The following is a 72089-nucleotide window of genomic DNA, read 5'->3' as shown; positions in this document are numbered from 1 at the left end:
TGGCTGAAAAAGATGTTTTATTGCCATTACGAATAGCGTATTCGCTAACCGTACTGTGCAATATCTTTTTTATGTTATTTCGGCGATTATATTGCAATTTTGGGTATTTTGGTGCATTTTTAGCCATTTTATTGAATTTTTAGCCATTTTATTGCATTTTCAGCTCTGCGTATGTTGTGTTCACTTGTTTCTAGCCGTATAACCTGTTTGGCCCAGCTAAAATATTCAAACTGTGATTCTGACGGCCGATAACACTAGTCTGGAAAAAAAACATTGATTTTTGTAGTTTTATTGGATTTTTTTGCATTTCACTCTTTACTGCCTTATTTTGTTTTACCTTGTAAATTTTATCTACTATATATCCATTTGGGGGTCTCTGTGCGCCACATAGTTTGGTATATCTATGCATATTGGGCATCAAATTGTTCAGTAGACCCCTGGCGTTCATATTTAGGATGTTTTATGCTGATACGTTACGAAATGTGGGGCATATAATGCGGTAGAATTCAAGCTTTGTGACGATTTTCAAAAATTTGATAAAAACCGTTACGTTCAGCATTGCTTTGCAGTTTGGCAGTTTGCAGTAGAAACACTTATTTACCCATATTGGATTCGTCAGAATGTGTACTTTCTGAAAATATATGGTTTTCTGGGGTCTCTGTACTGTTATGGGGGTCTAATGTCGCATAATACACACACCAGGTGCTCATATTGCAGCAGCCAGCGCGTCAGCCGTGAAAATGTATATACACTATTGTCATTTGGGGGTCTCTGTGCGCCACATAGTTTGGTATATCTATGCATATTGGGCATCAAAGTGTTCAGTAGACCCCTGGCGTTCATATTTAGGATGTTTTATGCTGATACGTTACGAAATGTGGGGCATATAATGGGGTAAAATTCAAGCTTTGTGACGATTTTCAGAAATTTGATAAAAACCGTTATGTTCAGCATTGCTTTGCAGTTTGGCAGTTTGCAGTAGAAACACTTATTTACCCATATTGGATTCGTCAGAATGTGTACTTTCTGAAAATATATGGTTTTCTAGGGTCTCTGTACTGTTAGGGGGGTCTAATGTCGCATAATACACACACCAGGTGCTCATATTGCAGCAGCCAGCGCGTCAGCCGTGAAAATGTATATACACTATTGTCATTTGGGGGTCTCTGTGCGCCACATAGTTTGGTATATCTATGCATATTGGGCATCAAAGTGTTCAGTAGACCCCTGGCGTTCATATTTAGGATGTTTTATGCTGATATGTTACGAAATGTGGGGCATATAATGCGGTAGAATTCAAGCTTTGTGACGATTTTCAAAAATTTGATAAAAACCGTTACGTTCAGCATTGCTTTGCAGTTTGGCAGTTTGCAGTAGAAACACTTATTTACCCATATTGGATTTGTCAGAATGTGTACTTTCTGAAAATATATGGTTTTCTGGGGTCTCTGTACTGTTATGGGGGTCTAATGTCGCATAATACACACACCAGGTGCTCATATTGCAGCAGCCAGCGCGTCAGCCGTGAAAATGTATATACACTATTGTCATTTGGGGGTCTCTGTGCGCCACATAGTTTGGTATATCTATGCATATTGGGCATCAAAGTGTTCAGTAGACCCCTGGCGTTCATATTTAGGATGTTTTATGCTGATACGTTACGAAATGTGGGGCATATAATGGGGTAAAATTCAAGCTTTGTGACGATTTTCAGAAATTTGATAAAAACCGTTATGTTCAGCATTGCTTTGCAGTTTGGCAGTTTGCAGTAGAAACACTTATTTACCCATATTGGATTCGTCAGAATGTGTACTTTCTGAAAATATATGGTTTTCTGGGGTCTCTGTACTGTTAGGGGGGTCTAATGTCGCATAATACACACACCAGGTGCTCATATTGCAGCAGCCAGCGCGTCAGCCGTGAAAATGTATATACACTATTGTCATTTGGGGGTCTTTGTGCGCCACATAGTTTGGTATATCTATGCATATTGGGCATCAAAGTGTTCAGTAGACCCCTGGCGTTAATATTTAGGATGTTTTATGCTGATACGTTACGAAATGTGGGGCATATAATGGGGTAAAATTCAAGCTTTGTGAAGATTTTCAGAAATTTGATAAAAACCGTTATGTTCAGCATTGCTTTGCAGTTTGGCAGTTTGCAGTAGAAACACTTATTTACCCATATTGGATTCGTCAGAATGTGTACTTTCTGAAAATATATGGTTTTCTGGGGTCTCTGTACTGTTAGGGGGGTCTAATGTCGCATAATACACACACCAGGTGCTCATATTGCAGCAGCCAGCGCGTCAGCCGTGAAAATGTATATACACTATTGTCATTTGGGGGTCTCTGTGCGCCACATAGTTTGGTATATCTATGCATATTGGGCATCAAAGTGTTCAGTAGACCCCTGGCGTTCATATTTAGGATGTTTTATGCTGATACGTTACGAAATGTGGGGCATATAATGGGGTAGAATTCAAGCTTTGTGACGATTTTCAGAAATTTGATAAAAACCATTATGTTCAGCATTGCTTTGCAGTTTGGCAGTTTGCAGTAGAAACACTTATTTACCCATATTGAATTCGTCAGAATGTGTACTTTCTGAAAATATATGGTTTTCTGGGGTCTCTGTACTGTTAGGGGGGTCTAATGTTGCATAATACACGCACCGGGTGCTTATATTGCAGCAGCCAGCGCGTCAGCTGTGAAATTGTATATACACTATTGTCATTTGGGGGTCTCTGTGCGCCACATAGTTTGGTATATCTATGCATATTGGGCATCAAAGTGTTCAGTAGACCCCTGGCATTCATATTTAGGATGTTTCATGCTGATAAGTTACGAAATGTGGGGCATATAATGGGGTAAAATTCAAGCTTTGTGACGATTTTCAGAAATTTGATAAAAACCGTTATGTTCAGCATTGCTTTGCAGTTTGGCAGTTTGCAGTAGAAACACTTATTTACCCATATTGGATTCGTCAGAATGTTTACTTTCTGAAAATATATGGTTTTCTGGGGTCTCTGTACTGTTAGGTGGTCTAATGTCGCATAATACACACACCGGGTGGTTATATTGCAGCAGCCAGCGCGTCAGCCGTGAAAATGTCTATACATATTGTCATTTGGGGGTCTCTGTGCGCCACATAGTTTGGTATATCTATGCACATTGGGCATCAAACTGTTTAGTAGACCCATATGTTTATATTTAGGATGCTTTATGCTGGTAATGATACATAGACAATACGATGCTGGAAAGTTGAAGCTTTGAGGCAATTTCCAGATATTTCACCAAAACCGCCAAATTTGGCAAAGCCTTGCGACTCAGTAGTTTGGAGCAGAAAGGCATGGGTACCCATTTTAGATTCTGTAGAATGTGTACTTTCCAAAAATATATGGGGTTGGGGGGTAAACACATATTTCTGTGTTTTTACCCCACAAAAATGCAGTCAATGTGTTGATTTTTCATTAGCTGAAGTTACCCACGGGACTGTTTGTATGCGCTAACTTCATTTTGGGGCCTCTAAATGCCAGATACTTTGGTAAACCTATGAACAATGGCCACCAAACTGTTCGGAGGAACCCTGGCAATCATATTTAGGGTGCTTTTTCTTAGTACGTAATGACACATGGGTGATATGGTGCTGGGAAGTTGAAGCTTTGAGGCAATTTTCAGATATTTCACCAAAACCGACAACTTTGGGAAAGCCTTGCGACTCAGTAGTTTGGAGCAATAAGGCATGGGTACCCATTTTAGATTCGGTAGAATGTGTACTTTCCAAAAATGTATGGGTTTGGGGGGTAAACATATATTTCTGTGTTTTTACCCCACAAAAATGCAGTCAATGTGTTGATTTTTCATTAGCTGAAGTTACCCACGGGACTGTTTGTATGCGCTAACTTCATTTTGGGGCCTCTAAATGCCAGATACTTTGGTAAACCTATGAACAATGGCCACCAAACTGTTCGGAGGAACCCTGGCAATCATATTTAGGGTGCTTTTTCTTAGTACGTAATGACACATGGGTGATATGGTGCTGGGAAGTTGAAGCTTTGAGGCAATTTTCAGATATTTCACCAAAACCGACAACTTTGGGAAAGCCTTGCGACTCAGTAGTTTGGAGCAATAAGGCATGGGTACCCATTTTAGATTCGGTAGAATGTGTGCTTTCCAAAAATGTATGGGTTTGGGGGGTAAACATATATTTCTGTGTTTTTACCCCACAAAAATGCAGTCAATGTGTTGATTTTTCATTAGCTGAAGTTACCCACGGGACTGTTTGTATGCGCTAACTTCATTTTGGGGCCTCTAAATGCCAGATACTTTGGTAAACCTATGAACAATGGCCACCAAACTGTTCGGAGGAACCCTGGCAATCATATTTAGGGTGCTTTTTCTTAGTACGTAATGACACATGGGTGATATGGTGCTGGGAAGTTGAAGCTTTGAGGCAATTTTCAGATATTTCACCAAAACCGACAACTTTGGGAAAGCCTTGCGACTCAGTAGTTTGGAGCAATAAGGCATGGGTACCCATTTTAGATTCGGTAGAATGTGTACTTTCCAAAAATGTATGGGTTTGGGGGGTAAACATATATTTCTGTGTTTTTACCCCACAAAAATGCAGTCAATGTGTTGATTTTTCATTAGCTGAAGTTACCCACGGGACTGTTTGTATGCGCTAACTTCATTTTGGGGCCTCTAAATGCCAGATACTTTGGTAAACCTATGAACAATGGCCACCAAACTGTTCGGAGGAACCCTGGCAATCATATTTAGGGTGCTTTTTCTTAGTACGTAATGACACATGGGTGATATGGTGCTGGGAAGTTGAAGCTTTGAGGCAATTTTCAGATATTTCACCAAAACCGACAACTTTGGGAAAGCCTTGCGACTCAGTAGTTTGGAGCAATAAGGCATGGGTACCCATTTTAGATTCGGTAGAATGTGTACTTTCCAAAAATGTATGGGTTTGGGGGGTAAACATATATTTCTGTGTTTTTACCCCACAAAAATGGAGTCAATGTGTTGATTTTTCATTAGCTGAAGTTACCCACGGGACTGTTTGTATGCGCTAACTTCATTTTGGGGCCTCTAAATGCCAGATACTTTGGTAAACCTATGAACAATGGCCACCAAACTGTTCGGAGGAACCCTGGCAATCATATTTAGGGTGCTTTTTCTTAGTACGTAATGACACATGGGTGATATGGTGCTGGGAAGTTGAAGCTTTGAGGCAATTTTCAGATATTTCACCAAAACCGACAACTTTGGGAAAGCCTTGCGACTCAGTAGTTTGGAGCAATAAGGCATGGGTACCCATTTTAGATTCGGTAGAATGTGTACTTTCCAAAAATGTATGGGTTTGGGGGGTAAACATATATTTCTGTGTTTTTACCCCACAAAAATGCAGTCAATGTGTTGATTTTTCATTAGCTGAAGTTACCCACGGGACTGTTTGTATGCGCTAACTTCATTTTGGGGACTCTAAATGCCAGATACTTTGGTAAACTTATGAACAATGGCCACCAAAATGTTCAGAGGAACCCTGGCAATCATATTTAGGGTGCTTTTTCTTAGTACGTAATGACACATGGGTGATATGGTGCTGGGAAGTTGAAGCTTTGAGGCAATTTTCAGATATTTCACCAAAACCGACAACTTTGGGAAAGCCTTGCGACTCAGTAGTTTGGAGCAATAAGGCATGGGTACCCATTTTAGATTCGGTAGAATGTGTACTTTCCAAAAATGTATGGGTTTGGGGGGTAAACATATATTTCTGTGTTTTTACCCCACAAAAATGGAGTCAATGTGTTGATTTTTCATTAGCTGAAGTTACCCACGGGACTGTTTGTATGCGCTAACTTCATTTTGGGGCCTCTAAATGCCAGATACTTTGGTAAACCTATGAACAATGGCCACCAAACTGTTCGGAGGAACCCTGGCAATCATATTTAGGGTGCTTTTTCTTAGTACGTAATGACACATGGGTGATATGGTGCTGGGAAGTTGAAGCTTTGAGGCAATTTTCAGATATTTCACCAAAACCGACAACTTTGGGAAAGCCTTGCGACTCAGTAGTTTGGAGCAGAAAGGCATGGGTACCCATTTTAGATTCAGTAGAATGTGTACTTTCCAAAAATATATGGGTTTGGGGGGTAAACATATATTTCTGTGTTTTTACCCCACAAAAAATGCAGTCAATGTGTTGATTTCTCAGTAGCTGAAGTAAAGTCCTGAACAATTTGGATGTGCTAACTACATATTGGTGTCTCTAAATGCCAGATACTTTGGTAAACCTATGCATAATGGGTATCAAACTGTTCAGTGGACCCCTGGCAATCATATTTCATGTGCTTTTTCTTGGTACCTAATATAGTTTGGGATATGCGGAGCAGCAAAATAAAACCTTTGAAATGATTTTTCAGAATTTTGAATTTTTTGTTGAAAAACCGCTATGTTCAGACAAGCTTTTATGTTTGGTAGTTGGGAGTAGAGAGACATAGTTACCCATTTTGTAATCGGCAGAATGTGTACTTTTCAAAAATGTATGGTTTTCTGGGGTAAACCTACGGTTTCAGGATTTTTTGCCTTGGAATCTAAAGCATGCCGTTTTCTGCCTTAGTGCTTTCAAAATTTGGTAATATATTGCCGGGAGTTTTTGCTGTACAGAAATCCTAAATCTCCCTAAAACTATACATATCTGGTATTGGCACGTTCGAGAGACATAAGGCTTTCCAAATCAGTTGGATTTTCATCCGTAAAATGAAATATTTTTCTGGTATAAATTGATATACGATGAAAAATGGTAATTTTTCATTTTTTTTTGGTATTTAGCACTATAAATTTTTTTGCACAGGTGTAAATACATGAAAACTCAGGCTGATTTAGAAAGCTCAGTTTCTACCGAAAAAAACAATGTATAGTTTTCCTAGGTAAACTATAGGTTTCCCCTCAGAAAATGCCCCTAAAGTGAGAGAGCACAAAATGTTTCAAAAACGGCTGGCATTTCGCGTAACCAAAATGTGAAATTCTGCTGGCACTTAAAGGGTTAACAACTGTAAATGTTGAGACCAAATCTGGCAAAAGTAAAAGTGAAACCTTGCTGGCTAAACACTTTTTTTTTTACCCAATCCCATCAACTCTCTCAATTACGCTGGCAGATACTCGAGAAAGTTTCTCCTAAAGCAGGTATGGATAAAAAGAAATTATTACTGCAGAGAGAGTGTTATTGGATATGGCGTTTGCAATCTCGCCACCCAAAAGGGTTGAACGAAGAATTTAACATGAGCTGCTTTTTATAATACTTTTATCTTGTATTAAGCTATAACTTTTCTTCTCTTTTTCTTTTCTTCTCTCAGTTTATGGTCATATGCCTCAGGGAAAGATTACCTACAAAAATTCCTGCTAGGGTAAGATAGAACTTAATTTATAGAGGTAAAATAAAATAAAATATGTCAAATATGTCTTAATACTGTTTAAAAAATTTTTTTCCTATGAGCATGTAGCAGATTTGAAACAAAGTATTTTAAAAATTTGTGACACCTTGTTAAACATTATATTGGTACATTATATTGATACATTTTGTACTGAATGTTGTTATCTTTACTGCACTGGACACTTTATACTTTTTACACAACGGACACTGTAATTTTTTTCGTCACATTTCCAAAAAATTTGTGGAATTTTTTTCAAGGATCCTTTTTTGTAATATGGACTATTTATTTTTCTACTATTTTTCTATTGGCCTTTATTTATGCATATGTATCTTTTTTCATCAATTTGATTGTAACACTTTCTTTTCCATCTTATAAATCATCCATACCTGCACAGGTAATTGTATGTACTTGCTGTCAATTAAAATGAATATGTTATATCCCTTGCAATACATCTATCATGCAGAGAAAAGTATTGTCATATTTGCCCCGTTTTATTTTTTATAATTTAAAGGAAAACTATACCCCCAAAATGAATACTTTAGCAACAGATAGGTTATTTTAAATTAAGTGGCATATTAAAGAATCTTATCAAGCTGGTATTTATATTTAAGTAAATATTGGCCTTTTAGAGCTCTTGCCTTGACCCACCATTTCATGATGGTCTGTGTGCTGCCTCAGAGATCATCTGACCAGAAATACTACAACTCTAACTATAACAGGAAGAAGTGTGGAAGCAAAAGACAAAACTCTGTCTGTTAATTGGCTCATGTGACCTAACAAGTATGTAAGAAGGTGATTGGGTTGTGTGTATGAAAATGTGTATATTATATGTGTTAGATGTATGTTGAATATTGTAAAAATGTTGAAATGGTTGAAAGTGTTAAAGGGTTGAAACTGTAATGTGTAAAAATCACCACAATGTGGCAGTGGTGTGAAGCAAGTGAATCTTGAAGGTTTCATGTGGTGACCTGGGGTAAGGCACATGCACTGAAGTAAGGACAGCACATGTACAGTAGATGTTAACGGGATGGTTAATTGAGGACAGTATATAAAGGGAAAACACATTCATGGGTGGTGAGTGGATGCATCTGAAAAGTAGATAGTGGTAAGGCTACAAGTAAAAGTACTAGGTACTATAAATAGTAAGTTGAACACTAGAATGGGTAGCCAACACCCCAACGAGGAGTTAGTGGCTTAGGAGCCAAGGCTTTCCCAGTGAGGGCCGGAGTGTAAGGGGGAACATGAACATCCTGAAGGAGGGGAGAAAGAAAATCCTATCTGGAGTAGGCCAGAGGGGCATAGGACGTATGCCGGACTGGTAGGACCAGAAGGTGGAAGAAAAGTCCTACCCTGAAAGGTCAGTGGTGCACTGGTGTGGTGTCAGCCCGACTGAAGCAGGGAGGTGGTAAGTGACCCTGGAAAGGGGTGTTCCTGTGTCTCCAGTAACTCTGTGTGAGGGGTTCGCAATACAAAGAAGTTATTGCTCTGTAAGAAAGGGAGTGATTGACACCTTGGGAATGTGCTTGGACTGTACAAAAGTTAATGGATCTTGTTGAAGTGTTTCAATAAATATTCTTTGTTTTTATTAACCATCGGTGTGGATTCCCATCCTTGAAGTGAAGTCTGGTTTCCATGGTGACAGCGGAGCATTAACCCTTTGGTCCCCTTACAAGTATGGTTTGTTTGTATGCACAGTGAATCCTATGATCCCATCGGGTGCCCCTTTTTTTTAAAAAAGGCAATTTTCTATTTATGATTACCCTATGGCACATACTACTAAAAAAGTATATCATTATGAAAATGGTTCGTTTACATGAAGCAGGTTTTTACGCATTTTATGCATTATATTTTTATAGAGACCTACATTGTATGGGGGGTATAGTTTTCTTTAAAGAGCAACTTAAAATGTAGAATTGAAAAATAAATTGCATTGCATTTCAAACCATCAAAACTATAGTCTCTAACTATAAATGGTTCAGTGGTGTAACTAAACCCCATGCAGTGAAGGGCCCATGTCAATGCAATATAAAACATAAATCCACACAAACACTGGTGCTTTCATTTAACAACAAAGTAAATAAACACATACTATGTAATATACGAGTGTATACTGAACTCTTCATCACAGTTCTATAAAAGCCAGAAACTTTGGAGCCCTTAAATTCCAGGATGTCTAAGATTCGTTTTATAGCTTTAAGGGCCTTATTTATCAAAATCCAAATGTTTCTGATTTTTTCATTAAAAAAAGTCAGACCAAACTTTTTTCCGGGCTTTTTCCTGAAAAGGCCGAATTTTCCACGTTTATGCCCAAAAAGCATGAAATAGTTGGATTTCTTGGCTAATTCCAGCGCGGACCACAGAAACTTCCAATCGGATAGGGACCTCTCCCATTGATTTATATACAACACCAGCAGGTCTGAGATGCCAGATTTTCGGATTCTGACTTTCTGCAGCTTCGGGGTTTAATAGATCTTGAAAAATGTTAGTCTAATAAAAACCCTTAAACATTCAAGGTTTGCCCCAAAAAGCCCAACCAGAGTTTAGTAAATAACCCCCTAAATATATATAACCCCCATTTTGTTACTGTCTTTTTAAATAGCAACTAACCCTTGGCAATCCAGGGGCCCTGTGTCCCTCTTGCATATGAAAAGTACTGGGAACTCGGAATTACAGCGCAGTGCCTCCACCGAGGGAACACTGAGGAATACACCTCAGGGGGATTCCACTAGGAATAATAAAGCACACACAGTTTGCAAATGAAAGAAATATAAACTGCAGTAATACTTGGGCAAACTAATACACCATGCACTCCTACACTGGGGACACGTGGGACACTACCTAAATCACTATTAGGTACTTAACTGTTGCTCCAACACAGTCCTTCCTCTGGAAGGGGTTAATAACCACACAGTTCAAATGAAATGTCCCTTCCCCAGAGCTCTTATTCCCCATGTAGTGGTACCATTTCCCAAAAGTACCTCTCCCTTTGGAATTTAGTAGCAACGCCCACGTAGCAGGTAAATACACAACACTTGTCAATGGGGCCCCACGCTTGTATCCGTGCAAGTATCATCCCTTGGGTGGCTCACTCACTGGGATGCTCTCAGAGGCAATCACACTGGAGATTACAGGCAGCTCTGCAACAGGATCTATCTCCACAGTGGCACCTTTCTCCTTCTGAGTTTCTAGCAGCTTGGCAGGAAACAGGATGGGCTCAATCTGTACCTCCACAGATTCCACAAATGTAACAGCTTCTCTGTACTTTACAGTCTTACAGCTACTAGTGCTGGGTCTGTTCAGCTCTCTGGGAGACCCTGTACAATTGGATCCAAAGACAGGCATACCCTCTCTCCCAAGGATGCACTGGGGTGGCCAGCTAATCGGATCGCTCTCCATCCTGTAAGTGGGCTGGATGATGTCAGAGACAGAAAAACAGGGAAAGAATTCATCTTGTCCCCTACATTCTCCCCTTGGACAAACCGGCAACGTCCTTGCTTGCCGTATGCCCTGGCATGCCTGAACAGTAAAACAGTCAATAATGTTTGTAACACTACTGTTACCTTAGACCCTAAAATTTGCCTTACCTGGAGACCTGCATTTACCCTGACCCAGTCCTTTATATCTATTGGGGGTATCAGAGGTTTCAGGGGCTACCCTCATGCCAACAGGTTCTCCACAGTAGTCTTCTCTCAACTCAACACCTTATCCTCTTCGGGGGAGTCACTCTCACAGATGGAAGGCTCATGATAAGACTTCTGTACTGTAGAATTTTTGTAAGTCTTATAACTCTGAGCCTGATGACCCATCACTTGGCACTTGTAACATCTTCCATAAAATCTTCTACGCATGCGGCGTCATTTACACAGTGCGGATTGGGTTTCACCTTCATCAGGAACTGGACAGTTTGGCTGGATGTGGCCAAGCTTGCCACACCGGTAACACTTAGGAACTTTATTAGCCTCAGCTGGGGGTTTGGCTCTCTCCGACAGTTGAGCTTTTCACTCCTCCAACTCTTTGCAAAGCTTCTTGTTCTCTTTCAGCAGTTTTGCATCAGCAGGGAATTTCTCTGTATGCCCTGAAGTGGAACTTTGTTTGACCCTCACATAGGCATCCACCTCCTCTCGCCGAATTTTCTCCATCAGAGCAACATGCCTAGGGGGTAGCTTATCCCGGTAGTGTGCTCTAATTGTCACGGCAACAGGGTCACTATTCAGAGTCCCTCTTTTCAATTGGCAAATTCTCAGAGAATCCATTTCATTGTCTGTAATTGCCATGTGGCTCACTAGCAGTCTCAGGCCTTGTTCTAGCCGCACAAGATAAACAGACAAATCTTCCTTCTCTTTCTGGAATGTAGAGTTTAAGCGATAAAGAATCTCTGTAACACTCTCTACAGGGCCAAACGTCACCTCCAGAACTTCAATCAGATCACCTGAAGTAGCGTCGGGGTGACCAACCATGTAGGATTTAACAACATCCACGGCAGGACTGCGGAGACTCTCAAGGATCTTCCTTCTCATAGTTGTCTCGGGGCCAGTCCAACCTTTGACAGACACAACAGTGTAGTCTCTCAAACTCTCAAAGGACTTGTCACCTGAGGGTACAGGAGCGGTACCTGAAAACACTTTAAGTCTCTTAAAATTACCATTCTAGGCCAGCTGTGTCAGTTGGTCAGTCAGTTGTCCCAGCGAGCTCACAATCTCTGGGGTATCCAGCTGCCACCAGAGCTATGCCGACTCCCCTTGGAGACCACGCTCTCACAGGATGGACATCTCTTTACTTTACTTTTTTGAGCTGGCTAATCAAACAATGTCTTGTTCAGCAGCACACTCTTTGGTTCCTTCACTGCATACTGGATAGTAAGGGCTTCACCCTGGGATGTTCACTCATCTGCCTCATCAGACATGTCAAGCAGAACAATCTTCCAGGGCCCTTCACTCTCAGCATCAATATCAGGGGTAACCCGGTCATGATCTATCTCTCTGGGGCTGTCTATAAGAACATTCAGCAGGACCCTGGCAGAATCCCGGCATGATGCAGAAACCCTTGGGCGGTAAAAAATCTGTTCCCCATCCAGAACTTCGTGAATAAATTCTCCTTTCACTCTGGGCACCATGATAATATTAAAGTCCCAATACTCAGGAAGGGGTTATTAACCACACAGTTCAAATGAAATATAGTTGAATATAGTAATCTTTAAATCTAAGTACCAATTTAACAGTATTCCAGTTCATGGCGAACAATAATAATGACACAGTGGCTTGGTGTAGTGTGTGCTTCTTGTAGCAAATAACTCTCAATTGGTATGTTCTTGCTGCAGAGTCTGTCAGAGGGAACTATATTGTACAGTCACATATATTGTTTACCTGTATCTCAGAATTGCTGCACATTTATAAATGAGATGTAAGGCAGGAAAATCTGATATTTAGCAATTTGCTAAAAGGCTGCAGATCTCACTTTCAACAGTTCTGAGCTAGTGACTTGGAATGACACTGGCTGAATTTCATTCTGCTTCCCAAACTACACATGGGTATCTCTGTTGTATCCCTTCTAAAGGGAAAATGGGACACTCCTTTGAGGACTGCAATGTGATATTTTAAACCAAGAAGACAAATGGTTTGTAAAAGGTGTAAAGGAGTTTATTTATGTCAAACTGCAAAAACCATACCTAAACAAAAGGGGTGGGTCTGTGACATTGCTTGTCAGCAACATACAATACTGCTTTGATGTCCTTACCCTAGTGGTGCCACTACAATTCACTCATCATGTCCAAAAATTAACACCTGCCTCGATCATAGTGCCATTGTGACTGGATGACGCTTTCACACGCTTTCACACATCTGTGAGTTTCAGCCAACTAAATACATTTAATGGATCTATTATGATTGGATGTCTGTGACTTTACTACCCTTTAAATGACAGGGAATTCCCAAGTACGCAATTGAACTGAAGAAGCAGTTGGATGAATGGTGAAACATTTTCAAGAAAACTCAGAAAAGTGCAGCTGCTTGAGACTTAATTCTACAAGATACTGTATAATAAAAGGTTTTAAAAATATTTCTTTTACCACTGTGAGATAATATTTGTAATCTGGGCTTGTCTATATTAAATATAACAAACAATCATTAAAATATTAGATTTTTAATAGCATTAAGGTGTTTGGTTAGATCAAACATAGAAAACAATTCTAAGATTGTTGACCAGGACAAGTAAAATAAGTGAGTGACCTTGTCTATTCAGAGAAAGGCATATAAGTAATGGCATGGTTCACAACCAAACAAATAATTTATATATAGAAAAACACAAAAAGTAGATCAATAGCATCCAACCAACTAAAAGCAGATGCCTTGGCAGAACATACATTCTGAAAGCACAGCAGGTGTAGAAAAAAATAGTACACATCTCATATTGCAACACAGACAATGGAACATTGTATGGATATTTTTTTATCCTTTAATAGTATTATAATGGCCACGCAGAAAATATCAAACAATACCATAAATATGTTGTCCTACCACAATACAATTGAGGGAAAGGGGAAATAATTATATACCATTGTCCATTTGTCCATTGGGGATGAAAACACTTTACAGCAGTTAAAGGGAGCCTGCTGTGCTGAACTGCTACAAATGCCAATAATAATAATACTGTATTATCAATATTATAAGATATTATCAATGTTAAGGTTTGCTGGGAGTTGTAACTACAACGCGGTTGTGACTACAAAAGTATCACAAATACCTAAGCAAGTGGTTCAAATTATTTGGTAGGGTGCAAACACACAAAACCTGCCGATTTACTTTTTTTTTGGTTTGGCTGCAAATGTATGGTAAATTATGTCATAACATTTTTTTTAAATAATAATTTTTCTTGGCAGTACTGAATAAATATTTTACTAAAAAAAAGGGGGTACAGTTAGTTTGGATATGCTATTTAGGCTGTGTTGGGGTAATCGGCTACTGACGCCCGGGGTCACCTTCACAGTGCGTCCGTACGTCCTCGGTCCGGGAGCTTGTACAGAGAGACACTAGTAGGCAGTGAGACTCATAACAAGTTCAGTTTATTGGTAGTATTACAACAGCTTATATGAAACTCAAGGACAAGGAATATTCCAAAATATTGATGTGTTACATGCGTGTAATATAACCTTGGATATGCAGCTGCGAAAAACACGTTTATGCTAAGTACTGCACCTACTAATATTGTGCAAGAATATAGCGTAACAGAAAGACAAGATGTCTGGGTCAGCAAAAACTAAGAACAGTTGCAGGCCATACCACAGGATAGAACAAGAGACAAGAAAAGTAACCCTTCAATCCCCCCTTTGATCATAACATGATCATAAGACAAAGAATACAAAGTTAAGCAGGGTTGTAGAGGTGGTCATGAAGAAGGGATAGTTGAGATTGCTCAGCAGTTTAAATAAGAGAATTAACATGAGAACGAAAAGAACAAATGAGATACAAATTAAACAAAACAAGAAGGATTAAGATAACAGTAACAACAAGAATAGGATAAAATATAGCTTGCATAATTTGAGAACCAGTAGGAGACCAACCAGTAAACACATCATACCAATGGTGTTGTAAATCATCTTGTAGAGGGATCAGAGAGAAAATAGTTTGTGTTTGGTAGCAACAGTTTTAACAACAGTATCATACAATTTATCAGTGTGTTTGCGATATGCAGCAACAGTTTCAGTATGATGAATAAATGAACGAAACAGAAACAGAGTTGATAATTAGCAATAGGTAACACTGGTGGGTTATTCAGTTTCAGAAATAACAAGTATTGAATGATCATTCACCTAGTCCTGTGTAATAGGACCAACCTTGAACAGAGGCATAAGTTGTTTGTTTAAGCTGATAGAAAGGATGGTGCTTAGGGGTATATTTATCAAAGAGTGAAGTTAATAGTGAAGTTCCGCCACTAGAGTGAAATTCCGCCACTTCCCATTCATTTCTATGGGGTTTTTAAAGGCGTATTTATCAAAGGGTGAAATTTCACTTTCACCCATTGATAAATACGCCTTTCAAAATCCCATAGAAATGAATGGAGAGCTGCGGAATTTCACTCTAGTGGCGGAACTTCACTCTTTGATAAATTTACCCCTTAGTGTCATGCTGACATACAATGTGGTTTCTGCTAATAGAAAAAAGACTTAGCTTAAAGTGGTATACAACCATGTATTAGATATGATATATGTTATTATAATAAAGGCCACCTAAACTCACCTAAATGCAAATAACCGTATTGAGACTACTATGCTCTGAAGAGGGGCCAGGCCTGTCTTCAAAACCAAGAACTCATTCTTGACCAGCAGAATTAACACAACTACATGCTGGAGAGTTCCTAATCCCTCCCAATCTTGTTATTTGCCTAACTATACAAACTACTTCAGTTTAAAAGAATTAACATGAAGTATTACATATCTAATTCAACCAACACCCAAAAGATTCCATGTTATAATGCTTTGGAAAGAGACATGGAAAAGACGTCCGTAATTAAAGGGAACTGTGAAATAGGAATGGTTCCCATCTATCACAGATTTCGAATTATCAATAAAGAGTGTTCATTTGAAATCATCATCATCATAAACATGTAGCAAGAAAAACGATTGCGAAAATCTTCCACATGCTCAGTTGTTCTATAGAAGTAAACAAATTATAATGTTAGAAACTACTTTTGTCGGTCACACATCTGGTTAATTATCTGTTATAATGATTTAACAAATTGGAGATTATAATTATACTGTTACAGAGAACAATTCTAGTAAGTGCCATGCTGCCATCTTGCCTCCTGTCCCAGTGATCCATTAAGACTGGACTGGGTTGTGTACATAAGCAGTAAAATGTAAACCTGTATTCTAATACAAATGTGTATGGCCTAGGCAGCGCCTGACTGGTTTGATTTTCCCCTGCGATCAAGGACTTTCCTTTATTTTAATATGATCATTTGGCTTTAGGACTGTACGATCAGATTAGCCCAATATTGCCCTGCCTTTGGTGAGCATATCAGGGAAAGATCCGCTTGTTTGGCAACCTTGCCAAACAAGCCGATCTTATAGTGTATGGCTACCTGCCACTTGCAGCTATAACTGACTATCTACCTTTCTGAAGTAACCAAAAGAGCAAGTCTTTAACCTGATTTTGCCTGGATAGCCGATGAATAGGTTGGTGGATATAAGGGTGCAATTGGCCAGAAATCTGTCAGGCAAGCTAAAAGCCTTGTGTTCATATGGTTGCTAAGCATAAGGCAGGGTGCAAAGTGCAAAAGATATAGCAATTTGTACCATATTTTATAAATGTACACCCCATCCTATGTTAAGTAAATGACCCCCCCCCCCCCAGTTTCACTGTTCTATGCAATGGAGTCCACAATATATGTATATTTAACTCACTCACCGAGCACTGTGTAATGTAATGATGCATTATGCATGAATCTACAGCTTGTAACATAATTATCAATGTGCTTAATGGTGTCAGACTTATTTTTGCTATTGTATGCACACATAACAGTCCAGTAACAAAACCTTTTAGCTTTTCAAATAAGAACATGGTTTGGATCATAAAAATTGAATGGAATGGGTGGCATACTATAACTCTGAAGCTGTATGGTTTTGAGACGTAAGTCATTCACTTTCCAGTATGGATAATTACAAAAGAGAAAGAGAAAGAAAGAAACCCTTAATGAGTATGACATTTAGTAGATATGGGTGTGTTGTGTATTAACCTTTTATATTATGTAAATGCATATGGATAATAGTCAGTCATGTGATTCCAGTAAAATAAAAGGGCATTATTCAGTGAAAGGCATTGGATACAGCTACAACAAGCATATAATAAACAGTGCAAAGTTACAGGTAGTGGGTAGTTTTACCCAGACAAATGATACACAATGATAAGTAGTGAAACATTAGGGTAAGGATTTATGAAGGATAATTTCATTTATAATGTCCCCAAAACAGTTAGACAAATAAAAACAATGGCAGTTTTATATTTCATTATATTATGCACCAAAAATCAAAATAATCATGTTCCCTCCTCCTTCTGGACTTCAGCTTCACTTCCAAAGTTAATTTTCCATTAAAAAAAAAACATTCCTCCATTTTACACTTCTTCCTGTTATCAACCACTTTTCCTCTTCTCTTCCTCCACCTTTCTGTTGTGTTCTCTTTTTGATACTCTCACATTATTCTCAATACAGTCTTTATTTTCATAATTTTGTTCTGTCCCTCATTATGTCTTCTTCATGGTCTCCTCTTGCCTCTGCCTGCCCAACATTTGTAGGTGATCAGATAAATCATTCCCCTATTTTTCTGTGACATCATCCAGCCTAGTTACAGGCTGGAGAGTCATCCGATTAGCTGGGTGCTCCAGTGCATCTATGGGGAAGGGGGAGTGCCTGACTTTGTAGCAAAATGTACAGGGTTACAGACAGAGATTATAAAGGAATCCCTGCAGCTGCAGCCAGCCAGAGCCATTGGAGTGTGACAGTGCTGCTTGAAAAGAAGAGCTTGGAAGGGGCTGCATTATGCTCTGCTTTGAGAAAGCATTTGAGCATCAGGGAGAGATACTTTGGCCACTGTTTTTTTCCCCAGGGTGAGGACAGGTCTTACTCGTGTACCTGCCACGTGGGAGCGGCTACTACTTACAAAGGTAAAGGTACCTTGGGGTAGGTAGTGAATAAATGAATAAGAAGCCAGAAAAGAAGGCGAGCATGCAAAAAGATAATTTTAAAATAGAATAAGGAAACAAATACAGACCGCACAACAAGGAACTGCTAATACTAACTAGGTGGGGTATGACTGCACTGGAGCACATCCCCTGGTAGGTAACTTTTGCTGTTGTGTACAGAATCCACTGAAACCCTTTAGTTATGCCACTGCATGAATTTTATGCATTTTACTTAAAGGAACAGTAACGTCAAAAAATAAAAGTGTTTTAAAGTAATTGAAATATAATGCAGTGTTGCCCTGCATTGGTAAAACTGCTGTGTTTGCTTAAGAAACACTATTATAGTTTATATAAATAAGCTGCTGTGTAGCAATGGGGGCAGCCATTCAAAGGAGAAAAAGCTCAAGTTACACAGCAGATAGAAGATAAGCTCTGTCTGTCTAATGGTGTTATCTGTTATCCATTCGTTAACCTGTGCCATATAGCCATTTTTCAATTTCCGCCATTGCTCCACACCAGCTTGTTTATATAAGCTATAGTAGTGTTTCTGAAGCAAACAGATCAGTTTTACCAGTGCAGGGCAACACAACATGAAATTTTCATTACTTTAAAACACTTACATTTTTTGGTGTTACTGTTCCTTTAATAAATATTGGGCTGGCCCAAAAAATATTATACAATTATGGGAAATTTTCGAAATGCATAAGTTAAAAAAGCTGCTCAAGCAGAATTCTGTAATTAAATCTGTTTTTCAAGAGAGCAAATAGCTATTTTATATTAAGTTTTAAAGGAAAACATTTTTTTACTTTTTCAAGTGCCTGCAACCATGTGACCTATGCTGTGATATGATTCAGTCTCTCTTAACTGCTGCACTGCAAGTTTCAGTAACTAGTCCTTAAACACCAGCCAATCAATAGATCAATGGCAAGAATAACAAGATAAATCTTCTGAAGGATTCAGCTGCCTGAGCTGCTAGCAGCTCCATGTTTCTTTGCTGTTATCCAGTGCAGGCCAAGGTTTTAATGCACCCAAAGCAGGACCCACTCATTACTCCACTTCTACTTCACCCCCCTTTCCCCCTTGCTGCTAAGCCCCCAGTCACAGATGGGCTGGAACTAAGGGTAGGCAGAATAGTTACATGCAGGTCAACCATCAGAAATCGTGGTGCCCCATATGACAAAAAATGCTGGACCCCCACAAGTAAAAAAAACATTGGTGGCCAGGGCCCCCCTACATATAACAAAAAATAATTGGTGGCCAGGCCCTCTCTACAAGTTATAAAAACCACTGGTCGCCAGGACCCCCACAAGTTTAAAAAACAAACATTGGTGGCCAGGGCCCCCCTACAAGTTAAAAAAAACCCATTGGTGGCCAGGAAGCCCCCCTGAACATTTAAAAAAAACATTGATATAAAAGTTAAAAATAACCCAAAAACATAGGTCGCCAGGGTCCACCCATTAAAGTCTAAAATAAATTGGTGATCAGGGTCTACCCCATAAAGTATAAGAAACATTTGTGGCCAGGGGTTTAAAAAACAAACAAAACATTGGTGTTCAGTGGAACTTACCTTTCAAGTTTTCATAACTTTTTCTTGTTCAGGTCCCCCAGTGGCATTGGCACCTTTTGGCTGCTTTGGCTTCCTAGATGGCTTCAGCTCCGTTGGGCAGCTTCCACTCCCATGGTGGCTTGTGCACCTTTTGGTGATTTGGGCTGCTTGTGAGGCCTCGGCTGCCTTGGAAACCTTGGCTGCTATGTCGGCAACTCAAGGGGGACCGGCTAATCCCCCTTAGCACTTATCAACCAGGTCAGGGACGATTTTCCCCCCTGGGTACACAGCCACTCAAGATCTTTTTTATTCAATATTATCAGGACAGGCCACTTCAACTGCCCCGACCACTGGTGGACAAAATGCCCTGTGCACCACAGCCATAAAGGACAATATATATACTTATCACAATCCGACATTTCGGTCCCTCCTGGGGACCTTTCTCAAGTCCCCAGGAGGGACCGAAACATCGGATTGTGATGTGAAAAATAAAAGCTATCACTTTGAAATGAAAATGAGAGTGCGGATCCTCTATTACTTATTCCTTAAATATTGATCGAGCACCTCGAATTAACCATTGTCAGAGGTGCGGGCACTCCAGAAAAAGTATATATATATATATATATATATATATATATATATATATATATATATATATATATATATATATATATATAACAAACAAGGGAAAGTTGTGCTCACCACTATTTTTTAAAACCATTAGGCGGGGGTGCAATGAGGGTGTGACCACAAAATACATATAATCATGGTCCTCTGCACTCAACCCATTATCAATATATTTAAGACAGAGACATTTTGTGCATACTGCTACTGAAAAATGCCTTACCCTTTAAACAACACAGGGATTGTTTGTCCATATATTGCAATATATTTAAGCTGGCCAACTACGTCAAAGTCATCCCATATCTGGCCAGTCCTACGCTTAATTTTCATCTGATTCATTAAGAATTCAATTGCTTAATTATACATTTTACAAAGGGACTAGGTTTTACCTGCAACTTACTAGCTGCTTTCAAAGTAAACCCCCATACTTGGCTGCCCTTTTATTAGACACCAGTGGGATCACCTGACTATAGCTGGAAGGGTGGGAGCTACAACATAGAGCTGGTCACTGCTCCTGTATAAACTATAACAAACAAGAGAAAGTTGTGCTCACCACTATTTTTTAAAACCATTAGGCGGGGGTGCAATATGACTATATATATATATATATATATATATATATATATATTATAATAATGGTACAGTGATTTACAGAACAATGGACAAGATTCATTCAATGAGAAAATGTCTCATTGTTTATCACAGGACAACTCATTGACATCTATGGGAAAATTTGGAATTGAATACGGAAAAACATTTTCGGAATCTGTCCCAATATTTCCTGATCCTCAATACATTTAAACAGTGTGAGGAAAGGGGCAGTGGCAACCAAAATACATTAAATACAGTGAGAATATGAAATTAATTTTATATATATATATATATATATATATATATATATATATATATATATATATATATATATATATATATATATATATATATATATATATATATATGAAAGACGTGGGTTCGGTGCACACAGAGCACAAAATGGATGCCTAGGTGCTGGAACTGTTGAAAATAGTATGGGAGTAGCAAAAAGAGTCCGCACACACAGCACTTGAGTGAGAAAATAAATTTGTCGTTTATTCAACGTTTCGGCCCAGTCACATGAGCTTCCTGAAGACGGCTCATGTGACTGGGCCGAAACGTTGAATAAACGACAAATTTATTTTCTCACTCAAGTCCTGTGTGTGCGGACTCTTTTTGCTACTCCCTATATATATATATGTATATATATATATATATATATATATATATATATATATATATATATATATATATATATATACTGATGGGCGATTTTATTTGGCAGGCGCGAATTCGTGGCAAATTTGCGCGATTCGCCGCCAGTGAATAAATTTGTGAAACGTCTGTGAAAATTCGCTGGCAAAAAATTCTGCAGCGTCAAAAAATTTTTCGCTGGCGTCGAAAAAACCGCCCGCCGGTGGCAAAAATAGCCGTTGGCGTCAAAAAAACGGGTGCCGTCGTCAAAAACGGGCGTCGGCATCAAAAACTGGCGACGCCGGCACTGTTTCACGAATTTTTCGCCCAAATTCGCCCAAATTCGCCCATCACTATATATATATACACATACAGATATAAACAGTTAGAGACAATGGGTTGTGACACATAAGACCTCCCCTGTCCCGGTCCAAAAATCATGATACCTGAAGGCTTGAGGTGGTTTTAGCACTGTATAGATAACGATGAACCCTTCTATATTGCCAAAAAATACTCCAATGATCCACCTGTACTGGTACAGTATGTATGAGAGTAACACCCAAGCAGGAGAAATAGGAGCAGAAACTTAAAACTGGGAAATTACAACTGAATTGGTTGAGAGCACAGGATTACACACAATTTTTAAACTAAAAAAAAACCTTTTATTGGTATAGAATACAATTTTAAATGGTAGAATGATTTTTAATGTACACAGTGTAATATTTTACACTGCATAATATAGCCAAAACATGCCATAAAAATCAAGGTAGTGTCCCTTTAAATACTATATAAATCAAAACAACACATTGCAGCAGGGGTGGGGTTGTTTAATCTGGGAGGCAGAGTTGGAGTTGCAGTTCCCAGATTACACTGTTTTCACACAAACTCTTAGGTCAGCTAAATCCTTCGTATGTGCTTATGTAAAGAAATCATTTTATTGATTGACCTCAGAGGATTCCATGAGGGCCAACCCATCTATCATATTATCAGGCCAATATGAACAAAGTAAGTGGTGAATTGCAACCCATGCAACTGTCTCACTTTTATACAGATCTCTACCTTTTGCCACTGGAGGTCAAAAGAGTAAAAATAATGCAGTGAAATGCATACAGTATATCTGAATGTCAGACACGCCATAAGTTAACACTACCCATACATTTCTGTTTGCACCTGTAACCACAGCACCGAGCCACCAAGTGAAATGCTGTTCATTGCATCTCACCTGCGTGTGACTGTTTAGTGTAGCGTTGTGGGTACAAAGGTAATAGAAATGAATAGACTCTGTTAACTCATGCTTTTCCATGTGGAAAGATGCAAAAAAAAAAAACCCCCACAGGAACACATATTAAATTGTAAGTGTAAGAACCTTTAGGTATGCTGAAACCAGTTGTTTTCAGATTCTTCACCAGAAATGAAGAATATGTTTTCAATAGCTTTGCATCTTTTATTTTTGACCATTTTTCCCAAATGACAGTTTAATGTTTAATGTTTCTGTCTCTGGGGGTTCAGTCTCACAGCTCAGTAATCCAGTGCAGATGAACTGTTATAATTTGCTACATTAGTTGATACATTTCTCAGCAGCATCTCTGGAGTATTAGCAACTAGGGATGCACCGAATCCACTATTTTGGATTCGGCCGAACCCCCGATTCCTTTGTGAAAGGTTCGGCCAAATAACGAACCGAAATCCGAACCATAATTTGCATATGCAAATCAGTGAGAGGGAGGGAACAAGAGAGCCACGAACGAAAACATTTTTACTTCCTTGTTTTGTGACGAAAAGTCACATGATTTTAAGGAATCATGCTGCAAATGGGCAAATACCGAAACAGAACTTGGATTCGGTGCATCTCTATTAGCAACTATTTTATCAATTGTAACAGCTGCCTTTAATGAAACTCAGGGATTCTGCTCAGCAGGGGCAAAGAAAAGCCAATGTATCAATATAGAACTGTTTACAGCTTCTTTGACCCCGCCCCCCGAGATGCTTTAGAAAGACACAAGAAGGTGAAAAATAAAACTTTAAACTTCAATATTATAAAAATAAAAAGTAATTGAAAAAAGTTTTTATTTCTGGTGAACTACTGTATCTCAAAACAACTGAACTGAAAACGTGTTGGAAGGTGAACAACACCTTTAACTATGGTTCAGAGGTTCTGTAGTACTATACTGAAACATACTCAGCATGAACTTGTTCTCATCACAAAGCAAGTACCTTGCATCCAATACAGAAAAGCAGTTATTTTATTAGCAGAATTATTCCTCCACAGTAGGAGGAGACTTGGTATTTCTTGCCTGAACAAGTCTAATTACTTCTAGTCTGAATGAGTGTTTTGTAGCATAACTTGGGTGGAAGCCAGAGTTTGGTACAGACACGGTCTGAGGCAGCACACTAAAGAAAAGAGAGAGAAGAATTGCAAGTAATGTGAGTAAAGACATGTAGTGAATATATTTTTCCATCCCTGTACTGCAGGAGGTTCTATGTACTGTATATACTGTAAATGCCTTTCATAGATAAAATGATGAGATAAAAAAATAGGTCATATTTTCCAATCTCATTCGAAATAATTTAATCCGAATGAAACAAAAAAGTAAAACTTATTAACTGTCATTTTATTTGCTAAAATTTGATTTATAATACATTCCTCTTTCTCTTCAACCCTTTCACCCCTTCGCTGTCTTCAGATTTTCATAATTTATTTGTGTTTAATACAAGTAGATTTTATAAGCATTTCCAGGGTTTGAGTTTAGCTAAAAAAATCTGTATTTTCTCCTATGCAAATAACAAATATATATGTTTAGTTTTATAAATATTTCAGACTATGCAGTTACAGGGCTATGTCTTTCTAAGAACATTGGGGAAAATGTTTGTACCCCTCTGTGCTCTAGCACTTGTGTACACCCTTTGATACATTTTTTATATATCTATATTTCGTATATATCTAAATTGAATTTAGCAGTTTGATTCAAACCTTGCATATTACAGAATATTATTTGCCCCATATCCTTAGATACATGGATAAAACAGCAAAAATATAAATTCTGGGAAGTCTCTTGAACAGTTTGATGATAAATTGCATAGGATCATCAAAGTACGTGACTTGTAGAGACCCCCGAATTAAAAAAATTATATATTTATTTTCACACTGACACAAAGTGGGCTATTTTATATATAACATTTATAACATTTTCTGCTACAAACTCTGATGAAATCCGCTCAGGTTTTTTAGGCTTATTTATTATTTCATTTTCCCAAAAATTGGATTTGCGGGAAAAAAACAGATTTTCACCCGAAAACTCCGATTTCTGCTGCTTTTTTTGTCCGAAAACTTCGGGGTATTGCACGAAACTTAGCGCGCATCAAAAAATCATTGGGACTTCTCCCATTGAATTTATACAACCTCGACAGGTCTGAGATGCGGATTTTTCCATCCTTGGGCTTTAATAAATTCAGAAAAATTTGATTTTATAAAAAAGAACAGATTTTTTTTTCTGGATTTTCACATTAGGAGTTTAATAAATAACTCCCAAAGGGTCATATTTAGCAAGTTCTGTAAAATGTTTTACACCATAAAATTGTAAAAGCATTGTAAAATAAAAGTGCTATTTGTCAAGCTATGTTATTCTCCTTAATCGTGATTTAACCCTGTCCATCACAATTCTAAAATCAATAGGTAGAATCCATTACAACTTTAAAAGTTTTGAAAATTAAAATGTATGAAGGTGTATATTTTGATTCGCTCCAATTATCATTTTACACTACCTCAGAGAAATCTGGGTGAAATTAAAGCCGACGGTGAAGAGCAGTGTGAATATTTACACAATATTTTTACTCCATCTCTTCTTAAACTCAGTGGGACAAAAGTGTTACAACTTAACACCAGTTTTATATAGCTTTTTGCAATATAATTTTATTCTCAGCTTCACATCATTAGACAGATTGATAGATACACAGGATTTACACTTTGTAGCATGTAATTGTGACGTGTAGGGTTACACAGCTTTATAAATATGCCCTTTAGACTGATTAAAATTAAGACACTTTGGAAAAGATTAAATTCAGTGAGGAAAAACTCACCATTTATCATATGAAAACTCTATTGCAGACTATAGGAAATTCTAGAATAAAACTAGGAGATAAGATTGTCTCCTCATCTCGAATATGTTTATTGTGCGTTGTTTGTATATGTGTGCATAAAAGAGTATGTGTGTGCTATTTACCTCGGGCAGGAGAGACAAAGGATCAGGTGGAGGGTAATTTGCACAAGATGGAGGGGTGGTGCATGGGGGCTCAGGAAACAAGACAAAGGCAAAGGGGGCTGAAGGTGTAGTAGAAGCACAGGTTTAAAAGTAGTAATAAAATTTACCATCAGTGTCTGCTCCTATTCTGTTATAACTGGTGTAAACTGGTATTTTGTTTTACCCATTTACTGCTTGAAAGTAGCTATAGTATAGCATTTTAAGTAAACAGATCTTACAGACCTATCTTGCAGGTAAAGTTGATGTACCGTGTTAGCCAGTAAAAATGTAGCAAGGCAACCCTTTTCAAAATAAAAATAACAAAAGTGGTATATAGGTGTTACCTTTATTAGCTAACTAATATAATCATAGCAAGCTATCGGAACATTCTACTTCCTTTTTCAAGTTGATTACAATGAAGCTGTAGTGTTCTCAGGTATATATATAACATTAAGCTCATAGGTCAAATGACCAACAAAAAGGAATATGAATCATGTGTGAGGTGTCAAAGTCATTTACAAGGGGATCTGTAAGAAGCAAGCAGATAAGGTACAAGATAATGTGGGTCAAAGAGGCTGAGTATAAATTAGGGCTGAATTATTGGAGTGTAGAATCAAAGGAATTCCATATGATCTCTTAGTCCATTTCCAGACATGTTGGTATTTCTGACCTGGTACAGTCCGTTCTTAGTCCACATAATTAGCCATAAATCAAAGGCCCAGGTTTAGTCCATTCTTCAGAGAATTGAAAGTTTCCATTAATTTGTATTCCCACACTTTTCTTTCATTATCTGTTTTAAAAGTGACCTTAAGAACTGAAATTCTTAAATCCTTTATGGAGTGATGAGGGCTATTGAAATGATTTCCTATTGGTGTGTCCAGTTTTTTATTGGTTATAGTGAATCAGTGGTGTATATTTCTCTTTCTCAGACTTGGATATATGGACTAAGAGATCATATGGAATTCCTATGTAAGACCTATCTTGCTAATAACAGTAAATTTGTGTTATATTGCATTAAGATACATTTTTTTCTCATTGTTTATATGCTTATCTTATTAATGAAAAGTTGACTTTGCTTATATAATTTTGTTTCTGTGTATTGTTTTAATAATTTTTTTGCTGTTTTTCCAGCTATTTAGTTCTGTTCTAATATTTATCTTGATTTTTTTTTACATGGAATTTTTTGTACCAGGTAGGTGTTTGCTTTCCTTGAGGTCTTGTTAATTGTTACATCCACTCAGAAGATTGACAGCATTATATTAAAAAATTGAGAAATATTGTTGGAGTATTTTTTTAATTGTTAATCTCATTAACAATTATGTTTTTTACACAGTGGCATTTCTGTACACATGTTAGAGGTAAAACTGTGTAAAAAAAATGTCTGTTGCTAAGTATTCATAAGTATGTCATAAACTGTTACTTACACATTCTGTACACATCCAGGGCCAGGCCTGTCTTACTCACTAGGGCCCTAGGCACTAACCTAGACCCTGTCTTATGGTCGCAGGGGTGCAAATAAGACCTCGGCAGCATGGGGGTGATGGCCCTGAAAGACCCCTGCTGGCCGGCTACTCCACTGCAGGACGATGCTGATTGCAGCTCTCCTGGTCAGCTGAAATTAATTAAAGATGTCTCTGCATTCCACTGTGGTACGAATAGGATAGCCAATCACTACCAACAGGCTTCACTTCCCTATCAGGTCAGCTTAGCTGCTGATTGGTTCTTATCCTACAGTACAATAAGCTCAGGGTCGGACTGTCCAGGGCCCCCCTCCGGACCCCCTGCTGCGATGCCACGAATTCGCAAAAGGAGTTGTGCAGCACACATGCGCAAAAGGAGCCGCGCGCATGCGTGAATGGTGCTGCGCAGAAATGCAGATTTTTTTCTGGCCAGTCTGACCTTGAATGTGCTGAGTACTGCTGGCTCCCCCTGCACAGCCTGGGCAAAGATCCAGCAGGAAGTGGAACAGATGGGTGGGACTAGTAGTGTCTATGAAGACATTTTCAATAAATCTGCCCGAAATGCAACTTTTTATATTTTTTTTATATTCATTATTTAGAGGATTATAATACAGTGGAATGTTCTTATTTTTTACATCTTGTTCAAGATTCAATTGTATGATAGAAAACGTTTTTCCTAATTTAGGTCCAATATTTCCCATTTTTATGGGATACTGATGTGATATGATAAACAGTGAGATAAACCTTATCTTGTGGTTTATCTTATAAATGTCTCTGGGAAAATATGGATTGAATAAGGTGGCAAACAGAGAACTGGGACTGAATTGTGAGAAATGAATCTGTTGATTGAAAAACATCTACCTACAGTATGTAAACCCTATTGTGGCTAGTGCTGAGCACACTCTGCCTAAATGTATAAAATCCACATACCTTTAGATATTAGGGGGGTTATTTATTAAAGGTCGAATGTTAGAGTTTTTTATATCTTGAATGAACTTGAATGAACTTGAATGAACTTACAACTGGAATGTTATCTTATTTTAGAAAAAACTCAAATTAATCTAGTTTTCCACGGGGAAAAAAAAAAATCGCTCAAATTATTAAAGTTTTCAGGCAAAACCTTCTGAAGAAAACTTGAACATCATGCATGCTGTTAACATCTTCAAATGGTTCAAGGGATGGTTCAAGGGACCTCTGCCATTCACTCCTACATGACCTCAACAGGTTTTAGATGGTGTATTTCTGAATTCAAGCTATTTCCAGGGTCGGGTATAATAAATCTAAAATATATATATATATTTTTTTTAAACACAAAATTTTTTAGTTTTTTTAATCTGAAAATGTGCATTTTGACCAAAAAATCAACTCGAAAAGTTGATGCAAAACTCAAACCTTAACCCCTTAAGTGCCAGCAGAATTCCCCACTTCAGTTCCTCTCAGTGCCAGACGTTTTTTTAAATATTTTGTGCTTTCTCATTTTAAGGGCATTTCCCGGGGGGGTTTAGTTATGTAGGAAAGCTATACATTGAACTTTCTAAATCTGCATGAGTTTTTGTACATTGCCACTTCTGGAATAAAATATAAGTCTCTAAATACAAAAAAAAATGAAACATTGACATTTTTACAATATAGGGATTTATAGAGAAAGTTTTTTCATCCAATTTTCACGAATTTCACTATTTTTTTCGGAATTTTCACCCGAAAACTTTGGGGTTTTGCACGAAACCCAGCGCACATCAAAAAAATCATTGGGATTTCTCCCATTGACTTAAATGCAACCTCGACAGGTCTGAGATGCCGGATTTTTAGATTCTGACTTTTCTATTCTCTTGAATTTTTCGTGATCTTTGCATTTGGAGTTTAGTATTACTAAGCTCCCAACAGTAAATTACCGAATTTCAAAGAACTACAGTAGAATATGGCATACTTTGGATTTCAAAGTCAATAAATCTAGGACCAATATATTTTCCCCAGGAAACCATATATTTTTGACAGTACAGATGACGAATCCAAAATAGGTAACAATGTCTTTCTGCTCCTAATTACCTAAAAACATCAAAGATTTTCTGAAAAAATTATGAACATTCAGAAAAATGTCATTTTGCATGTTCATATCTCCCACCTAGTATTAAGTACCAAGAAAAATCATCCTAAATATGAATGACAAGGGTCCACTGAATAGTTTGATGCCCATTGTGCATATGATTACAAAAAGTATCTGGCGTTTAGAAACCACAAAATGAAATTAGCGCATACAACTTGTCCTGGAATTCACTTCAGCTACTGAATAATCATCACATTTACTGCATTTGTTGCAGGGTATAAACACAAAAAATACATTAATCCCCCAAAACCATATATTTTTGAAAAGTACACATTCAGTTAAATTCTAAAATGGGTACCATGTCTTCCAACTCCAAACTACCGAGTCGCAGTGCTTTCCCAAAATAGTCGGTTTTGATGAAACAGTTGAAAATCACCTCAAAGCTTTCACTTTTTACCATATCTGGCGTTTAGAGATCCCAAAATTAAGTTAGCGTATACAACTTGTCCAGGAATTCAATTCAGCTAATGAATAATCATCACAGTTGCTGTATTTTTTGCAGGGTAAAAACACAAAAAATAAGTTGACCCCCCCAAAACCAAATATTTTTTGGAAATTACACATTCAGACGAATCTAAAATGGTTAAGCCTGTCTTCCTATGCAAACTACTGAGTCTTAACGCTTTCCCAGAATTTTTTATAAAATAGCTGAAAATCACCTCAAAGCTTTCACTTTCTACCATCTTATATCCCTCATAACATAAGGTACCAAGAAAAAACATCCTCAAGATGATTGCCAAGGGTCCAATGAACAGTTTGATGCCCATTGTGCATAGGATTACCAAAATATTTAGAGACCCCAGAATTAAGTTAGTGAATACAAATTGTCCTGGAGGTCAGTGTAAAAAAACAACACATTTACTACATTTTTTGCAGGGTAAAAATACAAAATGGTATATTGACCCCAAAAAAACATATGTTTTTGGAAAGTACACATTATGAAAAATTAAAACTGGATAACCATGTCTTTCTACTCCAAACTACTGAGTCACAAAGCTTTCCCAAAATTGTTGGTTTTGATGAAATTGCTGAAAATAGTCTCAAATCTAACAGTTTCTAGTATCTTCGCTCTCACATAGCATTAGGTACCAAGAGAAAACATCCTAAATATGAATGCCAGGGGTTCACTAAACAGTTTGATGCTCAATATGCATAGATTTACCAGAGGCACACAAATGACAGTAGTGTCTCTCTGGCCGCTGCAATACAAGCATTTGGTGTGTGTATTATGTGCCATAAGACCCCCTAATAGTACAAAAACAGTACGGAAACTCATTTATTTTCAGAAAGTACACATTCTGATGAATGCAAAATGGGTAAATATGTATTTCTATTGCAAACTACTAAACCATAAAGCTATGAAGAACGTAACGGTTTTTATAAAAATTCTGAAAAACGTCACAAAGCTTGCATTTCACCCCATTATATGTGCCATTTTTTGTAACATATAAGCATAAAAAATCCTAAATATGAATGACAGGGGTCTACTGAACACTTTGATACCAATATGTATCAATTTACCAAACTATGACATTAGTGTACCTAAATTTTCACGGTTTACGCTCTGGCTGCTACAATACAAGCACCCAGGACGTGTATTATAATAAGACCCCCTAACAGTATGGAGACCCTAGAAAACCATATATTTTCAGAAAGTACAAATTCTGACAAAATTCAATATGGGTAAATATGGGTTTCTATTGCAAACTGCCAAACTGTAAAGCAAATGCTGAACAGAGCATTTTTTTTATCAAATATCTGAAAATTGTCACAAAGCTTGCATTTTACCCCATTATATTCCCCACATATCATAATGTATCAGCATAAAACATCACAAATATGAACAACAAGGTTCTACTGAAAACTCTGATGCCCAATATGCATAGATTTACCAAATTATGTAGCGTACAGAGGCACCCAAATGAAAATAGCACATATGAATTTTACACGGCTGACACTACAGCTGCTGCCCCATAAGACACCCTAATTGTAAGGAGACCCTACAAAACCATATATTTCCAAAAAGAACACATTCTGAAAAGTCCAGAATGAAGAAATACATCTTTCTACTGCAAACTACCAAACTGTAAAGCTACTCTGAACATAGCAGTTTTTATCAAATTTCTGAAACTGGTCACAAAGCTTGCATTTTACCTCATTATATGCTCTGCATATTGTAATTTATCAGCATAAATCATCCTAAATATGAACGCATGGGGTCTACTGAACACTTTGATGCCCAATATGCATATATTTATCAAACTATGTGGCGTACAGAGGTACCCAAATTAAAATAGCGCATTTGAATTTTACACGGCTGACACTCCAGCTGCTGCAATAAGCACCCAGTATGTGTATTATGTGCCATTCATAAGACTCCCTAACAGTAAGGACCCTACAAAACCCTATATTTTCAAAAAGTATACATTTTGACGAACCCAGAATGGGGAAATACATCTTTCTACTGCAAACTACCGAACTTTAAAGCTATGCCAAATGTAGTGGTTTTTATCAAATTTCTGAAAGTCGTCACAAAGCTTGCATTTTACCCCATTATATGCCACTTATTTCAATGTAAAATATCCTAAATTTGAACAGCATGAGTCTACTAAATACTTTGATGCCCAATATGCATAGATTTACCAAACTATGTGGCGCACAGAGACCCACAAATGGATATATATTAGATACAATGTACATGGGTAAAACAAAGTAACACAGAACAGTGTGAAATCACTAAAATCTAACAAAACCAAATCAATGCTTTTTTTTCCAGATTAGTGTAATCGTTCATCAAATCACATATTTTATCACATAAATCAAATATTTTAGATTGGCCAAATAGGTTTTACTGACAGAAACAAGTGAACAACATCTATACAGAGCTGAAAATGCTATGAAATGTCTAAAAATGCAATAAAACTGTTAAAAATGCACCAAAATTGCAGTATAACCACCCAAACAAAATACAAAAGGTATTGCACAGTACAGTTAGTGAATACCGTATTCGCAATGGCAATAAAACATTTTTTCAGTGAAAAAAAACAGAGGATGCGGTAAGAAAAAAAAAGCCACAATCCAGTGTATGTGCATATGCGTGTGTACAATTGATGGATTTGCATGTTATGTGCATGTGTGTGCGCGTGCAAGTGCTGTGCGTATGACCCCCCTGACCCCCGAAAATGTATGTGTGAGTGTATGTAAGTGTGAATGTAAGTGTGTATTAGTGTAATAAGTGTATGTTTGTGTGTGTAAGTGTGACACTAACCAGGGGAACAGGCTGCAGATCATTCTGGATCGGCTGGAGGGCTCCCACGAAGACACCATGCAACTTTCTTTCTTCTACTGGTGGGGGGGTCTGCGCTGGGTGAAAGAAAGGCACATGCAGCAGCAGGACATGTAGAATACACGTGCCAGCTACTGCCTTAGGTACCCTGGCCGATCGTGCCCCAGGGGCCACTCGATCACCTGCTCTTCTCATTGTCTAGGGGCGGGGATCAAGGAGGAACAGAGCAAGCAGCTCTAGAATCCACTCCTGCACTCTGAAACCCGGAAGTGATGCAGAACATAGAATCTATGTTCCGTGGCACTTCAGTCCCTTTATCCATAGAAACTAGATTCTACGTTCTGTGGCACTTAAAGGGTTATCCCTCTAAGAGTTTTTGTTTTATTTTGCCCAATCCCCAGAATGAAAGCAAAGGTGGAGTATTTTTTCTCCAGAGAAGGGTACTACATTACAAGTGTTTGAATACAAAAACACCAGGAAATTGCTGAGGTGTTTTGATTCATGTGACCAGTAGCATTGAAGATGTGTCATCTGACCTAGGAGGGGCCCAGCACACACTGAGATCTAACCGGTCTCCTCGCCCATGCTGGAGTGTGGTTGTGTTTTCCCACTCAAGAAGCAGGCTCTGCAAATTTTACAGGATTAAAGTGACTTTAGAGGAAGCTGACCCAACGGTGGAACAAAAAGATATATCTCTCATCTGTTTTATGGTATTGCTGCTTATTGCATTGTTTTCCCCGATTTTTAACAGTGTTGAAGCAATATCTATTTTATACCTTATATTTATTTTTGTTTACCCATATAGATACATATGGCACTTTATCAACTGAAGAGAGGAGGGGCCTTTGCTGGGACTCTTACAGTTCTTTTTTGTTTAAGCTTCTGGTATTACTCAATTCCACACAAGGTATGCATAATGTAATTGTTTAGGTGTATTTTGCTACATGTATGAAAGACCTAATAAAATTAATAATTAAAAAAGTCTCTCTATATTGTATCATATACTTTATTAATCCTTACAGTGTAACATAAGTTTAAAAACAGCATTTCCTGGACAAATCTTATTGAGAGAAAAAATGTATTTATAGTCAACCAGTAAAGGATAAGAGAGGTCTAAACTACTGGGGATCGCCAAATATCAGGCACCCCCTAATAATCCTATCATAGTAACTACGCAGAATCAACACCTCTGTGAATTTTAGATGCCACCTCTTTGAAGAGTTACAATGTGCCATTGTCATTGGATTACTGGAAGAATTTATATGACGAGAACTTCCCACTTCAGTCAGTTGAACTGAAGTAATCTTCAATGATTACTTAGCAAGTCCAGTTGTTTTAGAATTACTTATATTAGATATACCATGACCTGGATGAATGAAAATGCCATAGTCATATAGTAGTGTGTCTGAAGCAAACACAGCAGTTTTACCAGTGTAGGGCATCACTGCATTATAGTTTTATTAATTTAAAATACTTTCAATTTTTGATGTAAACAGATTTCTTTTTGTTTGCTTTATCACATCTTGCATTGAAACCTGACTATCATCTCAGCCCCCCCCCCACATCCACATGCAGAACCAAGATATCTTGCAACATCAAAGCTCAAACATCCCCTCTATCTGATATCTAACCTGCAGGCATGACATAACTCTAAAGGTGGCCATACACGGGCCAATAAAATCTGCTGACAGTTGAGAGTTGGATTGCGGAGCGCATCAGCACGTTGATGTCGTCCCGTATGATCAGATCATTGGGCCCTAGGGCCCACGATTGGATCAGCCCAATATCGCCCATCTCAAGGTGGGCATATCTGGGAATGATCCACTCATATAGCCACATAGGGGCCTATTATACAAAGGTGGTTAGTGGTTTTAAAGGTTTTTGAAACCACGACTTCTATAGCACCTGAACAACTTTTACTGGGTGAATTTTTGTATTAGATGTTTTCATGGTTTTTACATGGGTAAGCAGATTTATCAAGGTTTGAAATTTAGTTTTTTTGTAAAAAAAATTACATTCGATTTTCTTCTAAATTCAATTTGGGGGTTATTTATTAATTTGATTAAAAAAATCAAATATCTAAAACTTGGACAAATTTGCCCATGGGCAGTAACCCATGGCAACCAATGAAATCGCTGCATTCCTTGTTTTACTTGCAGCTGGCTTTAAAAAGCTTATCACTGATAGGTTGCTATAGGTAAATGCCCATGGGCAAATTTGCCCAGTGTTGATAAATGAGCCCCACTGTAGATCAAACTGAAAGTGTTCTTTGTGTTTGCTCCAGTTATTAATTAGACACATCATCATTAATCATTTTGTTATGTAACAAAGTAAGATTACTTAGAAATGTTTTTTCACTATAAACATAATTTAGAAGGATAGCTATACAATATAGAGGATAGTGTACCCCCAACTGCAATTATTAGGTTATTAGATGTCACTAGATGTCACATAGGAGTTCAGTAATCACATAAAAACATGAGGCTGAATTCTAAGTGCTTTTAGAAAAGTTAAGAGATAATTCATTAATATTGGAAAAAGGCAGATTGAGATAATGTAGAATAATTTAAAGAAGAAACAGCCCATTGGAAAATCCACAAATTGACAGTATGGGGCAGATTTATTAAGGGTCGAATAAAATTTTTTAATTTGAATTATCTATTTTTTTTATGGTCAAAACTGTCAAATTCAACTAGGGAATTATCCAAACTTGATTTGAGTTTCTTTAAAAATTTTAATTCAATTTTCGATATTTATCAAACTCTGGCCCTTTAAAAATTATAAATGTGACTATTCACCACCTAAAACCTGCCAAATTCATGTATAAGTCAATGGGAAAGGTCCAGGGACCAATTTGGAGATGTTTGTAGCCTTCCTGAGATTCCAATCTTTTTCTGAGAAAAAACTCAAATCGAGTTTTCAGGTCAGTAAAATTCATCTGAGTTTTATATATTTGATTTTTTTAAGAAATAACCCTCCCAATCAAATTTAGAAGAAAATCAAATTTAATAGAGTTAAAAAACCTCAAATGGATTCAAATTCAAACCTTGATAAATCTGCCTCTTAATGTTTGCAAGAGTACAAAGAAGCAGGAATTCAGAATAGCCAAGAAATTCAATAGTACCTTACCATAGAAGAGAAGGCTCTAAGGACTGATACCAATAAAATGGAGTGGGCTGGTCTGGGGGCTGATACATACATTACACTGCTGTAAGGCTTTATAAGGCAGGTCTGGTACATGCAAAGTCTACAACTTGAAGCTAGGCAGGGTGTAGAGGAGACAGAAAGTGGAACGGGAAGTGAAGATGCATGGCTTAGAGATGGGTGGCAGGCAATTTAGAAGTTGGACCAAATGTCAGAAACCCACGGATTGATGTTGAGACATTTAATTTAAGCTGTTGTCTGTCCAAATTAATTTATAATTAGCACATTATCAAATGTGTTAAAATTGTGTGCTGGGAGCTGCATTCTTGTGATATTTGGAATGAATGCTTACATTTTTCACCAGCTCTTAGGCGTTAACCACCTACTTTTATAAATTATAAGGCACAATGACAGAATTTTATAACGGTTGCCATAACTTCAGCTGTAATTTAGCAACACTTTCATAGAATAACACTGCTATGGAAGGTTTACAGATGTCTATCTGGTTGTATAGTTTTCTGTCCCACTCTCCCTGTCTCTACCAGTAAAAGCCCAATCACCTTCTTCCTATAGCAACCAAATTAAGTTTTACCCTGGTCATTGAAAGGACTATAAACAATCTGAAATGTTTTGGAGACTAAGGCAGTGCTTGCCAAATATAAGGGTGTGGTTAATGGGTGGCCTGAATCACAGGAGGGTGTGGGATTTGCAGACAGCACCAAGATGGCAGCAGGGGAGGAGAGTGAGGAAGAGGCTTACTACCTACTGGGAGCAAATTTGAGGGAAAAAAATAATATCAGGAGAATGCATTGAATAGGAAAAGACCTTATTTTTAGGGTTTCCTTATCTTTTAAGCCCTCTACTTCTTCAACTGATGTCATGGTAATGTATACATCAATGATGTTGATTGTAGTATATTATCTAAATTGCTTTCATAAAAAACAATTACAATTCTACTTTTTGTTTGAAAGACAATGAACATCAAGATCCCAATTGAAAATGTAAAAAAAGCTTCAGAAATCCAGAGAGAGGTTGATGAAATCTTGAGTCAAATAGAGAGCATGATAGCAAAGGTTGATTTATTGCATAAGGACAACACCACCTGTGCCGAAAAAAGCAAAGCCACAATTGTAAATCCAAAAAACAATTACTGTGCTGGGGACAGTCTGATTGTACAAGTTGACATGTTTGACTATTTGGGTAACAGAAAAACATATGGCGGAGACTACCTAAGAGCAAGAATCTCTACAAAAGAACTTAATGCAGGAGCAAGTGGGAGGATTGAAGATTTTCACAATGGAACTTACCATGTTCATTTCACACTCTATTGGGAAGGTAAAATTGATTTGTCTATTCTTCTCATACACCCAAGTGAAGCAGTTTCAGTACTTTGGAATAAAAGAAACTCATGGTATGGTAATATAGATTACACTGGCAAATTTATGTATCAAAATACACAAACTGAAACCAAGTGTGGATTTGATCTCAATAAATCACAGGAATTGTGTGAATATAATGACCAGAGAGATGAAGAATATTTTTACTGTATGAAGCCTCCAAGCTATGAGTGTGACATGCTTACAGAGACAAGGAGCTGGTATACTGGTCGTTCAATACTGAAAGAGCTTGAAGCAAGCCTATTTGACAAGTAAGCCAATAACTTGTTAATAACTTGTTTTATTTTACTATTACAACAAATGTATTATCATTTCCAAAAGGTCCATAAAAATGTTTCATTCCACCTGGGAGACTTTTCTTTTGACTAGTGGTATCTCTAATCATAATATTGTTTGCATATGCTGTAGCTTTGTTGTTAATCTTCATTATCTTTGTACTGTTGTCATGGAATATATCAGAATTTATGTAACCAGGCAGCAGTTAAGAAGTTGGAAAGTGAATGTAATTGCTTGTCCAACCTATATGCCTAAAGGCACAGAGGATGGGCGGGCAAAATATGGTTGACAACTGAGATTTTTAAATACCTTTTATAACAGGTATGGATGTTTTACTGAAAAAGAATTTGGGGTTCATGCTGAATTTGAAAGGGTTTTAATTATAATGCTTTTTATGTCTGGGTGATAGGTTCACTTTAAGTGCAAAAAAAAAACCCAAAAATGTAAATGCTGGCAAGTTTAATGTTTAAAGTAATGAAAATATTATTCATTTAGCAATAATGTACATGCAAATTAATTTGGTCTGTTATGTAGAGGAAAAAAAAACCATGGTTCTAAAAAAAGTAAATCTTCACAAATAATATGACAGTAACATACTTAAAATATGTGTGAACTTATGATGATAAAATTTGCCTTCACATTCCAGCTGCCACAATGGCAACCATGTCATTATTTAAAAAGGTCTTATGGGCAACATTCTAATTTTAAAATGATTAGGGGAATCATTATCCATGCCTTGTGTAAAGAATGGGAGCTAATATATGGGTACAAACTATTTAGGCATAAATAATGTAAAAAAAAATATCGTACCAAAAACATATCCTTCTGAACGTATATATTCTAAATGTTCTCAACTAAAATAAATTGTGTAGAACAAGGTGTATATTAGCGCATTGTATACTAAAAGATGGGAAGTGATGTAAAAGTTAAGGAAAAAACAAGGCTTGATCTTTTTATTGGTTTGGTAACTTGGTAGATCAGTGCTGTACCACCTCTGTGTTACGGAGGGCTGAATTTTTTCTGCCCTACATGGTGAAGGGCCGATAATGGAAGCCAGTGTTGACCTTTCCCTGTTTTTATACCACAAGACCATATACACATTAATTGTTGTAGCACACCAAAAAACCAAATGGTTCGTGCTCACTGCAGGGATATCACTCATATGTGAAAAAAGTTGTTATATTAAGACATACCCTTGAATCCATATACAGTACCTCCTCATCCGCTGTGGATAACACAGCACCCCAGCACATTATTAAACACCTTAGGGGACCCTAACAATAATTTATTTTCAAATGCTAAGAAACCCCCAGAACAAATACCAGGCTTATGTTTCACAGGCAGAGTAAGTCACTCAGAGGCAGAGTAAGTCACACACAGGCAGAGTAGGTCACACACAGGCAGAGTAGGGTACACACAGGCAGAGTAGGGCGCACACAGGCAGAGTAGGGCACACACAGGCAGAGTAGGGCACACACAGGCAGAGTAGGGCACACCCAGGCAGAGTAGGGCACACACAGGCAGAGTATGTCACACACAGGAAGAGAAGGGTACACACAGGCAGAGTAGGGCACACACAGGCAGAGCAGGGCACACACAGGCAGAGTATGTCACACACAGGCAGAGTATGTCACACACAGGCAGAGTATGTCACACACAGGCAGAATAGGGCAGAGTATGTCACACACAGGCAGAATAGGGCACACACAGGCAGAGTAGGTCACACACAGGCAGAGTAGGGCAAACACAGGCAGAGTAGGGCACACACATGCAGAGTAGGGCACACTCAGGAAAAGTAGGGCACACACAGGCAGAGCATGTCACACACAGGAAGAGAAGGGCACACACAGGAAGAGTAGGGCACACACAGGCAGAGTAGGGCACACACATGCAGAGCAGGGCACACACAGGCAGAGTAGGGCACACACAGGCCGGGTACGTCACACACAGGCCGAGTATGTCACACACAGGCAGAATAGGGCACACACAGGCAGAGTAGGTCACACACAGGCAGAGTAGGGCACACATAGGCAGAGTATGTCACACTCAGGAAGAGTAGGGCACACACAGGCAGAGTAGGGCACACACAGGCAGAGTATGGCACACACAGGCAGAGTAGGGGAAACACAGGCAGAGTAGGACACACAGACAGAGTAGGGCAAACACAGGCAGAGTAGGGCAAACACAGGCAGAGTAGGGCACACACATGCAGAATAGGGCACACACAGGCAGAGTATGTTACACTCAGGAAGATTAGGGCACACACAGGCAGAGTAGGGCACACACAGGCAGAGTATTTCACACTCGGGAAGAGTAGGGCACACACAGGCAGAGTATGTCACACACAGGCAGAGTAGGGCACACACAGGCAGAGTAGGGCACACATAGGCAAAGTAGGACACACAGGCAGAGCAGGGTAAACACAGGCAGAGTAGGGCACACACATGCAGAGTAGGTCACACACAGGCAGAGCAGGGCCCACACAGGCAGAGTAGGGCACACACAGGCAGAGTAGGGCACAACACACAGGCAGAGTATGACACACACATTTGCAGAGTATGGCACACACAGGGAGCATGAGGAAGGCAGAACAGAGCAGGAGACAGGGAAACCCATCTGGACCACTCTAAGATGTACTACATATAGTGACACAGTGCTGGTGCTGCATTAGCACTTTGTATAAAGTGTGAACAATGTGGGCAGTTTCAGTCTTGGTCTGAGGTGTGAACAGTACAGGACTTTAGGATGTGAATAATAGAGGTGTTACAAGTGTGAACAATGCAGGGCGATCAGGTGTGAACAATACAGGGGATTAGTCTGAATTTGAGGTTTTAACAATGCGGCGGCCAGTTAATCTCTGTAGTGATACTATTTAAACCTTACATGTGGTAAGCAAACACAGCAGGTAGGTGGGGGGCCACACAAGGGGACCCCCAGTTGGACAGCCCTGTGCTAGATATTAGTGAAGCACTGAATATTTCCTATGGAGCATGAAGTTCTATAAAGGAGAAGGAAAGGCATCCTGCACTTGGGGGTGCCAAATGTTAGACACCCTCAAGTGATTGTATTGACTTACCCGAAACCCTGGGCTGGTGCTCCTATCAGCAGAAAACTGCACCGGCCCGGGGTGATACCAGTGAGCACCACGGAGCGATCCTCTTCCGGTGTCTTCTTTATTCAAATTTTTCGGGGCAGACGCATGAGCAGTTGAACGAAATAGCTGACTTTTTAGTTAAAGTTCGGCTCATCGTTCTACTGTGCATGTGCAGTCGCGTGAAGAAAGCAGAAGACGGAAGAGATGATGATGCATGATTTGCATGTTTTAACTATTTAATGCACAAACACTTTCATTTATGTGATTAAATTAAGTTAAGATGAAATATATCAACTTTTTCCCATAGTATGATTAAGCTTTAGTAAAAACATAGCAGATTAAAAGAAAAAAGAATCTACCACCAGATATCCTAAATTGATTGAGAAAGGGATCTGACTTAGGTCAGTACATGCAGATTTGTATGGAGAAGAAAAAAGATAACCCTTTTCAATCAAATGAGCACCACAAACTATTGAGTCCCTAATGACCCACAGTTTCTATTCCAGAGACTTAAAAAAGAAGAAGAACAGGGGATATTAATTGTCCCCTGCTGGTGTTTCTATATTGTGTTTAGCACAGCCTATGAAAAAGCAATTTGCGAAACGCGTGTCAGCTTCATATGCTTTGTATAGACGGTTCATACTATTTTAGCAACCTTAGGGGGGTTCTTTTTAAACATTTTCGTGGAAATTTAAATTGTTGCTCCTGCTTTTTGTTTTGCTTCAAGAGATCTCATCTTCATTCTTATAAACTGTTTTTCGCTATAAGTGCGCTGGGATTTGTGGTTTTATAGGAAGTCAGTCCTTTACAACAGATAGACAAAATAATAATCGAAACCACAGTCCCAGAAGCACTGACTTCTTCCTCTTTGTGGGGTCCTATAGCTAGCCAAATGACCAGTTAGATCACACGGGACTTCTCCACCTGCTTACATTTCCTTTTCCTACTTCTCTCATGAAACAATTTTGATTAATTGGGCCATTTAATTAAATTTTCTGGCACCTCAGCAATCTATCAAGGCAACACTTAAGAATTTTTAACCCTTCACTGTTTATAATTGTAATACGCACTGAATTCTGAATGAATTGATACAGTAATTAATTTTAAATTCATTATATTAATTCAAGTATCAAATCAGCACTGAATCACTTTATATAAACTGTACACTTAATAGTTCAGTAGCCCCAACAGAGGGTACCTAATTAATTTATGCACTTGCACTTTATATATTTAATCTTTTGGTGGGAAGAAGGCAACATAAAAGGAGCTAATTTGTTTTAAGTGTTAAACACAATCAGACCCCGCAGTCGCAGGGGGGCCCGGGGGTTCAGGGGGCCCAGCAGGGGCCTGCTTCCTCAGTATGTGCAACCAGCCAGGATCATTTAGGGGAATGGAGCTGATGATCCGGACCTCTGCGGGGCTTTTGCCACTGAAAACCTAAATATTTTTGCACAGAGCGACAATGTATTATAGTCTTTTGCTCCTGCCTCTGTTCCGCCTAACATTTAACAACTTTAAAAAGCATCCGGTGCGAATGCAAGGCATGTGGGAGGATTGGCCTTTCATGAGCTCCTGTAGCTCTTGTCTGGTGCATGGCGCTGTATTCAGTCGGGCGGGATGCAATAATTCAGAATACCAGAGCTTTTTCTTTTTAACTTGTGAGAAGGTGGAGGGCAGGGAACTGTTGCCCTAACCTTGCCACTGTTTTATTTATGCAGGTTGGCAAGAAGGTTAAGGGTTAAATACAGGCCTGAGGGAATGGAGTGAAAACAAGCAGGAGAAGGGGGTGAGGTGAAAGAAAGCTTTAATTAGATTTATAGTTAGTTAATTGGAGAAGGCCCTGTCAACTGACCATAAACCATTCTGGGGCAGAGATCATTAACTATACTAGCTTGTCTATGCTGCTTGTGTTTTTGTTGATTTCCACCAGAATTCCTATTTTTTCTCAAAAAAAAAACAGTGTGTGAAAAGTGTTTCTTAAAAAAAAATGTATATACAGGTATGGGATCCATTATCTGGAAACCCGTTATCTAGAGAGTTCCAAATTACAGAATGACTGTCTTCCATAGACTCCATTTTATAGAAATAATCCAAGTTTTTAAAAATAATTTCCTTTTCTCTGTAATAATAAAACAGTAGCTTGTACTTGATCCCAACTAAGATATAATTAATCCTTATTGGAAGCAAAACCAGCCTATTTGGTTTATTTCATGTTAATATGATTTTTTAGTAGACTTAAGGTATGAAGATCCAAATTACGGAAAGATCTTTTATCTAGAAAACCCCAGGTCCCAAGCAGTCTGGATAATGGGTCCCATACCTGTACTAGGTCCATGGGGGAAGCCATAATAAAAGAAAATTATGTGATAGGAAAGAGTTAATTTAATACTGTGATGAGGTCAAGGTCAGGGGAAAGACAGAAGCCAAATTTACTGCCCCAGATGATCGGGAGAATCCAGGGGGGCTATTAATTAAACAGGGCTTGCAGGTGGAATGTTTCAGAAAAGACTTTCAAAACCAGAACCTACTGTAATTGGCTGTATTAAGCAGTACAGGTATAGGATCCATTATCCAGAAAGCTCTAAATTACAGGAAGTTTGTCTACCATAAACTTAATTTTAATTAAATAATTCAAAATATTTCTTTTTTCTCTGTAATAACAAAACTGAATATTGTACTTCATCCCAACTAAGATATAACTAATTTTTATTGGTGGGAAAACAAAACTGTTGGGTTAACTAAATGTTCAAATGATTTTTAGCAGACTCGGGTATGGAGTTCCAGATTACGGAAAGACCCTTTATCTGGCATACCCCAGCCCCTGATCATTTTGGGTAACAGATCCTATACCTAGGGTTTAGCTCTCCTTTAATAAACATGAAAATAGCAAAATGGTTTTGGCTTAAAGTGGCTGAAACTCGAAAGTATTGGTGGGCGAGGCTTAGTATAATAGTGGGTGCATTGTGTGCCGAGCGTACCATCCCTCCAATTTTGATCCCAGTTCAAGCACTGGCTGTATTAGAAGTGTGTGCTCTTACCGGCTGCAGTTTAAAGAAGTTTCAGGGAGCTAAGGCAAGAGCTTTTACACAGAGCTGAGGTAGGAGAAATCGCATTGCTGCTATGTGAAAAGCATTTTGTTTCCATGGGCAAATACAATCACTAAAACACAACTGTTATTCCTCACTGTTCAGTCAGCATATGGGTCAGTACATTCATTAACACTCCCTTTACAGATAACATTTGTATTCAAAGTAGGAAGCATTGCTGCCATGTGAAAAGATTTTTGTTTCCATGGGCAATTATGGCAGAAAAGAAGGATACAAATATATTTCATGGCTGGTTTTGGTTAATTGTTTAAACAACATAAATGCAAAAGGAGAGCCTTAGAAAATTAGAGATACAAAGAAAAGAGGGGTACTGCTAGCTGAAGAACAGGAGGAGGTAAAGCAATATGTATTAAGTAAAGTGCATGTATGTATAAGAAAATAAAAGTGAAAGAAAAGCAGAGCATGGGACAAAAATATAAGTTTAGTATTATGTTGCTTTTACATATTTTATATTTGCACTGGGTAACTAGTGTTCATAGCAGTGTGCTTGTTTTTGGTGGCATGTTGTTGGAACTTTACTTTCCTGGGGAATTTATATGTGAAATTGCAACTGTGCCATCCTTCTATAGCTCTGGGTTATTTATACATGGAATTGCTACTGTACCAGCCTTCTATGAGTTCTGGGGATATTATACATTAAATTCTCCCACTATTTTGTACAGAGGGGGGCCCTGAAAATTTCTTTGCTGGGGGGCCCTGGCATCCGAAGTTACGCCACTGAACACAATATAGAAACACCAGCAGGGACAATTATTATCCCCTGTTCTTCGTCTTTTTTAAGTCACTGGAATAGAAACTGTGGGTCATTAGGGACTCAATAATAGTTTGTGGCGCTCATTTGATTGAAAAGGGTTATCTTTTTTCTTGGCAGTTGAGTCGCAATGTGTTTCCAAGGCTTATCTTTATGCACAAAGAAAAAATTATTTGTGCAAAGAAAATATTTTTCACATTGCACATATTTTTCTGCTACCTTTTTACTAAAGCTTCATCCTAATGAAAAAATCACACCCATTTAAGCAGATATTTAAAATGTGATATGCTCAGTTAAAATGTAATGGTGTTACAATGGTAAAATGTGAATTTTTAGTTATGAGGAATAGAGCATCGGAGAAGCTTGTGGTCTCCTCCATTTGTTTTGAAAATAAATGTCACTGCCAAGAAAGGTTGGAAGGGGTAATCAGTGGTTTTGGTGTAACTATTCTAAGGCAGGAGAACATATTAACACCAGCATTATTAAACCACCACTGTTCCTTCATTTTTTGTTTTCTTTTTAGATTTATTAATTTCATAAATGTTGTGTTGTTTGTCCATTAATGGATTGGTTCCTCTTTTCAAGTATAACAACCAGGTTACTAGTTTTTTTTAGCTCGTGACACTATGATGCTGCACAAGAAGACATTCTTGTTGTTCATTCATATTGGTTAACAATCTTTTCCTGTTTAAAGGTCCAGGCTCAGAGTGGAAATACCAAAAGACTTTGAGAATGTTAATGTAACCAGCTGTAATAGTAAGTAGTAACTGTTTGAAAAACACACACAAAGTACATATTTATTGGTATCAACTAACAATAGTTCATTGCATTGTTTTTAAATAGGGGATTAATAACATATGGGGTGGAACCCATAAATGGGGCATCAAGCTGTTAATTATGGGTTCCTATAATCCATTTTATTATTGTAGCTTTCTTACTACAATAGTAATAATAATAAAGTAAATAAACCAATTTGCCATCAGTTTAGGTTTATGGCAGCAAGTAAAGCATTGTCCTGTTATTAGAGAACTGCAAATTAGGGAAGAATGAACAAATGATGATTTAAACAGCACGCTTTTGGAAATGGCATCATTCATATCATTCCGAATAATGTTTTTCCAGGTATTAGAGTCAATTGTTATATACCATAAAATAATAAAATAATTAGATGAATTTTTAGAATTAGAATTAATCTAGTAATAGTTAGACAGAAGAAGAATTGACACATTTAATGAAGGTCATTTGTAGCTTTTTTAAGAAACCACAGAATTGCATTGGAGGTTACAGCATGCCCTATAGTACACAACAATACAAACATTATACACACCACTGACAGAGGGCTACCCCCGTAACAGGCATTCAGGGCTTGCTTGCAATTGTGATGTATTTCCATATATGTAAATAAGGGCAAAGTTAATACATAGCTTTCATTATATATATATATATATATATATATATATATATATATATATATATATATATATATATATATATATATATATATATATATATATTAATAGAAGTGGTATTTTATTTTAAAAAAAGCTTGATTATATTGCTTTCAGCCTTAGTACCATAAATCTTAAAACCTGTAATAATTAAAAGCAGAGGCTGACCCATGCACATACTGTATACAAAAATCAATGTACTATTAAGTTTGTGAAAACACCCAGTGCAAAGTTTAGAACAGCATAAAAGGAATGTTTGGAGGAAAACAAATTCCATTTGACTCTTTTGAAACACCAGACCTGAGAGTGAGAACCCCCACACCCTGAGCAAACCTGGCTGAATTTGCATGTACCTCCTCACTTACAGTACTGCCCTTTATCAAACTGGAAACAGAAACCTGTTGCCACTGCTCTGAAATGTCTTTTTTAAGGGTCCTTCATTTTCAGCCACAAGCTCATGTAATAGTTAAGCTGAGCTCAGGAGAGGCGGTTATGTATAAAAAATAGAAGCACACAGCTAGACCAGTGTTCCTATGCCAGTAATACTATCTTCATTGGCTGCTAGACTGGAGGACATTTTTATTAATCTAAGTTGAGAAGAATTTAGCATGCTCAGTAGCCAACAGGCAAAGGAAATTCCTAATGGAGGGGGCAGAGTGGGTTATGGAAGGATTCCTAAGCAATTAAGTGCAGCCTTACTATTAACCATTAGTGATGGGCGAATTTATTCGCCAGGTGCGAATTTGCGCGATTCGCCACCAGCGAATAAATTCGTGGCAAAAATTCGCAGGCGTCAAAATTTTTGTTTTTCGAAAAAACGGACGCCGGCGCCGTTTCACGAATTTTTTGCCATTTCGCGAATTTCACGTGAAATTCGCGAATTTTCCGGCGAATCGAAACGGCACAAATTCGCCCATCACTATTAACCATTTAACAACCAAAGTGGCACTTATTTAAAGACTTCAGAGAGGCTGTTCACCGATTACATATTTGTGGGGGGTTTACATGTCCTTTAAGGGTTTAAATGCCAAAGAATTCCCTACCACTCAGATGAACTGGAATAGCCACTTGGCTTTTAGATACTGTATATCATGTCCTGGATGAATGAAAATCTTATTAAGCTTTTAGCATGTATTTTATTTATGTCTTGCTAATACTTTGATATCATTCCTTTTTCTCCAAGATAATTCAGATAAAAAAAACAGTGAAAGATGTAGAATTGGAATGAAACTAGAATATCCCAGTGGACATTTTATCAATAATGTTTGGACTCCTCATGCTTGCAGCATGAAATCTAACCACAACTTGGAAGAACTTAATACGTGTATGCAAGGAAAGGTTATATACATACTGGGAGATTCAACCCTGCGTCAGTGGATGGCACATTTTATAAGTAAACTGAATGGTGAGTGATGCATTGGCAAGTACAGTAGTAAAATTAAAGAGGCAAAAAACGTATTGAATATTAAATATAGTAGGCAACCAATCAGAGACTGCAGCAAGAACAATGAAAGCAAACATTTAATTGGTTGTCAGGAGTTATTGTTCAGGTACAAATTTGCCCGGCGTTCACAAATTAGCCCCAGTGTATATAAGGTATAAATGAAGATATCTGATGTTACATGTGGTATAGGAAGTTAATACAGTATGTGCCATTATTGACTACTACTCTCCTTGCGATACCAGATCTTATAATATGGCATTTGTTATGTTCAAACTACCCTGGATCAACTGAATATTAGCAGTTTCTCCTATCGTTAAATGATATAACATAAGGCCCCCACCTATTTCCTGTGACCTGACATGCTGAAGTCAAATGCACTTTTGGACTGACTCACCAGGATACCAGGAAAACTCCCAGACGTCAGTTGGCCCTCTGCTCCTATTTGACATTACCTATTTCTGTGTGGAAACAAAGGGCAGAAATACAAAGAAGAATAGATTAAAGTATGAAAAAAACACTAGGAGAGTAAAGAGTTTGAGGGAGGAGAGGAGTGAAAATATTGTAGAGAATAAGCTTCTAAGGATTTTTCTTGCGTGCACAGGTGTATTTGTGTTAAGTATATGTAGTCATCATTTTCACCCTTTGATAGTTATGAATCCACTAAATCATTGACAGATAAATTGGTCTATTATGTGAAAGAATTATCGGTTTATAGCCCATATGACAATGTGTGTAACAATTTACTGATTATTTGATGCTATTTTAGAGGCACGAGACATGCTTGCAATTTTACATGGAAAATTTATTCACTAGCAATAGATTTTTGTTCTTTTCTTTAGAAATGACGGTTTTGAACCTTTATGAAGGTGGTTGGGCACAAAAGCTTTGGGGCATTGACCTAAAGAGGAATATGAGAATAAGCTGGAAAAGACATGGCAACCCATTCATAAGCACTTCATACCAATCTTGCAGAGAGGACCGTACCATTCCACGAGAAATTGATTTGATTGGGGGACATGACAAAACTGTGATTGTTCTTAATATAGGTAACCATTTTAGGTCTTATCCAGTTCACCACTTCATCAAGAGACTCATCAACATACGAAGGGCATTGGTGCGTCTTTTCCGAAGAAGTCCTGAAACTAAGGTTATACTTAAAACAGAGAACATCTTCGCGACAACTAATAGTCATGAAGCAAAATCAGATTTCCATGGTCTTGTTCACTACTTTGTATTTGAACTCATCTTTAAAGACTTAAATGTTGGATTTGTAAATGGATGGGACATGACAACTGCATTTGATGCAAAAGATGTTCACCCCCCTCCAGAATACATCCAGAATGAAGTTGATTTATTCATGACTTACATTTGTTGATAAACCTAAACTATTCTCATGCTGTAATGCTAACAAGTCTGGGCTATGACAGTATTGTTAGAAGTCATCAAACCAGCCCCTACAACCCAATAGGTTGACAGGTTAGTTGCCATGTTTTCAGAGGTCACCTAATTCTAGGAGAACCTGTCTTATTATTAGACATGCGTAACTATGCCAGGCTGTGCGCAAGTTTTTTGAGACTTACTGTACATGACTGTTCCCCTACATTCCAAATGACTTTGCCAAGTCCATTAAACTGTAAATAGTTGGCATAAATCTCTGTCAAATTCTGCAGTATGCACCTATATGTATAGCGCACCCATGGCCTTTATATATGCAATTATTGCCTAAAGAAAACTTGATATCTAGCTTAATAAAAATGTGATACATATAATGCCAGATTTTACACTATTTTGGTATAAAAATACACATGTATGTCCCTCTGTGTGATTTCCTTCCTTCCTGTAGCCTATGAAAACAGTACTAGAAGCACTTCAATGCAAATAATGATTGAGCACTCATTTATCAATTGTACAGGTGCAACTGCTGAGCAGGGAAACAATCATACATATGAACAGCAGGGGGCCTTACTTACCAGCCATGCAGAACTCAAGCAGCCTTGTTTATGATGATCCCTAAGCAGCCAAGACCACACTGAGCATGTGCACTTAGTCTTAGTCTTGCAAAGATGTTTAACAAAGTTACAAGATGGTGACCCCCTGTAGCCAACTTTGAAAGCATAAATGATTTGTTTGATTAGGCTTGTGGTGCTGTAAATTCATGTTTATATTTAGTATACAAAATACAACATTTCTAGCCTCTATTTTAGACTTTACATGCCCTTTAAGGTCAATAATGCTGTGTATCTCCTGGCTCTTCCCAACTTCCACATTATGAATAACTCACAGGCTAGGGATGTTGCAGGAGAAACCCATTGTTGGCAGTCTAGTTCAGAATTAGCACCATGTTTAAATCCTCCTTAATGCAATCATTAAGGAGGATTTAAACATGGTGCTAATTCTGAACTAGACTGCCAACAATGGGCCCCAGGCCCAATGGGCCGACTCCCCTGCATACTTGGAGCCTCTCCTACAATTTTCTTAACCTCTGGAGACAAGGTATCCACTATATATCTTGTTATTCATGTTTCACCTTAAAATTGATTTCTCATTGTCAGGTGTTTATCACAAAGCTAAATTTGCTAATCATAGCAAGCCATCATTTAATCACAGGCTTTTGCTATAATGAACATCTCTATTCATAAGGCCTCAGTGCTAGAGTGTGTAAAAGAAACGGATCCGCACACACACACCGATTAGTGCAGTCGGGGATTATCCCCTTTTATTCAGCCACCTCAGTGCTAGAGGACATTATAGACAAATAGCAGGGGACCTTTTTACCCATAAAGTTGATTACCATACCAAAGGCCACCCCTTCAGACTAGAAGAAAAGAACTTTCATTTGAAGCAACATACTGTAGGTGGTTCTTCACAGTGAGGGCTGTGAGGTAGTGGAATGCACTGCCGGGTGATGTTATGATGGCTGATTCTGTTAATGCCTTTAAGAATGGCTTGGATGATTTCTTGGACAGACATAATATCAAAGGCTATTGTGATACTAAACTCTATAGTTAGTATAGATATGGGTATATATAATTCATGTGAAAGTATGGAGGGGTGTGTGTATGGATGCTGGGTTTTTATTTGGAGGGGTTTAACTTGATGGACTTTGTTTTTTTCAACCCAATTTAACTATGTAAATATGGAACTAGGTGGTTCAGGCATAGCATCAGTTTTAGTCTGAGGGCTGTCACTAACAGTCACAATAAGTGAAGTTGTCAGGTGTTTTAAAGGAGAAAAGATCTGTGCCTCCAAAGATGCCCCAGTAGCACCTCATTTTCTTTTCTGCTGATTCGCTGCACATGCTCTTGGCTGCTGTCACTTAGTGAGCTTACAGACCCACTCACAATATACAATACACATAAAATATAAATGTCACAATATAAGGCTGATTATTAATTAGTACAAGCCAACCTCATTTCTGCTTGATAATTTGCAACAACCCCTAAGATTAGCTTCTCAACAGCTGCTCAGAGCTCACTGAGCATGTGTGTGTCGCAGACACTTTCCAAGATGGTGACCCCCTGTGACAAGTTTGAAGTCCTGGATCATTGCTACTATTGAGAAGCTGAAACTTTAGGCTGGTACAATAAGTGCAGTAGATAAAACATGGCATTTTTAATCATATTAATTTTTAGGGTATACTTCTTAAAGGAGCTGACCAGCAGCTTCAGAGGCAGCCTGAATGATAGGTTTACTACTGTCAATTTCATTTTTTCAGCAGTCTCAACATCTATACTAGGAGAAGACAAAGTGAATTGGCATAGTTAGCCTCTCTGGTACGCTGACAAGATTCCTTCCTCTTTTTATAGCATGAGATTAATTTATAGAATATGAAACACAATATATCAATTAATGCAAGCACTATGATGATAAAAGAGGTCATCTATAGCAAGGTCTTAATGCAGCCACCCCACAAATCTCCAAAATAAGAAGGATCTAAGATGCAATTCCATAACTTTTACTTTTTGAACATGATCCTCTATATTTTCTTTGTTGTTAGGAACATACGTACAACAATTAAAGCCTGCAAGACTGCAGATCCCTCCTTTCTTGTACAATATGAAATCTAGAAATAACCTTTTTTGCAGTACTACTTTGCATATTTGGGCCTGTTCTTCATTTAATTCATTAGTGACATCATTAGTAGTGATGGGCAAATTTGCGCAGTTTTGCCGAAAAATTCTCGAATGTCCAGCGAAATTTGCGAAACGGCGCAAAAATTAGCGAAATGGCGGCGTCTCGTTTTTGACGCCAACGTCTGAATTTTCACGCCCGTTTTGTGAATTTGTTCGCTGGCAGCGAATCGCGCAAATTTGCCATGAATTTGTGCCTGCCAAATAAATTCGCCCATCACTAATCATTAGTCTCACTGGTTATGTCATTGAGGATCCTTGCCAGCTGCCAAAAAAATGTAACTATTTAAGCAGTCCCTTATATTGGGAATAGTAAAGAAACTGTTGATCCCAGACATTTCTCAATTATCTATTATTAAAATCATCCTTTTGGAGACATGATTAGAAATTGGGGATTGCAGAGTATTATAAACCATGGTGTTAGGTAAAACTTCCCCTGTTTGTCTGCCAGTGACATCATCCAGCCCAGTTGCATGCTGGATAGCGATCCGATTGGCTGGGAACCCCAGTGCATCCTTGGGAGAAAGGGTGTGCCTGACTTTGGAGCCAAATGCACGGGGTCTCCCAGAGAGAGAGAGCTGAGAGAGCCAGCATGAGTATCTGTAAGACTGTAAGGTACAGAGAAGAAGCAGTTGAATCTGGGGAGATTGAGCCCAGCCTGTCCCCTGCCAAGCTGCTGCAAACTCAGAAGGAGAAAGGTGCCACTAGTAAGATTGATTCTGCTACAGAGCTGTGTATGATCTCCAGTGTGAATTCCTCTGAGAGCACCACGGTGAGTGATCCACTCAAAGGAGGATACTGGCACGGATACAAGCGTGGGGCCCCATTCTGAAGACAGGTTTTAACCATTTACCTGCTACGAGAGAGCTGCTGCCAATTTCAAAAGGGAAAGGTACTTTTGGGGAAAAAGGTAACACTACCTGGGGAATAAGAGCTCTGGGGAAGGGACAATCATTTGAACCGTGTGGTTATTAACCCCTTCCGGAGGATTGGGACTGTGACATTTAACAAGAACTGTGTAAAGCAATAGTTAAGCACCTAATAGTGATTTAGGTAGAGTCCCAAGTGTCCCCAGTATAGGAATGTTGTGTGTATTAGTTTGCCCTAGTGTTAAACTGTTTATATAAAGTTTATTTGTTCATTTGCCAACTGTGTGTTTTATTATTCCTAGTGGAACCCCCTGAGGTGTCTTCCTCAGTGTTCACCAGGTGGAGGCACTGTGCTATAATTCCCAGTTCTTTTCATATGCAAAAGGGACTCAGGGCCCTTGGATTGCCAAGGGTAAATTGCTATTTAAAGAGACAGTAACCAAATTAGTGTTATACAAGTGTAGAATCCAATTATGATTATGTGCCTGAGCTGGGGATATTACTGTTATAAGGTCCAGAATTAAGGGTGAAATCTGCATGTTTGGAAGATTAGAATGCCTTCAGGACAATTAAAAAGCTACTAATATACCAGATCCCTCCCTTAATTTAGCCTCTCACTATCCTTCTTCAGAGTCATCTGTGTCTTTACTGTGTGTTTTTGCTCTTGTTAGTAGAGAGTTGACTTGGCTGAAGTGCTTTCAGACTTTGCCTCTGTGTTTCCTTGATGAGCTGTAACAGTACTGTCTTTTGGCAGTGCACCCAATATGATGTGTATTCCAATTTTACTGACGTAGGTGAGCAGCACTTGGTATGGTCCATTACGGCAAGGCCCAATGATGTCTTCCTGGTAAGAAACTTATAGGAGACCCAATCTCCTGGCTCTAGTTGGTTTGGGTGCAGCACATGTTTTTAAGGCTTTCAAGTTAGCCGGGACAACTGGAATATTTGTCAGGTATAAGGAAGCTAATAAATTGTGCAAAAAGCTATCATACAAGCTAGTCGATATGGAAAAGGGCAATGCAGAAAAGAGTAAAATCAACCCAAAATAATTTTAAATATATACATCATAAAAAAATTAAGCAGGATCTGGTGGGACCATTGTTGTCAGAGGGTGGTCAATTGATTGATGAGAACAGAGATAAAGCAGAGATCCTTTAATATCTGTCTATATAAATGAGGAGCTAAGTAATGAAGGTTTCCTTCTTAATAGTCCCAATTCTATTAATTCAACAAATGATGCATGGTTCATACAAGGGAAAATTCAAATGAGGCTAGAACATGAAAAGACAAATAAACGTCCAGGACCAGATGGTATTCATACCAGGGTACTAAGCGAACTTAGTCTGCGTATGCAGAACCTCCTTAATTTTTCAGGATTCATTGAGGTCTGGCATGGTGCAGAGAGACTGGTGAATTGCAAATGTGGTGCCGCTATTCAGAAAGGAATCCTGGTCGCAGCCTCAAAACTATAGGCTGGTTATTCTGGCATCAGTGGCAAGAAAGCTTTTCAAAGGAGTAAAAAATCATAATCATAATACCATGAGCTTATGACATCATGGTTTTATAAATAAAAAATCTTGCCAAACAAATTGAATTACCTTTGATGAGGAAGTAAGCAGGAACTTCGACTTTGTAATGGCAGTGGATGTAATCTACTTGAAATTTGCTAAAATATTTGATACATTTCCACACAGAAAGTTAAAGGTTACATAGTTACATTTAAATTGGGTTAAAAAAAACAAAGTCCATCAAGTTCAACCCCTCCAAATGAAAACCCAGCATCCATACACACACCCCTCCCTACTTTCACATAAATTCTATATACCCATACCTAAACTAACTATAGAGATTAGTGTCACAATAGCCTTTGATATTATGTCTGTCCAAAAAATCATCCAAGCATTCTTAAAGGCATTAACTAAATCAGCCATCACAACATCACCCGGCAGTGCATTCCACAACCTCACTGTCCTGACTGTGAAGAACCACCTACGTTGCTTCAAATGAAAAGTTCTTTTCTTCTAGTCTAAAGAGGTGGCCTCTGGTACGGTGATCCACTTTATGGGTAAAAAGGTCCCCTGCTATTTGTCTGTAATGTCCTCTAATGTACTTGTAAAGTGTAATCATGTCCCCTCGCAATTGCCTTTTTTTTCTAGAGAAAACAACCCCAACCAGTCTACCCTCATAATTTAAGTCTTCCATCCCTCTAACCAATTTAGTTTCACATCTCTGCACTCTCTCCAGCTCATTTAAATCCCTCTTAAAGGGATACTGTCATGGGAAAAAAATGTTTTTTCAAAATGAATCAGTTAATAGTGCTGCTCCAGCAGAATTCTGCACTGAAATCCATTTCTCAAAAGAGTAAACAGATTTTTTTTATATAAAATTTTGAAATATGACATGGGGCTAGACATATTGTCAATTTCACAGCTGCCCCAAGTCATGTGACTTGTACTCTGATAAACTTCAATCACTCTTTACTGCTGTACTGCAAGTTGGAGTGATATCACCCCCCTCCCTTTTCCCCCCAGAAGCCAAACAAAAGAACAATGGGAAGGTAACCAGATAGCAGCTCCCTAACACAAGATAACAGCTGCCTGGTAGATCTAAGAACAATACTCAATAGTAAAAACCATGTCTCACTGAGACACATTCAGTTACATTGAGAAGGAAAAACATCAGTCTGACAGAAAGCATTTCTCTCCTAAAGTGCAGGCACAAGTCACATGACCAGGGGCAGCTGGGAAATTGACAAAATGTCTAGCCCCATGTCAGATTTCAAAATTGAATATAAAAAAATCTGTTTGCTCTTTTGAGAAATGGATTTCAGTGCAGAATTCTGCTGGAGTAGCACTATTAACTGATGCATTTTGAAAAAAACAAGTTTTCAGATGACAGGATCCCTTTAAGGACTAGAGTCCAAAACTGCACCCATACTCCAGATGAGGCCTCACCAGGGACCTATAAAGAGGCATAATTATGTTTTCATCACTTGAGTTAATGCCATTTTTTTTTTTATAAATGTTTTTATTGAATTTTTACAACAAACAAGAAAATAAAATAAAATACAAAGGAATTCGGAAATACAAAAGAGAGTGACAAATAAGTCCATTGATGGCAGTGTCTAGTATATACCATCAACAGCTGGATTACAGGACTCCTCTCAACGGATTAGCACAAGATAAATTAAATTACTAAAAAGCACAACATCATTTCCCTCATCTATGACTTAAACAGATGATCAAAATTACTGTGTTCGTAAGAGCTGATTTATGTGGTGACTCCTTGGGGGCATTCGTGAATCCTGTTCCCATGATCGTGGGATACTTTGAATATAGCGATCGGTTTCTTGTACAATGGCATTATTGAGCAGTAGTTCCGTGTCGTACCACGTAGTATGTCTAAATGCATAGATCGTTAAATGTTTAGTATGAGTTGGGAGTGATTGAATGTAAGTCATCCATATCGAAAAGAATTTGTCGGTTAATTGTTCTTTATTTGTAGTGGATTCCAGCCAATCCATGTGGAATATATAATGGAATTTTTGTTTAACCAGAGATAGGGGGGGTGCGGACGGGGAAAGCCAATGGTGCAATATAGCTTTCCGAGTTGCGGCCATCAACCTTTCCGTTAGCTGCCGTTCAGAGCGTGATATTTTTAATTGTGAAGGGGGTACCCCAAAAATTGCCCAAACTAGCGTAAAACTATTTGTTTGCTGAGTAAGAGATTTCCAGTATATCTGAACGTCCCCCCATAATCGTTGAATATTGGGGCATAGCCAAAGACAGTGCACAAGGTCAGCCCGGGATTGATGACATCTCAAGCATTTATCCGAATTCAAAGTGCCTATATGGTGCCGTCTAAGTGGAGTGAGATAAGAGCCATGTAGTATCTGTAAAGCCATTTCTTGATATTTGCTAACAGAGATATGCTGCATTGATTTTGTGTGATATAGAAGTATTTGAGAGGCCTCCGTTTGTGGAATTATAGAGCTCCATCTGAGTAAGAAAGTGTCCTGTGCTTCAGTCGACAATGTGGTCCGAATAAAGCGGTAAATCTGAGAAATGGTTCTAACTGTATTATATCTAGGCCATAGTAGATTTAATGGGTTATCTTTATCTGTCATGGAAAGATGTCGTAACACTTTTGTGGCATAATGGACAATTTGGAGTAGCAGCATGAGGTCATCCGCCAGGAATGGAAATTTCTGGAGGAGTTTGTCTTAAGGTAGCACCGTGAAAGCATCACCGACAATATCTTTAACAATTTTCAAATTTTGGTTATGCCATTCCACTAGGGTTTTATTGCGGTGTCCCATCGGAAATGTTGGATTATCGAGCCAGGACAGATAAATGGAATAACAAGGAGTTAATTTAAATCTACGTCTAACTGAACCCCATGTTTTATAGGTGTCTATGAACAAAGGATGTTCCCGCATGTCTTGTGGAATATCCTTTAATGGAGAATGCAAGAGAAAGTTGAGGGATAAACCTCCCGTTAGAAGTTGGTCAAGTTCTGTTGAGGCATATGTGTTTCTATTATACATCCAATCCCCAGCAAAGCGGAGTAACGCCGCCTCATTATATTCCCGAATATTTGGGAAGTTAACCCCACCTAAGGCTTTGGTCTGTTGCAGTTTAAATAAACTTATCCTCGGACGTTTCCGCTTCCAAATAAAAGTACGTAACATTTTAAGCAATCTTTTGTAGTCGGATGGTTTGATGCAGTACGTTAACATTTGGAGTTAGTAGAGTAATTTAGGAAACAAGATCATTTTGATTAAATGAATTCTCCCCAAAAAGGTTAGGTTTAGTGGGTCCCATTTGTTCAGATCTTGTTGAATATGGTCTATGGTATGTCTAATGTTGAGTGAATAAATCTCTGTATGTTTTTTTGCCAATTTAATACCCAAATAGGTAATGTAAGATTGTGCCCTCTTAAAAGGAAATTCGGTATTTCCAATTGTTGTAACCCCTTGGCCACCAAATTCCAATGCTTCAGATTTGTTGAGGTTTATCCGGAAGCCTGCGAAAGTGCTGAAAACTTGTATGGTGTTCAAAATTGTAACCAATTCCATATGGGGCTGATGGATAAACAGCAAAATATCATCCGCAAAGGCTGTTATTTTAAGTCTAAAATGACCAAGTGGTATGCCTGCAAATGATTCATTGAGAAGTAGATGTTTAATTAGAGGGTCTAGTGCTATGTTGAATAATAAAGACGAGAGAGGGCAACCCTGTCTAGTCCCTTGTTGAATTTCGAACGATTCTGAATTGTAGCCATTAACCGTTATAAAGGTTTGTGGAGCATCATATAATGTTTTGAATAGATTGAGCATATGGATTCCAAAATGTTGAAACTTTAAAAGTCTATGAATATGTGCATGGGAGATTCGATCAAAGGCCTTATCAGCGTCTAAGTTTAACAACAGTCCTTGTTTTCTTTTCTCTAGATTACACTGGTATATTGTAGCAATAGCCTGCCTGATAGCCTGAACCGGATACCTATTCCTAAGGAAGCCCATCTGATTAGAGGTAAGTATACGGGGGAGAATGGTTTGCAATCTATTAGCCATTATCTTAGTCAGAATTTTGAGATCCTGATTTAATAACGATATCGGTCTATAGGAAGAGGGGTCCGTGGGATCCTCACCATCTTTGTGTAGTAGAATAATTCTGGCATCAGCCACTTTATCCCATAATGGGTCACCTAGCAAGAAATTATTGTATAATGAGGTAAGTAATGAGGTCGTTTCCGGTAATAACATTTTATAAAATTCCGGCCCTAAGCCATCCGGACCCGGAGATTTCCCGTTTTTAAGTTTTGTAACAGTCATTGAGACTTCTGTTTCAGTTACAGGTGCGTCCAAGATTTCCCTATCCTGGACCGTAAGTTTGTTCAGATGGGCTTCCTGAAGAAACTTGAGACCGGGCTCAGGAGAGTCAGGGGTTCTTAGATAAAGTGATTTAAAATGTTTCGTCATCATTGAGGTAATAGCAGATGTATCCCTCGCCCACCCGGTGGGTGTTTTAAGTTTCTGAATAAAAGTCGTCCCTTGTTGTCTCTTAACTATGTTAGCCAATAATTTCCCAGATCTGTTTCCCCAGCGATAAAATCTGTTTGCCGTATGACTCAATCCATGTTGTATTCGTTCTGTCAATAAAGTGTTGAAAAGAGCCTTTGTTTCAGTGTACGTTTTTTTAGCGGAAGCGGAGTTAGAGAGTTTGAAGGATTTATAAGAACGAGTGAGTTCAGTTTGTAGCAATTTATATCTTTCATCAAATGACCTTTTCCTCTTAATTAAATAAGCTATGATATGCCCTCGTAGAACTGGTTTAGCAGCAGCCCATAGTAAATTTTTGTCATCCCAGTGTATCAAATTGTCATCGATGTAGTTAGCCCAGTGTTGTTTGAGATAGGTTCTAAAATCATCATTTTGGTACAAATATGCTGGAAATCTCCAATTATGAGAAAAAGGTTGTGGATTAAATAATTTCAATATCATTCTCATGGGTGCATGATCGGAGATGTCTATATTGCCTATATTAGCATCTTCGATTGATGCAAGGAGGTGGGAGGAGAGAAAGAATTAATCAATCCTGGAGTGAGAATTGTGGACGGCGGAATAGAAGGTGTAATCTCTAGTGTCAGGATACAAATATCTGTAAGCATCCTTTAATAAAAAATGATTACAGAAGGTGTGAAGTGGTTTGATACGTCTCAGAGTGTGAATGAGAGATGTACCTGACTTATCCATATATGGGTCACTCACTGTATTCATATCGCCACCAAAAATTATATTCGAAGCCCCCCAAGAGTCCAACCGCTGAAGCAATTCTGTAAAAAAAGAATGATTTTCATTATTCGGAGCATATATATTCACAAGGGTGTAGTTTGTCCCCTGAATATCTAAGTCCATAATCAGGTATCTTCCTAGTTTGTCTTTATAGATTTTCCCCCTCCTACTATTCAAAGAAGCATTTATCACAATTGCCACCCCTCTTGATTTTGATGAGTAAGAGGCAGCTGTTATTGAGCCAATCCACCTATCCTTCATGGAAACTGTATCCTGCCTACGCCAATGCGTCTCTTGAAGAAACGCTATATGTGCCTTCTCTCTCTTAATATGATCCATCACCTTACGTCTCTTAATAGGGGTATTCAAGCCTCCAACATTCCAGGAAATACATTTTTATACTTTCAAGATTTTTATCAGAGGTAAGGGACAAATTATCACTACCAGCTGCCATTTAAGTTACCCTATGGCCTTTGGGGAGATAGCAGGTGAGTTGAGTCTAACAGAATGCCCAGTCTGGCTGTCCCAGCGAGCAGACCAGGGTCTGGGACCTAATGAAAGTAGGGGAAAACATGTCGTGTGCAAATGTATTGTAGTTTCCAAATTCCAAAACATAACATAAAAAACATAATAACAAAAATATTTACATGACGCAGAGTGAAGCGACAGTGCAATTGGCTGTCGCCAGTAAACCACACCCGTGGTCTTGCTATGTACTATAGTAATATAATTAGATTAGCTAAAGAAACAGAGGTAAAAAGTAGAATTTACCACCCTGACAGGCAGAATTCGAAATAATCCCAGTTATCTCCTCTGTTTGTAAGTATGGAAAACAGTAAACTTAACCGACTAAAATGTATAAACCTCCGTAAGAAAAGAAGGTCAACTGCATAAAGGAGAATTATCAATCCCGTAAACTGTAGACATAGCCAGCAGATTAGGTCGATGTTATGAATTAACCCAGTAGTAACAAAATAAACAGGTAACTTATCACATTCTAGGCCATGGTCACTACAGCCAAAGAGTAATTAATCCCCTCGAAGAAGTTAGTCAGCCGAAGGACACCGCAGTCCAAAGTTCCACATAACCGGAAAATCATGAGTTCAATAGCGGGAGAGCCGTAAATCCGGAGATATCAGAGTCAGCCAAGCGTAACTGATAGGAGCCCAGAGAGATGAAACAAAGTTGGATCCGGTTTTCGGAACAAATCAGCCCTCTGGGTTGGAATCATGGGCGTTGATGTATTCCAGTGCTATTAGCAGTAGGGGTGGGGTGTATGGAGACAAATACAAGTGAACATAGGCGGATTTTCATTAAGGCTTGGAGAAACTAAGCATCAACAAACCTGTCTCACCAATCTATCTATTTGAGTTTTTCTGGGGGAGGGGCAGAGGGTGCTGCTGACTAGTGATGTCATCATGTGATTTTGCACTGAAAATCTTATAAGAGTTTGCATAGGAAAGCTTATGAGCTGATCTGTGTGTGCCAAGCACAGTTAGGGAGTGGAGAGACTGATCTTTATCCTGGATGGTTATTTGTTCTGTGGATCAGGGCCAAGAGAGAAAGCAGCTGCTAATCCTCCACCATCTTTTCTGATATGTGCAATTTACATTGCATTCAAACTCATCCCGGATAAGTGATTTTGGAAGGAGTTATTGCAAGGGGTTATTGGCACAAAACATAATGATCTATGGAAGTTCCTTTGAACTATTTAGATAGGTGTTATCTGAAACTGTGGAGGTGTGATAAAGTCATTATGGTGCCACTGTGACCAGATAACACTTTCACAGCTCTGATCTTAGACTGCAGCACACATGCCTTTAATTTAATTCCACCTTCCTCTGGATCAGATAGCAGATTAGTTACTTTGCCTTAGTTTTTTTTAATCTTATCTACTATCGTATTGTATTACTTTGAAACTGCAGTAAAAAAGAAGCCACTGTTTTTTGCATTACTTTCTGCTCATAAATGACACAGTTAGCATATCCCATGTGTTTTATGTGCAAGTATACCAATAAAAATAGTTTAATGTTAAGCAACCCAATCATTAGCCATGATTTCCAGTAATGCGGGTGAACTGAACTTTTTTTTATAATTTTGTGAGAATGCTATGAATATTATTTTCAAAGTAGTCTGGACTTTGTCCATGGCAAGTGGAAAATAACTTAATTTGAGCTGAGTTATAATCACCTATCAGTTCAGATTCAATAAAAAAAATACTGGGAAGAAAGATGTGGGTTGTACTGATAAGATTGAATAATAGCATACAAGGATAGGAGAAGTCCTTCTTTTTTTCAGGAACAGCTAGTATAACATGAAATCAATATTTGCATGCAAAATTGGTTGATCATAAAAGTCTGGATGGGTAACAGAATGACATCTAAGTACGTATTACAATCAAGGGAATAAACTGGGTCAGAGTCATCAGATTGGCTTGTCTCAGTGCTAATAGGCAACAGGCAGGGTTAAAACGTGCACACTTTTTTTTAGGACAATGTTGACATTGGACAGCAAAGATAATTCATACTTAGACAATCTATTTGTAGATGAGTGTTGAGTATGATGCAGAATTCAACAAGGTATAAAGTGAATGGGGCAACACAAAATCAATGGGTTACACAAAACAATATCTTCACATTTGTCTACAAGGAGTGCTGCAACAGCCAGGGAGTGGAGACATTCTGGTAAGCCGCTGCCTCTGGCAATGGAACTATAATAGGCAACAGGTCTTTATCTGTCCATAAAAGTTTGTATGAGAACTCCTGTAGCATGGATATTTAGTTCATGGCTGTACAAGTTAAACAGTTAAGAATGATCAGGAAGGCTAAATGCATGAGCAGCATGTCTTAAGGGTGTGAAATGATTCAGTAGCTTCTGGGGACCAAAGGATGGTATTAACATGCTCATCAGAGACAAGAGAGAGGGAGGGGAGCAGAAAAGTCACTTGTTTTCAGCAAGGATTTTGATGCATCTGTGTTGATAAGAAAAAAAACTGGGAACCAAAAATAAAGCATTGCGGTTTGGTGGTGCTGTACTATTGCACTGTCTGGAATAAAGGCCTTTTCCCCTGCCATGCCCTCTAGACTGAAGGGTTAAAGTTTGGACAAAAGACTGAGGTACTGAGGCAAAGGAAAAAGCTTACTTCTGCTACTTCAAAATTTGCTAAATCATCGACACTAGTATTTAGAACATGGGGGAGAAGGTTTATATAGCAGTCATGGCGTTCCTTTGTATGGTATAGGACATAATATATTTTGTGTTAGATTACAGAATGTTATTGAAATGCATTATCGAGGTTGAGGTTGGCCAAGACCAATTTTATGGAGTAAAATTATATTTCATTTATATAATAAGCTCATGGCTTGGAGTTAAAGTAGAGATCATTTACTAAACTTATTGGCATCTTGATCAAGACTGGCTAGGTTATTTAGAGTATACAAATAGGGCTGTAATATTGATCATTTTTTGGTTAATAAATGCAGCGACCTTTCCCCACCCAATCTTGAGTACTTTGTAGTTACATGTTTCTCAATTGTATCACATTGGTTATCCATTTTTTAAATGTGAAAGGTTACCAGGGTCAGTATCAATGCTGCATACATTCCCCTGTGCACTCTTGCACTTGTATTCAAGTAAGACCACATTCCATAATCTTTCCCCTATTTGTCTTCATTTCATACTGGAAAGAACCAACATTTTGAAATGTTACATATCTGCCTAGAATAGCAAATAAAACACTTATGCAGCATAAAACACATTGATGCCTTTGCTAACTGCAATTGAGTGTTTACTGTCACACCAAACAATACTCCTGCATAGAGTATGAATTCCACTGTACAGAACTGTAAAACCTGGGCTGGACTTCCGACCCACTCAATCAATACGCCGTTTAACATTTTCATTCATCAATGTCAAATGCAATTTGAAAGAAACTATCACGCGTTCATTTAACAAACCATTTTTTAAAGACAAAAGTACAATAAATAACAGTCACACCTAGTTTGCATTAAATCTCAGTACATCTAGATCTGTGCTTCAGACTACAATGTTTAATAATTTCTGTTTAAAATTTATTTTGCATACTTTGCTATAACTATTGTGTATAGTTGAATACATTTGCTTTGGTTTTGATGCCTGTATTCTTAGGGGCAAATGTACTAACGTGCAAACTTTCTGTTCAATCTCTGCCAAGTTTCGTGCAACTATGTCAGACCCTATTTTGTGATGAATACGCGTTGTCATGCCAGGGCAGCGTTGCTCTGGCATAATAATAGTTAACACGGGAAACATTTGGTCTCAGGCTCACAGAGACCCTTGATTGCATATCTCACCAGGGGGCATTCATATGTGCCTTCTGAGACAGTTTGGAGTCACACCATATGGGCAAGGAAGCTGGGCCAGTCAGTTCTTTGATCAGTTGATCAATGAAAAGATATGTGGACCTAGAGCAGCAGGGGGATAGTTAGTAGTAAAATATGGATTATAAGAAAGGATCCATCTCCTGTGTCATAGGATTCACATCCTCATAACTTACATATTGGTTACGAGGAGGTCATCTGCTTCCTAATGATACCAAACAGGGCCAGCCTATACCCACCAGTTAGGAGGGTGGTTCCTGGGGGACTGGAAAATGGGACCATATTAGTGTTCGATACTGTTTTGATTGCCCACACATGGATCACAGCCTGCCCATGTTTTTATTATAATATGGGATACTGGCAAGTACCAATATTATATTGGGGAATCTTGCCTGAAAATAGCAACCACCTGCAGGGGGTCATAAATTACACTTTCCTAGGCACTCCTACCTCATGCATAAGGTAATGAGGGGAATGTCCCAGCAGGCAATAAAAAGGTGATAGACCCAGTACCAAAGGTCATGCTTTCTTTGTGTTTCACTCCCTTTTATTTTATTCACTGTATTTGCAATTTTATGTCTTCTTTGTAATATATTCTTTTATATACATGCACTGTTACTTATAATATTAAATCTAATACATTTTAATATGTTTTGTACTTGTGCACCAATAAGTGTATTAACTCTGTGTATGTGTGGAAAGGGACCGTTGCCTATTTATATGTTTAATAACTAGTACGGCTAGCAGAAAAGTGTGTTTGAATATAAATTAACCCTTTGGCTGCTGTAGTGCTTGTTGAACTAGTAGAATCTTACCCTGACTAACTACCACAGAAGAGATAGGAGAGAGTGTTTGATGCATTTCTGTCGTGTGAGTTATTACCTGTTATAGAGGGCAGGGGAATAGTCACATTAGGTTTCTATTGCCAGTTAATGATAGAAGGTGGCAGTGAATTCATTTTGTGGGTGTTGGTGTGTTGTGGGGTGTCTGATGTTAGTCTAACCTGTGTGTAAGGTGATTGAGAGACTGAGTGTAACCCCTTATAGCCAAACCCAAGAGTTATGTGTGGTTGAGAGTCCCGTTTTTGTGACATGTGTATTCATCAAAATACAAAATCATCTCAGCAAGGGAGCATTGACAATACAGTAATGTGTTGTTGGTGCAATGATATGAAATTTCATCTCAGCAAAAGAGCGGTGACATACAGCAATGTTTCGTTAGTGCAATGATTTGATAACAAATTTTCACAAATGTAACTGCCTTCCTAGCAGAACTTTATGAACTTACTGATGCTTGAGTCAATTTAAATTCGGTGAGTAAATAAAAGTCATATATATATATATATATATATATATATATATATATATATATATATATATATATATATATATATATATATATATATATATTTGTGATGTTGGTGAAATTGCCCTAGCCATGAACCCACCCACCCTAAAACAAATATGGCATGAGCTTTAAATGTTAAAAAATGTGTTGAAACTGTTGAAAAAAATTAAACATTTTGTTAGAAATGTGTTTATATTTTTATTACAATTATATATTTGAGGTTAAATAGCTTGAAAGAAAATGTAAACAATAAATCATTTTTATTACAATTAAATCTGGTTTGGGAAATATATATAAGAAATAACGTACTCATTATTGGATAGTAATATAAAGTCTCCGGTGATATATTTAAAACATTAAAATATGTTTATAACAAAAAAAAACCTCATTGAACACACTCTCTTGACTGCTACAGTAAAATCAAAGTCACACGCTGAAAGAAATCATTATTGACGACATTGATGCTCTATTTATAAAAACAAGGGTGCACTGATACATGGCAACCCCATGGGCGTCCACAGATAGAGGCAAGGACTTGTACTTTAGAATAAAAGATATTCACTTGCCATACTGTATGTGTATATATATATATGTATGTATGTGTATATATATATATATATAGTTTTGTTCTTTTTTATATGAACACATTTCTTAAAATTACCATTAAGAACCTGCAATAAGGTTATAAAGGCTTATGGTCATCATCCCTTCATATAATGGACCATCCCAATGGCAATTCTACAGCTCAGAGCAGCAGTCTGGATTTAGCACAGTCCCTTCCCTCTGTGACATGCTTCCTGCTGCTCAACTGTGAATGGAATGAGAGAATCAGAGAATCTCCTCCTGATGAATCAGCTTCTTTCCCAGGGCAGATCAGTGTGAATCTGTTGTGTTAAGCTTAGAGTATGAATGCCAGTGTATATATGTGTGTCTGTGGGTGTATCTGTCTGTAAAATGAACTGTTAGTGTTAATGTGTGTAAGGGCAACTGTGTGTAAGAAGGTCTGACAAACTCTGTGTGTGAGAGTTATAGAGACTATAATGAACCTGTGTATAGCTGTGTAACTACATTCATTATTGAATCTTATAGGTACAGGTTACATAGTTACATAGTTAATTTGGGTTGAAAAAAGACAAAGTCCATCAGGTTCAACCCCTCCAAATGAAAACCCAGCATCCATACACACACCCCTCCCTTCTTTCACATAAATTCTATATACCCATACCTATACTAACTATAGAGTTTAGTATCACAATAGCCTTTGATATTATGTCTGTCCAAAAAGTCATCCAAGCCATTCTTAAAGGCAGTAACTGAATCAGCCATCACAACATCACCCGGCAGTGTATTCCACAATCTCACTGTCCTCACTGTGAAGAACCCCCTACGTTGCTTCAAATGAAAGTTCTTTTCTTCTAGTCTAAAGGGGTGGCCTCTGGTACGGTCATCCACTTTATGGGTAAAAAGGTCCCCTGCTATTTGTCTATAATGTCCTCTAATGTACTTGTAAAGTGTAATCATGTCCCCTCGCAAGAGCCTTTTTCCAGAGAAAACAACCCCAACCTTGACAGTCTTCCCTCATAATTTAAGTCTTCCATCCCTCTAACCAGTTTAGTTGCACGTCTCTGCACTCTCTCCAGCTCATTTATATCCCTCTTAAGGACTGGAGTCCAAAACTGAACTGCATACTCCAGATGAGGCCTTACCAGGGACCTATAAAGAGGCATAATTATGTTTTAATCCCTTGAGTTAATGCCCTTTTTTATGCAAGACAGAACTTTATTTGCTTTAGAAGCCACATAATGACACTGCCCAGAATTAAACAATTTGTTATCTACAAAAACCCCTAGATCCTTCTCATTTAAGGAAACTCCCAACACACTGCCATTTAGTATGTAACTTGCATTTATATTATTTTTGCCAAAGTGCATAACCTTGCATTTATCAACATTGAACCTCATTTTCCAATTTGCTGCCCAGTTGGCAGTTGGCAGTTGCCTGTGGGTTTTGCCTACAACCATTCTCTCAGTGTATTTGCCACAAAGCACATTAACCCTAAAGTTCCTTTCCTTGCTGATCCATTTTATCCCCCACCTATCCATGGCCTCACTCCCTCACTCTATTCACTGTCCTCTTTTACCCTTTCCCTTCTCATTATGCTGACATACCCTCAAACTCACCTCTCTGTCTCTAATAACCCTCTGCCCAACTCTATTCACTTGCCTCTTTTACCCGTTCCCTTCTCATTCCGCCAGGGAAATGTATTAAGCATTATATAGTGGTGGGACCAAAAAAAATGGTATGAAATATGGAAAAACTTAAAATTAGAGTATGTAAAATGGAGGCTTCGCTGTATGTATCCAGCTGTATGTTAAATTTGTATGGAAACCAAAATATGGATACAAGTCATTTGTAAAAGATACACCGGCTCACAGGGATACTGCTAGCAGGGCAAGCCCTTGCTGATTTAAAGCGTGATCTCTTAACTTTCCTGTTTGGCTTAGAGGTAACCAATTACTCTTTCACTGTGCACCAGGGAGCTCCCAATCCAGCGGCCAGGGTGCGTGAAGAAGACTGTTAGTTTCTACAAGTAATTTGTGTAATATGTTTTCTTCCTTGCCTCCCCCTGAAAAATTGTCTGCGGATGCCCATGGACAAACAATATACATATATGATGAAACACAGATGAAGCACATGAGGCTGTGATGAAGCACAAAAAATCAAGAGGTTACGATTATATTGTTTATTTAAATTAATTTGAACATTGTATAAAAAAATGATTTGCGATAGGATGGCAGTCATCAGCATACTTTAAGTTAAATAGATGAGGTTAAAAAAAGTATAACTATTATATGTTTAACAGTTACAAATTGTAAAGATAATCCCACTGTAAATATGACAAAACAACAGCGGTTTGACTCTTGCTTATGACATTTGGTTGGAATACAGGATACTATGTCACCGACATAATAATGTTGAGGATTTAGCTTCATTGTATTATTTCACCAGAGCCTGGAAAAATAGATTTTGGTGAATAGGGTAACAAATTGAGGTTTTCACACTTTGATAAATATGCAGATTTATGATCGTTCATCTAAGCGAAAATTCGGCTGGCGAAATTAAAAAAAAAATGTGTGTTACTTGACTTTTAGTAAACTGAAGAATTCTCTGCGAATTTAAGCAAACTAAATGTGCCTCCTAGTCTCTGCTACCTTCTACAGAAAGCCAGTCAAAGGCTCTGAACAGCAGCTAATCAAATGATGTCAGCACTTAATTGCTCGTATGTAGAAGCTCACAAGTAGTTGTTGCAGCTAATCATTATTTACTACTATATGGTTGCTGCTGGCATCAACTCCTGGTTGGCTGCCACCAACAAAGCAAGAGCAGTTTTGCTCCACCAAGGAGTCTTTATTGCTTGCTTTTTATGGTCATCTGGGGAATAATGTGTTAAGGGGTTACACCCCATATGATCTTTAATAGCTCTTCTTAGAGGTAAGAGGCAACTAAGTTAGTTAGCAAGCACAGCTGTGACCCAAGCAAGAAGGCTATTGTGCAATTGTGTGCCATTTAGGGGCAAGAATAAGTAAGAGAAGGTTAGCGTGTGCAAATCTTTTATCTGCCATTGGAGGAGACAAACTTTACTGTGTGTTGTTGGACATGACAATGACTTCCTCCAAGAGAAAGTTTGCACCTCTTACCAGAGCTCCCCATGACATTTTTAGGAAACTCTACTGTGAAGCTGTATCCAGGACACCAAGTCACTGACAGGCCGAGATTTTCCAAAGGGAATCCCAAGGCCAAGTCCGGATTTACCAGCCGGCCACCCCTCATACTTGAGCTCCGTTTACTCTGCTCTTCCTCCCCAACGCTCTCTCATTTCTATTCTTGGGACTTAACACGCAGGAGATTTCAACAGCGTACAACTCCTGTGCACCCATTTTTAGAAACTAGATAAGAAAATTGAGAATCAGCAGGGTGGCATTTGTGCCACCCTTGGCACAGGTCTTTGTGGTCTTCCCACAAATCTGGGCCTGAGCACTGAATGTAAGCTTTATAAATGTGTTTAGCTAGTGCAATAATATAGAAAAAGAGCACAATGACAAGGGCTGCAAGTGCTTGAAAGGCTGTAGTACAGTATTGTCTATGACAGTAAAAAGGTGTTCTATTAATCTATTAAAATATTTGGTGCACTGCAAAAGGCTGTACTAACTCAGTCATATAAAGGCCTTAGATAAAAAATGTTCATGTAAAATGACACTGCTAAAATTATCTGACTTTTTATTAGGGGTGTCCAAACTGAAGCCATCTGTGGTTGCTGAGCAAATAACCTTCATTAGTCAAATGCTGTCAATAGATGGAGGGCTGCAGGTTGGTCATTATTTAAATATAACAAGTTGCTATTTATTATTCTGCCCTAATCACTTCAGGTTAATGTGACAGCTTCTTTTATTTAATCTATTTCTCCCCACCTTGGCTAAAAAGTGGACATCAATGGTCTTTACTCAACTTAAAGGAACAGTAACACCAAAAAAATGTAAGTGTTTTAAAGTAATGAAAATATCATGTACTGTTGTCCTGCACTGGTAAAACTGATCTGTTTGCTTCACAAACACTACTATAGTTCATATAAATAAGCTGCTGTGGAGCAATGGTGGAAATTGAAAAACGGCTATATAGCACAGGTTAACTAATGGATAACAGATAACACCATTAGACAGACAGAGCTTATTTGCTATCTGCTGTTTCTCATTTGAATGGCTGCCCCCATTGCTACACAGCAGCTTATTTATAGTAGTGTTTTTTTAAGCAAACACAGCAGTTTTACCAGTACAGGGCGACACTGCATTATATTTTCGTTACTTTAAAACACTTTTATTTTTTGACGTTACTGTTCCTTTAACCTTAAAGAGGGCCTAAAACCACCATAAAACATTCAACATTGAGAAAAGTAGGTCGGTGAAACATAATTACATATACAAGAAGGTTCTCAAATGGGAAGTATGCCTACAAGTGCCTCATCACCTGCCATGTTGTTATGTTACATATGGAGATTACAATATTACAATGTTATCTAGATGTTGCTCTATAAAATGAATGCTGAGTGTACTCAGAACTGGTAGTATTCTGAGTGAAAATGCTCTAACATCTGTAAAGATGGGTTAATTTGTTCATGGTCATCACTAACATTTGACTCAGGGTTAAGTAACCATGTTTACTTCTCTTTGAAGTTAAACAACAGTGAGTTAATTAATAATTTAGTAGTACAGGAAGAAGGCCTGTTGTTTGGAAACACTTTATGGATGACTGCATGTTTGCCTGGGGAGGTAGAGAAGAGACCCTAACAATCTTCTTAGAGAACTTCAACACCAATGATTGGAATATCCAATTTACAAGTGACTTCAGTCAGAAAGAAGTACATTTCTTAGATCTTACCATTTTTGCCAAGGGTCCTGGATTGTCCACTTATATTTATACAAAACCTACAGACACAAATGCCTTAATTCCATACGCTAGCTGCAGCGCCGATTCTGACTAAGGAGCCGCCTGAGGCGGCTCCTGCAATGCCGCCCCCCCTCACCAACTTACGTGTCGGGAGGGGAGGCAGAAACACTATTGCGGAGAGCGCAATTGCGCTCTCTCGCAATAGTACAGCCAAATTTCCGGTTCAAAAACCGGAAATTCAGCTCTTAAAGGTGCAGGAGCGGCTTTTTGCCGCCCCTGGAATCCTTTCAGGCGCTGCCGCCTGAGGCGAGCGGCTCAGCTCACCTCATTGGCAGTGCGCCCCTGTCTAGCTGACACCATAGATATTGCCATAAAGGCATACCTGCAGGCCAATTTGGTAAAATTAAAAGAAACTGCACAGAGTAGACAGATTTTGAGAAGACATGTGATAATCTGACCCATAAATTATGTGTAAAGGGCTTTGATTCAGGATAGTAAAAAGAGGATAGGCTCTCATGATAGAAAGAAGTTGCTAAGTGGGGTAAGAAAGGAAAGGGCAAAAAGCAGAACGGGTGATGTGAGACTTATTACACAGTATAGCAGTGAACATAGGAAACAAGCGGAAATTTTCAGTAAGCATTGGCATGTCTTAAAATTGGATGCTGATCTAGATACTGTTCTTGGGTCCATACCTAAACTAATGTATACGAGGGCTAAAAATCTCAGACAGTACCTTGTATCTAGTTTTATAGATGGTGAGCCTAAAAAATGCTAACTGGTTAAAGGATCCAGTTGGTGTTTCATATTGTAATAACTGTGTTGCATTCAAGACAACCAAACATGTGAATAAAATAATTTCCTTCCTGTCCCAGCAGCATATAAACTGCAATGAAGAATGTTGTATACCTGCTAGGTTGCTCATGCTGGAAGCAATACATAGGGAGGACCACCAGGAAACTAAAATCACGCCTAGCTGAACATATTAAAGGTCTCTGAGCATTTTGCTACAGCACATGAAAGAAATCCAAGCTTGCCCACATTTAAGGGCATTAGCCATAAGTCCAAGCACTGGCACGGGGGTGATAATACCCGCATTATCTTCAACCAAGAGGACTCAATATAGATGTAGAATTCAAATGTTTCTAACTCTAGCCATACTTTTAGTACATAATCTTAATATTCTTTTTACCTTTATGTATTATTCTTATCTTTAACAATTGTTTTACCTTAAAGCTGATTCATATTATATACATTTTATATGTTTTAACAATTGCATTTATTGTCTTCATCTATTATATCTACTTTATCCATCTTTTCTAGACCTCTAGATGGCAGTAAGGGGTAGAATAGTAATCTATTAAAAAGTGTGCATCTCTGGAAGGTGAGTCCCAGCAAGGCATCCATAGTGGGAACGTGTGGCCAGCTGACCAGGAAGCCAGAGTGCCTGTACAAAGGAGTGTAGCAGGGAGAGACAGGAGGGGAACAGCCTGGATTGCAACTTTGTGCCTGAAGTTCATGGGGCTCTTGTGAGTAGTTACAAGCAAGGCACGGTTGCCAGGTTGGCAGTTTTTCCACCAAATTGGGCTACAAATTTCAAGCCCAGGTGTGTTTCCAAAGTGCCAACTAGCCAAGGTACTGATTTGGGCTTGTTTTTGGAGCCTTGGCGGGTTTGTACTTTGAAAACTAGCCAATGTTTTCCCCCCTAGTGTGCCACCCCAGTGCATGTTGGGTAATATCTTTTTTATCTAGCAAATGCCTACAGCTAAGGCTAAGTGAAACTACCATACCCAGAATGCAATGGAAGTAGAATGGTGTAGTAAGCAACTCCCTTTTCTATCTGCTGCAGTCCCTATCAGTCCCAACCTGTCTGTACTACAGGCCACT

General features: G+C 38.3%; 1 protein-coding gene across 1 annotated transcript; it reads left to right on the top strand.

Moving 5' to 3' along the window:
- The first annotated feature begins 23851 nt into the window (after positions 1-23851).
- Positions 23852-49230, top strand: LOC108696407 (NXPE family member 4). Its single transcript, XM_018225736.2, has 6 exons — positions 23852-23938; positions 33408-33509; positions 36718-37394; positions 45066-45127; positions 47003-47224; positions 48103-49230. The coding sequence occupies exons 2-6, from the start codon at positions 33414-33416 to the stop codon at positions 48636-48638; spliced, it is 1593 nt and encodes a 530-aa protein (XP_018081225.2). The 5' UTR covers positions 23852-23938; positions 33408-33413; the 3' UTR covers positions 48639-49230.
- The last annotated feature ends 22859 nt before the right edge of the window (positions 49231-72089 follow it).

The sequence above is a fragment of the Xenopus laevis genome, chromosome 7L, assembly GCF_017654675.1.
Source record: "Xenopus laevis strain J_2021 chromosome 7L, Xenopus_laevis_v10.1, whole genome shotgun sequence".
Classification (NCBI taxonomy): domain Eukaryota; kingdom Metazoa; phylum Chordata; class Amphibia; order Anura; family Pipidae; genus Xenopus; species Xenopus laevis.
The sequence above is the reverse complement of the archived record's forward strand: the minus strand, read 5'-3'. Positions and strand labels throughout refer to the sequence as shown.

Bases quoted from the DNA above. Each gene is read 5' to 3' on its own strand.
- LOC108696407 (XM_018225736.2), top strand. From the start codon at position 33,414: ATGGCACTTTATCAACTGAAGAGAGGAGGGGCCTTTGCTGGGACTCTT. The intron at 45,128-47,002 runs GTAAGTAGTAAC...TTTTTCTCCAAG, and splicing joins TAATGTAACCAGCTGTAATA to ATAATTCAGATAAAAAAAAC. The intron at 47,225-48,102 runs GTGAGTGATGCA...TCTTTTCTTTAG, and splicing joins TTTTATAAGTAAACTGAATG to AAATGACGGTTTTGAACCTT.